This window comes from Punica granatum, chromosome 1 (assembly GCF_007655135.1).
Source record: "Punica granatum isolate Tunisia-2019 chromosome 1, ASM765513v2, whole genome shotgun sequence".
Taxonomy (NCBI): Eukaryota; Viridiplantae; Streptophyta; class Magnoliopsida; order Myrtales; family Lythraceae; genus Punica; species Punica granatum.
This window is the reverse complement of record NC_045127.1, coordinates 12,275,836-12,326,298: the sequence shown is the minus strand read 5'-3', so window position 1 is coordinate 12,326,298 and position 50,463 is coordinate 12,275,836. Positions and strand designations below refer to the sequence as shown.

Sequence of the window (50,463 nt, the reverse complement as noted above, 5' to 3'; positions counted from 1 at the left end):
TTTTTGCAGGTACTCGATCAAACCTCACTCTATTCATCGAGCAAATCGCAAAAATCTTAAATGAACATTCTAACAGGATGGATTCCATACTGAGAAATGACCCTTTTCGTAAAAGAATTACTCTGCCGGACAAAATCAACGGAATCAATTGCTTGAATGGAAGGGATTTCGACGACGGGCGAATTAGCACGCAGGATTTCCGAAGATTGCACGAGACAAAATCCCAAAGAGAAGATAGAGGATATGAAATGAGTGCATGGGAGAATTTTCTGAGATCATATGTACTCAGGAGATCCGAAAGCTAACTGGCAAGAAAAGCTGCAAACATTGGATATTACTGTTACTGAAAAAAAAAAAAATCAGACCCACCCGTGATTTGAGAAACTGATGATGAGCAAACATCAGTTACAGTGACATATCTCTCTCTTTTTCTCTCTCTTTATTTATTTATTTATTTATTTATTTTTGTTTGGGCTGCGAACTGGAAAGGCAACGTCTTATGTTTTCAAAGTGTGAATGAGGTTTGGCCGTGTCACTCAAAGTCAACATTTCCATGATTCAACAGGACCCGTACCCTCCAAAAACAAATCAATTGGAAGTGTTGTTTATTGTTAGGAGGCGATCTCGGGGCAGATAGGTGAAATTCGGACTCTTCATTGACGAAAATTTAATGAAAAAATTGAGAGTTTATATGAAAAATTCCTCATAAAGTTTGACGGTCGTAAGCCTTGTCGGACCAATTGATCAAAATGGCATGGGATGGCTGGCTATTATACAATACAACTAATCTTGTGTCAAGCATGAATGTACCAATTCACGCTTGTGCGTGGACACGGATATTGACAAAGCTTCTATACGGCTTATGTTTCATACCATTGGTGCATTCCATGCCATATAGTGGACAACGAACATCGTCCGTCGCGTAAATACAACTTGCATAGCCTTTCGACTGCAGAGGAGTCAAATCGTGCAGACTTGGAGCATCCGCCAATTATTCCAACATTCACCTATCAGTGCCCACACAATGCAACATGACACGGCCCCTATAAATTCCCCCCCGGTCCATAAACATTTCATCAGACAAATTTGTACATCTTGCCTCTCTGTGTTCTCTTCCACAGAACCAGACATTATGAGACTTCTTCTCCTTCTTCTTCCTCTTCTTCTTCCTCTTCTTCCTCTTCTATTCCTTCTCCCCTTCTCAGATGGGGGAGGCCTCATAGAGCAGACCTGCAAGCTCACCCCCTTCCCGGACCTCTGCCTCTCCGCCCTTCACTCGAGCCCCGGCAGCTCTTCCACTGACCTACACGGCCTTGCCGGGATCATGGCCAATTCAGTCCTCCAGAACGCGAACCAGACCCTGGACCAGATCCAGCAGCTGCTCGACCGGTCCCCTGCCGACCCCGAGACCGAGCATTCCCTGGCCTACTGCGCGGAGCTGTACATTCCGGTGGTAAAGTACAACCTTCCCCAGGCTATCGACGCACTGAGCAAAGGGAGGCTCGGGTTCGCAGCCTATGCGATCAATGACGCCGTGAACGAGGCTCAGGAATGCGAGAAGAAGCTCTCTGGGGGCTCGGAAAGTTTGTCGCAGGTGAGCGATAGGAATAAGATAGTCACGAATATGGCGGCAGTGGCACTGGCTATCATCAAAGTGTTGCAGAAGGGTTTTTGATGATTGATGATTCACAATATGAATGTAATAGTAATTCTTACGATTATCTCTCATTGATCTTGATACTGTAAATATCTAATAATAATGTGTGTGTGTCTCTCTCTCTTTCCCGTTCGATATCGACATGATTTCCGAAAATACACCATTTCTAGTTCCATGGATCGTTCTTCTAATGTCTCCGACTACATGCTACACTCGCATCTGGGACAGCAGCAATCATCGCTGACTGCTAAACTGCCAAACAGTGATTCTGCCTGACATTGGTGAACCAATTGATGGAACTTGACCGGCCGACGGGCAATGTGTTTGGCCCGAACCTTAGCCGGGCGACATTAACCAACCAAGCCACTGTACTCAGCTTATTTTTAGCGATCTCAGGGGAAAATTATTCTCGCATTATTATAAATTTCTATCCAAAATTAATAATAATCGTGTACTCATTATTATAACTAATAAATTAATTAATAAATGAGAGGCAACCGATGTGTCCCATTCATGTGTTCTGCTGCTCGCTGCCTGCCGCAAGAAAGTGTGTGAGAAAGGTGCACATGCGTCAAGACAAGTCGAAGCTCCTCAGCTGTTTGACTGTGGAAGCACCACTTGTCAGCGTTACGCCGTCCGTCGAGCGGGCCCCACCTCATGTGAAGGTAGGCGAGGGCGCTCGTTACGACATTACCTGTCAGTGGGACCCGTTCATACTCCACGGTCTGGTCCCTCCGTATTTCTTATTCGACGCACTTAGCAGCCAATCTGTAATTGTAGACGACATCGGTATGCTGACTGCTAAAATACATTTTTTACGGGCAAAAAATAATTGCTGCTCGTAACGCACTCACAAGTGCAGTAAAGCCGTACACTTCGAAACAGAATCTACCTTGCATTTCGAACTTCGATCAAATGATAATCTCCCCGAGCAATACAAATCAAGGTACAAATCCTCCAGTATTCTCCCTACTACATACATGTCACCATTGATCATGCTATATCATCTACCTCTTGGTGTATCACTTGTGTTTATGGTCCTCCATACGCTCACTTGAAGCATAATTTTTTGTTTGACTTAGCAAATCTTGCTACTGCTATTAATCGTCCATGGCTACTTGTGGGTGATTTTAACGAAATCTACTCTATCAAAGATAAAAGGGGCGGCAAACCTTTTGTCTCTTCTGGCCGCCCCTACCTTATTAGCCTCTCTGGTTGCATTGACCTCCAGTTTTCTGGAAATCCTTTTACTTGAAAAAACAAACGATCTGGACTTGCCCATATTAAACAAAGACTTGATCGTGCTATTGCAAATGATGAATGACACCTTCTATTTCCAAAAGCTGGTGTGAAACACTTGCCTAGTCTCAAATCTGATCACAATCCCATCTTAATTAAGCTCCGGATGGAATCTACTAGGCGACCAAAACCTTTCCGTTTTGAACAAGCATGGACTTGTGATCCTAGTGGTAAAGATGTGATTCAAAATGCCTGGCAAATTAAAATAAAAGGCTCTAATGCCTACCAATTTTCTAACAAACTAAAAAACATGAAAAAGGACTTGAAAAAATGGAAAAAAAAATTGTTTTGGCCATTGTGATACTAGAATTGCCGGAATCATAGAAGACCTTGATGAGCTACAACAAAATGATCCGTCCCTTGATTCTAAACAAAAGGAGGATGCTCTCCTTGCTGAACTTGACGGGATATTGTTGAGGAATGATCTAATTTGGCGTCAAAAATCACGGGAACTCTGGCTGAAAGATGGTGATAGAAACTCCAAATACTTTTATCTTTCCACCATCATTAGAAAGAATGAAAAATCACATTGTGGCTATAAAAGGTGAAGAAGGTCGATGGATTGAGGATCCGAAAGGCATTGGCGACTACTTCCTCAAAAACTTCAAGGATCTCTTCACCTCAACATCCCCCTCCTTCCTGGAAGACCTAGAGGGATTAGTCGAACATATTATCACGAATGAAGAGAACACATTTCTTATCTCCTACCCATCCCAAGATGAGATCATCAAAGCTCTAAACTCCATTCCAAACCTCAAGGTGCCTGGACCTGACAGCATTATCCAACCACTCCTCATCTCTGCAGTTCAAAGCTTCTTCATCTCAGGCAAAATCCTGAAGGAATGGAACATCACCTTTATCACTCTTATTCCAAAATCCCAACAGGCTTCCACTTTCAAGGACTTTTGGCCGATAAGCCTATGCAATACCTGCTACAAAGTAATATCTAAAACCCTTGTAGAAAGAATCAAACCACTCCTCCAAAAGCTAATCTCCCCGAATCAAACCGCCTTTATCGAATGGAGATGGATAAATGAAAACGACCTCCTAACACAAGAGATCATCCACACGATGAAAATAACAAGAGCTCGAAAAGGTTGGTTCAACATGAAAATTGACTTTATGAAAGCTTTCAACAAACTTGCGTGGAATTTCATTATCGTAACTCTTAGCCGGTTTGGCGTCCATGAGAAGTTCATCGCTTGGATACACCAGTGCATCTTCACGTCCACAATGTCTATCCTCATAAATGGCTTGCCCCACGGTTACTTCTCCCCGAAAAGAGGCCTAAGGCAAGGTGATCCAATCTCCCCATATCTCTTCATCATTTCCATGAAGACACTGTCTCGCCTTCTCTATAGGGCCGAAGCTCTAGGCACCATCAAAGGAATCCAAGTTAGCAGAAGCGCTCCCAAAATCTCTCACCTTATGTTCGTCGATGACTTGATCATCCTTGCAAGAGCAACCACCACAGAGACCAATAATGTCAAGTGCATCTTAGATAAATTCGACTCGTGGTCGGGACAAGAGATCAACTTATCAAAATCAGGAGTCTACTTCTTAAAGAATACACCGGTCACCTCCCGAAGAGAAATTAAAGAAGCAATGGGAATGAATAAGCTCAAAAAAGATTCCCGCTACCTTAGCAACCCGTTCCTTGTGAAGAAAAAACGTAAAGAAACATTCCAATTCATTATTGACGAAATAAGGGATAAACTCTCGTCTTGGAAAGCAAAATTGTTAGCTTGGGCGGGTCAGGCAACCCTAGTGAACACAATGATCTCCTTTATTCCCATCTATACAATGTCCTTATTTCGGCTCCCTAAATCAACTCTCAATCGGGCCGCTAGCCATTTCTGGTGGGAGAACACAAAAGAAGATGGGAATTACTTCACACCAAAAAGTTGGGCCTCTTTGTGCCAACCGAAAGCTTCGAGGGGGGTTAGGTTTTAGGAGAGCAGAAGACTCCAATCGAGCCATGCTTTCTAAGACAGCCTAGGCCCTCACCTCCAACTCCAACAGCCTAGCCACCCGCATTATGAAAGCCAAATATGGGAACTTCATCGCGCCCCTCCACGCTCATGTACAAGTACCTCAAGCATTTGGAAGGGACTTCTCTGGTGCAAAAATACACTGCAAGCAGATACATGTTTCTCCATTAGGGACGACGCCTCCACCTTTGCCTGGCACGACCAATGGATCCCAGATAACCCTAGTTTTAAACCTATTCCAAGCCTAGCAATACACGCTGAACCCGATACGAAGGTACGTGATATAATGCTCTTTAATCCCAAAAGATGGAACATTCCCTTATTAACCAATCTCTTTGACCAAGACACGGCAAGAAATATCTTGAAAATCCACTTGCCCCAAGAGGAATGTCAAGACTCCGCTATCTTGACCTCGACCTCCTCAGGCTCACACAGTGTCAAATCCTTCTATCTTCTGTACAAACAACACAGACACTGATTTGGCATGAACTAGAAGAAGCTTTAGAGCCTGAAGATCCACGACCAATTGAAAATCCATTTATGGAGAGTTGAAAGCAAATGCCTCTCTTGGTTCTCCCAAGGCGATGCACCTTACCCGCTTTGTAGTACTAGCTCCGATAATTTTGCACATCTCTTTTGAGAATGCATATTTGATCATGTTGCATGGAGGGAATCACCATAAGACATATGATTTGAAGCAATGACGCCTACCGATTTGTGAATTTCATCGCAAACCCGCCTGCCTCCATCACTTGCCTCCTGATTGATAGCTTACCTTTCACTTTCTATGGTTCAATCATTTTATATCATCTTTGGTCGCTAAGAAATGATATCTTATATGCAGGATGCATTGTAGACCTATCCGACTGCCTCCGTCGTATCAAGCGTGCCTTCACGGATTTCAGCACCTGTCAGACACTTCTATCACATTTTGAGTCATCTCCTAGACATGGCAAACACAGTGAGCAAGCAAGCTCCCTCTCCGATGATTGGAGCTATCTTCACACTGATATTGCATGGACTACAGAGAGATCTACCCTCGCAGGAATCAGGAACCAACCAAACATACTCATCTCACCCTCATGATTTTTCAAAGTAGAGACAGGCTCCCCTTTGCAAGCTGAAGCTAAAGCAGTCCTGCTAGTAATCACTCTGGCACTTGATCGCGGTTGGCGCAAGATCTAGATTAAGTCTGATGCTCTGCTTGTCGATGCTATCATCTCTCCGCATCATTCCCCTTGGGAAATCAAAAGCATCGTTTCTGATATAGTTAGACCATTAGCTCTTTTCTGGAATTGGAAATGTACTTGAACTTCTCGATCGGATAACTCTCAAGCGCACGACATAAGCCAATTTGGCAACAAGTCCAATTTACCTTCATTTTGTATGTTTGAGGGATATCCTGATTTCGATGTACCGTTAACCCCTTAATAATATGATTACACCCTTATCTAACAAAAAAAAAAAGATAAGCAGATATTTTATATATATATATATAATATAAAGAAAATTTATTATTAAAAATTGATTGTATTGTAATAATAATTAAAAAAAAAAGAAGATGTGATAATTTATTATTAAATGAGAGAAAAAAAAGATATGTATATATAGAAATGTAAAAGTAGATGGAGAATTTATTAGTAAAAGATTAGTTATGATAATAGCTAGAAAATAATATGTGTGATAAGCTATTATTAAATGAGAGAAAAATAAGAAAAAAGAAATTATTATATTGTTGAATTGAGACAAGAATAAAATGGAGTGGAGTATGATTCAACTTAAAACCAAACGGTACCATAGTAGTGGCCGAATGCAGAATAATTGACTTTTTTTTTCTTGAATTGATTTGAAATAAATTTCATTTCGCCCAGCAAAAAAAAAAAAGAAAAAGGAAACATTATTAAGCTATATAAGCTTGATTTTATTGGGGACTCGATTTTGATTCAGTATCCTTCAAACCTGAGCCAAAGCTTTGTAGATAATTTGTATGTAACTCGAGCTGCCGTGTAGTTCGCGAGCCTAATAAATTTATTATTAATTAATTGAATAAAGGAAGAAGAAAGGGATCCTCAAGAGGAATCTTGAATCATGTTTCCATTCTTGTGCAGCAAGGCAAGGCATCCTCAAATTCCCAATCAATACAATTTCTTTCTCATTTGGGCCAGCCCTCTTTTGTTTATGGGCCTAAATGCCACTCAGTGTGTAATGAGCCCTCTTCTATCACGGGCCTACTTCTATAGCCGAAACCAAACTTGAAGGCCCATGAACACTCCTTTTCTGAAAATACTACCCCCCCTGTACACTCCTTTTTTTTTTCTTTCTTTTTCTTCTTCTTGTTTTTTTTTTTTGGGTAGATATCTTGGTGCATTTTATATTCATTATTACATATTTTCTCGGTGAACATTCATTATTACATTTTTTTTTTCAAAATATCATAGGAAGAGAGATATGCAATTTCTTTTACAGGTTAGCCACGCAAAATAAATTCTTATTATTATCCCTTCACGTGCTGTTCCATTCCATTCCCCTGAGATGGTTTTTACCAATCAAAGATATCAGATTCCTTTCTCACGTAGCAACATATTCTGCAATACTCGTCGCGACTGTATAGCTAATAATGTGAATTAATAATGGCGCATGTGTGGACCTAGGATGAGGACTGTTCTTGACAGCTTGTTGGCCGTACTTTCGCCATCTGTAGCCATCGTCCAGGTGGTCAACCTCATTCTTTGTCATGAACGCAAACCTCGCCTGCCTTTGCCTCTTCTGGTTCTTCTTCTTAGGCTTCAACCTAATAATTGATACAATTGAACTTCCCAAATCAATTTTCACGCATCACCACCAAAAATAAGCCCAACAAAACATCATGAGAAAAGAAAAAAGACAAAAATAAAAAAGTTCAGGAAATTAACCAAATTGTTCTTCATTTTGCACACCAGAAAGGAAAAGGAGAGAGAAAAAAGGAAAATAAAATCGTGTCGTTCTTTGTTCTAATGTGCACTTCATTATTGATACCTGTGAATTCTTTGTTTTTTTTTTTTTTAATACTATCCGCGAGAAAATGTAAACTAAGGAAGATCTGCTTACTTAGGTACTGACGCTAAAAGAATACTAGATTGTAATACAAATGAAATTAAATTGGAATTAAGAAGAGAAAAATTCCGTCTGAATTATAAAGAGAGGATAATAAGAAATATATAGCTCCGAAAATGTAGACATATAGCTCACACGGTCAACAAATTGACTCAAACTCGAAAGTCATAATTAATTTCTAATCCTTGAAAAAATTAAATAAAGTGAAGGAAATGGCAATAAAGCAAAAAGAAGATATTTGATCCGAAAATTTTCCAAATCTAGAAAATAGAAGAAGGCTCACTGTTTATTAGTCTTATCTTCTTCCTCTTCCTCTTCGTCGCGGCCACCCTCGCCGTCCTTCGCCATCTTCATCCTCATCATCTCCCATGGCTTTATTGGCCGCTCAATCACGATCGTTAGATGAGCAAGAAATAGAGGACGAGTTGGGCGTGGTGGGGTTGTTCACCACCTCCGAAGACTCCGCCTGCGCCGGCGATGGGACAGCTGTACCCTGCTGATGCTGCCTCAATGATGACGGCACCTCCATCTGCAGAGGGGCTGGCGGCGGGGGTTGGAGCTAGCTGAGCAGATCGAATAAGGACTACGAAGGGAACGACGAAGCAAAGTGGTAGTGATCTTGGAAACCCAACAAGTCCATGAACCCCTTCTGATCGAACAACAGGTCGAAGGGGCCCCTTTTCCCCCAGCGAAGCTGGTGGGACTCTCGTTGGAGAACAACGCCATCGAGGGATAATCGAGATGCTGCTGCTGGATGATTATGCTGATGATCTTTCTCTCCATATATGTATATGTTTGGTCTCAAGCACTAGGGGGAAACAGTCAAACCATTCCTTCTCCTTGCAGTGAAGAGCTTCTTGAGTGAAATAATACTTTTATCTGCCTCGTACTAAAATGCCAAGTAGCAGCCACCTTCAAATACTTCAGACTAATCAGTCTATGCAATGTGAGTTACAAAGTTGTCTCAATGATCATTGCAAACAGACTTAAACCACTCCTCCACAAAATCATCTCCCCAAATCAAACCACCTTCATTGAAGGGAGATGTATCAATGAGAACGATCTACTTGCCCAAGAAATTCTGCACACAATGAGGAAAACGAAGGCGCAAAGAGGTTGAATTGGGATGAAAATCGACTTTATAAAAGCCTTTGATAAGCTTGAATGTAGTTTCATCATCAAGATCCTTCAACAACAAGGCTTCCACTCGACGTTCATATCATGGATTTACTAGTACATCTCAACTTCAACCTTTTCCATCCTTTTCAATGGCTCACCTCATGGACACTTACTCTCCATCCGGAGGCATAAGGCAGGGAGACCCTATTTCACATTATCTTTTCGTGTTATCAATGGAAATTATGTCTCGACTTCCCTACGGAGCAAAAGCAAATGGCGCCATAAAGGGTATTCATTAAGTAGAGGAGGGCCTCAGATCTCCCACCTTATGTTTGCAGACAATCTCCTAATTCTAACCAAAGCAACAGAAGCAAACATCAGAGCCACAAAAAGCATCCTAGACAAATTTTGTGCATGGTCGGGCCAAGAAGTATATTGTGCTAAATCAAGCCTCTTCTTTTCAAAGAACACCATGGCCGATACAAGAAGAATAAAAAATCAATCCTAGGTATACTTCGTCAGAATACTTCTTCGGTGCAATCGTGACTCCCCTTTTAATGTTCCATGGTTGCATGAGACGGGGAATGATGGCTTTTGAGGGTGGCGGTTTGAAGCCAAAGGGCTTGATGAGAAGGGTTAAAGGTATTTCTTCCTGTGCTCCTTCTTCATTCTCTTCCAGGCCGAGAATTTCTCAGTTTTGGGTCACTGACATCTGAGTGCTAAAGATCTCAGTGAGTGAATCATCGAGTTCAGAGGGTTCCATTGGGGTGGTGGGGTTAACCTGAGTGGAAACTATGGAGGGAGCTTATGGATATTGTGATTGCTTGTTTTTTTATTCGCACAGGGAGAGGTGGGGGATGTTGTAAGTGCAGGATTGTGGAGGGTGTCATTAAGAGGAAGTACACTTTGGTGGTTGAGGGAGTAATGGCGAGTTGTTTTGCTTGTTGTCGGGAAGCAAAGGGTGAGTTGAGATGGGGTAAAAACAGGGTGTGTTTGTTTTCGGAAAAATATTCAACTCAACTCAACTCAACTCCACTTATCTTCAATTCAACATCCCAATCATTACTTTTTTTATTTTTAAAATTTTTTTAACCATTCACTTCAATTTTTAATATTAAATTTTCTCAACTATTCATTACTTTTTCACAATTCAACAACACAATCATTACTTAATCATTATTTTCTCTCAATTATTTATTATTTTTCACACTTTTTCTCATAATTCAACCATACAATCATTACAAACCAATTAAAATCAAAACTCAACTCAACTCAACTCTCAATCCAAACGCACTTAATTTGTCTTTAAAACATAACTTTAATTACCAATCCGATAGAGTATGAAGTATACTTTCTTTTGTTTCTTTTTTCCTTTTTCTCCTACGTAAATTACTAAAAGAACACTTAGCCAATAGAAAATTCATGTCCAAACCAAAAAAACTTAAAATCAATCCATTTATGGCAAATTCTTGCCCATTGGCATGAGGCTAATCTTGCAGCTCTCTCCTCTATGACTACCTTGGCATAGAGAGGACTTTCTCTTCATAAACTGTCAAAATATTGCTCAAATTAAGAACATATAAATTACTCCTTAGTGGCCAGTCCGGCTCGACTGGATTAGTTGGAGTCTAATTGGGCTTCCGAATATGGGGTTCACACCAAAAAAAAGTACCGTATAAATTACCATATATTAACTTATAAATATACCCATATTCATTTTAGAAAAAACATATTTTTCATTCAAAATGGAGGTACTTGGGTCTAGTAAAATGATTAAGAAATAATGCAAAATGAGTGGACACATAAATTTCATTAATAAGAATCGAATCCAAGACCTTTTAGTTCTGAATTAGCGTCTCATGCCATTCCATCAATATCTCTTTCCACTGCAAGAAAAACCCTTATTGGAGACAAATAATGAGAGGCAATTATAATATTAGTCTCTTAAGTTCTCATTTTGAGACAAATACAATATATGTCTCTCATGTGAATTTTATTTGCCTCTAAAAGCACCTAAAATTAATACTTTACTAAATTTCAAATCTATACCACAATTATTAGCAACAAACAAGTATTTTTGCCTCAAAAGAATAACTTTAGAAACATATTAGTTGAGACATATAAAAATTTGTCACTAAATATTTTTTTGTAGAATGCAAAAGACTTAATTGTTTCTAAGTCCAATATTATGTGCCCATAATATATTTTTTAGAGGCAATATAGATTTTTCTCTAAATCTAATTCTCATTTGCCTTAATCTTATGAAATTTTACCTACAGAGTAAGTATATAAAATGTTAAAAGTTTGATGGATTATTTTTACTTAAAATAAATAATATATTCAGCGTGAATTAAAGGATATTCAAATTACTCTCAACATAAGTTGAAAATATATTTTATTTATTTATGGATGTGAATTATATTATGCAGTTTTTGAATTAAATAAAATAGTACATTAGCATTATTTTTGTGTATTTTACTTCTTCTATTGTGTTAATATAGGATTTATTACACAAATTTTTGGATAATTTAACAATATTCAATCTGCCACCTGAGAATTAACAATATATATATGCATAATGTTTGATTTAATATTATATGCATATTAATTATTTACTTAATTTTAGATAATTATATAAATAAAAATTTTACATATTTATTGAGTCTTGACAAAAATATTACATATAAATTAAATGCAGTTTAATTTAAAGATGCATTGGTGGCGAAATTGTGAAGGCTAGAGACTAAAAATACTACTCTAGAGGTCAATATTTTGAGTCGGATTCAAATTACAATATAAAATATGAAATAAATAATAGTCAAATATAATTACCATCATTTATTTTGGAAAGATTTTATAGAGGAAATTACAATTGTCCGAAATAATAAATATAGTAACAACATTTGTTTTTCTACGTCCTTTTGGAGGCAAATTTAATTAACATTAAAAAGACAAATTAGCGACTTTTATCAATTGTTGCTCATTTGCTTCTATAGTTCTAAACAGGTAAATGGGACAATTTACTGTTTTGTCTCTAATACCGTTAGAGGCAAATAAATGGTTTTTAGAAGAAAATATCATTGCTTCTAAAATGAGTTTTTCTTATAGTGTCCAAAAAAATCAAGCCCATATTCAATCAAAATACTTACATTTATAGGAGGACAAACAAAACTTAGGTTATTCTTAAACGGCTTTTTGATGTGTACAACTTGTTATTCAATGGACTATCTCATCAAAAGAAGGCGTAGCGTAGTAATGCATGTCCTCAACAAGTAATCAAGAAGTTACATGTTCGATATTCAGTTAGACTACCCATGCCTTTAATTAGAATTTATATTTCATTGTAATAGGACATGGGCCTCTTCTATAACTGAAGAAATCATATATATACTTTCATCTATATATACAAATATATATCTAGAAGGGTAATCAATCCTCCAAAACCTAATTCTTCCAATATAAATGGTAGAGGATAATTCCCTTAACCCTTTAGCCTACTACTCTTTTAATGGTTCTTATTCTTATTTTACTGCTGATTGTAACTCGGATTGATTAAATTAATGGAGACTGATATTATAACACCGACCACCAGATCTTACATATGTCCCAGTTAATATTCTCATGTTTTGGACATATGTATAGATTCAAGGTTGATGAGGTGATCGACGCCCCGATAGAAATGGCTTTAGTTCTATTCATTGACTTGCGTGCTCTGCCTCTTTTGTTGACGGTTCGTCTCAATATTCAGAAGTTCAAACGATCAAACATATGGAAAAAGTTAACGATAACCTATTTTAATTAATGATGTGTAATAAAATAATAATGTCAGTTGGTAATCAAATGAAACTACTAACTGTTCTTCACAGCTTGGTCCATTAGAAAAAACCTTAAAGCAAATAATTGTAGTACATGATAAATTTAAAGCACCTAAGGTCGGCTATCATATGGAAGCCAAGATTAATTTATCTAACCTCTTCTCTAGGTTCTTCTCTTCTCGCTCGTTTAGGGCAATTTTGAATAACAATCTATCACTTGGACTAGAAACCCTCGAACAAACACACAATCGATATCAAATGTATATGTACTTGTTGATGTTCAGTAAAATTAATTTTCTGTAACCGAATTTCATTCCACTAGTGAATGCCGAGGACGATATACAAGCTAAACTATGATAAGAATTATTGGTAATTGCCGTCACTTATGCATGTGTGTGTATATATAGTCTTCGAGATATATATATTTCTTCCTGATTCATGATATGGTTCACCATCGTCGGAGATTGTGATTCTGTTTCTAGATCAATGTCGACATCATCCACTACGCGTAGATGACGGCAACACCATGGTTAAATATTTAAATGAGCAACACTAGTAAACAAACATTAATCAGTTTTACCATATTATAATATGGAGAGCAACCACTAATGATTCCCTTCTAAGGGTAATATATATATACACATATATATATATATATATATGGGGTTAGAATTGGATCACGCCCTAAGATTTTTCTCTTCATCTTGTGGGATTAAGTATTTGAATATTTTTGAATAGTTTATTGTTAACCGTTTGACCAACTTTGTCTTATAGAGCATGAACAATATTTTACGGGAACATCTCCATCTCTTCTCAACATGAAAGATGGTCTAAAAGATAACAATACAAGGAGGAAGTTTTGCGCAGCGTATTGGCTTTTTCCTACTTAGATATTAAGAAAAAAATTAAAAGAAGAAGTAACATGGTGACCCACGTACTTATTTGATAACTAATAAGTTTTAAGTTCGATATTCAGTAAACCTACCCATATATCTTTATTAATTATTATGATATTTTATTGTATTAAATTCATAATTCTCTCTTATATTCCAAAAACTTAAAAAAAAATTCACACACATATATATATATATATATATATTAAAAATTATCAATTTAACTTATAAGTCAAAACAAATTTAACATGTTCACAGTTAATTTTGTGCCTTTGCACTGATGAGGTCGTAGACATTGGCGAAGCGAAAACAAAAATCTGACGAGCATGTAATGCTAATACGATAAATGAGAAGAATGGCTCATTTGCGAACTATATACGTAGGCGGGGCCTGTTGACTATTTCCTCTACCACTATTGATTTTTTTTTCTTATTTTCTTACAAGGACTTCTGATATTGATTTGATAAATGAGAATGACTAGCGCTGATTGCGGCATTCCAACGCTGCTCCCCTCTTCCCTTCATTTAATTACTAACGCCTCTCCATACTGTTTTATTATTATTATAATAATTATAATAAAGGCTCCCGCGCATATTATTTAAAATAAAAAAAAAAAACAAAATTTGATATGGGAAATTGGAAAATGGCTCAAGTACAACAATTCATGTATTTGAAAAGAAAGAAATTTCGGTGGATATATATTACATATATGTGAATTCAGTCCATGTTATTAATATACAATAAATAGATGTTCATAAAGTCCCTATACTTTGAATTTTGCGTGATCAGGCATTATATCACATCCAAGCTTAATGAGATCCATAAACTGAAAAGTCGGGGGCATATGACAGCTCGAGTAATCAGCTGTTCAATGGGACAATGCTGTATATCATGTAAGGTTCGAGGATATTATTGCTTATCGGTGTTAGCATATCGGTCTTATTTTTCTTTGAAAAATCTCGTAAAATTCCATTTTGACCCCTCATCAATGTAGTCCCATTTGAGGACAGATCCGCATCGATTTGTGGACTCGTCTCCTCGGGCTTTTTATGGCAATGCAAAAATCTGTATATAAATCTGTATATATATTATTATCGATGCCAATATAAAGTTATATTTTTTAAAAGAAAATTGAGGAGCTATTTGGAAAATTATTGCCGACTTCCCGCGAGTTCTATCAGATGTCTACAAACAATTAGTGTTGAAAATTTATTACCCAAATTAGAAAATCAGAATTGTTAAGCTTGCGTTTGGTTTTGGTGCAATGATTGTAAGTATTGATAAATATATTAATATATATGTATGTATATATTAATAAGAAAATAGATGAGAAATTTATTATTAAAAAAATATATAGTTGTAAAAGTAAATGGAGAATTTATTATTAAAAAATTAATTATAAAAATGGTTAGAAAAAATATATTATTAAATTAGAGAATTTTTTTTTTTAAAAAAAAGTAATGATTGTATTATTGAATTAAGAGAAAAATAAAGTTAAGTAAAATTGAATAAGATTATTATTTAGAAAAACAAACGAAGCCAAGTTGAAATTGCCTTTGTATAATGTGGTTTATATTTATAGGATCGTCTCTTGTTAGGATCAACCAATTCCTTATCCTGCACTTCGTGAATTATTATTTCGATTAATCGATGATCTCGAAGACAACATCTCTTTTCAAAAATCCTTTTCCTTCTTTCAATTTATGAACCGCGAGGTACGAAAATAAATAATGCCTCCACATAAGTGAGACACGACTTGGCGGAAACGATGAATCCGACTCTTATTGCTTGCTCTGAATAGATTGATTGACAGCAAGAAGTCTCGTTAAACTCTGCTGGCCAAGAGACGAGTCTCGACCGGCTCCAATGGCTGATTGGCAAGAACCGATCAACTCAGATGGCCTAAGATCAAGAGTATTACTGCACTAATTCTTTTTCTCCAATTATTTGACTGCAGGGTTGGAGAGAAATACATAAAAACGATCTCTTCAATAAGATATTTCTCGTCATCTATCCACTCATGTATTATCTTTTCACATTCCCGGTCCAACAAAATCAGGACCCGTGACTTGAAAGTAGATCTCCCGGTGGTCAAATCTTTCAACGAAAAAGCCAATGGGCCCAATTATATAAAATTCTTCATCAATCTTCTATGAATAAAGCCTGAATTTGTTTTCATTCATATTATGCCAAACTGCAGGAGTATCCAACGAGCGAACAATGGAACCCTGACCAAATCCAGATCGACCAAATCTAGACATTATATTTTCGGGTAAGGTTCAGAGGCTTTGTGTAATTTCTGCAACCGCTTTAAACCATGGTCTCTTATCGCATCATAGAGTCCCGGCTGTATGACAAGTTAGTTAACTGATACGTTGCTTAATCAGTTGTAGTTGATCCAATAAATCATATTTGCAAGCGACACGTCCGACCATGGAATTTCCCTAATATTCGGCCCGGGAATATTAGATAGAATGCGCATGTCCCTATCCTATGCGTCTATACCTGATGGATTTTGGCCTTTTTTGAGGTTGACGTTCTAGTTGGGGAGTGTGGATGCTCTGGAAGCTAGCCGCATCCTTTGACCAAATGCCAAGCCTTATGTACACTATTTAATATTCATAAATTTAATAAATCATAATCCATTCTTTTTCATTTAAACATTGGATATTATTATTATTATTATTATTATTGAAAGAGAAAAGAAGCCAATAAAAGTCCGATCCTCCCCACCTTCCCCCACTATAAATCCCTCCCGGGGTCCTTCAAAATTTCATTCTACAGATTAGCCCTCTTTGCCTCTTTGTGTTCTCTTCAACAGAACAAGAAATCATGAGACTGCTTATTCTTCTTCTTCTTCTTCTTCTTCTTCCTCTTCTATTCCTGCTTCCCTTCTCAGATGGGGAAGACCTCATAGAGCAGACCTGCAAGCTCACCCCCTTCCCGGAGCTCTGCCTCTCCGCCTTCCATTCGAGCCCCGGCAGCTCTTCCACTGACCCACATGACCTCCCCGGGATCATGGCCAATTCAGTCCTCCAGAACGTGAACCAGACCCTGGACAAGATCCAGCAGCTGCTCAACCGGTCCCCTGCCGACCCCGAGACCGAGCATTTCCTGGCCTTCTGCGCGGAGCTGTACATTCCGGTGGTAAAGTACAACCTTCCCCAGGCTATCGACGCACTGAGCAAAGGGGGGCTCGGGTTCGCTGCCTATGAGATCAATGACGCCGTGAACGCGGCTCGGGACTGCGAGAAGAAGCTCTCTGTGGCCTCGGGAAGTTTGTTGCAGGTGAGCGATGGGAATAAGCTAGTCACGAATTTGGGGGCAGTCGCACTGGCGATCATCAAATTGTTGCTGAATGATTTTTGATGATTCACAATACGAATGCAATTGTAATTCTTACGATTAAATAAAGAGTCAATGGCATTTGCACACCACCTTTGGGTCTAGTTGTGAAATACCCGCATATTGTCACCCTGGCTACTTTTTTCGTCATTTTTCTGGCCAAAATTAATTTATTATCAATATATTAATTTTAGATTTAAAAAATTGTTTAAAATTTATAAACTTGAAAATTAGGGGAAAGAAGCCAGATGAGGGCCCAATATTAATAAATTTCTATCCAATATTAATAATAATTGTGTACTCATTATTATAAATGACAAATTAATTAATAAATGAGGGCCCACCCGATGTGTCCCATCCATGCGTGTGCCTGAATGCTATTGCGTATCTGAAGAAAGTGTCTTGACAAATTGACTGCGGCTATGTGAGAGACTTGTCAGCGTTATCTGATGAGTGGGCCCCACCTCTAGGTGGTTGGTCGGTTAAGACGTACCTGTCAGTGGGAATCAGTGTTATCAGAATTGAATTGAATCGGATATCGAACTGACCGAGACATGAATTCATAAATTTATGGGTTTAATCGGTAGTTCGATGGGTCGAACCGTATATTTAATTATAAAATATAAGAAATTAGTAATAAACACTAATCATACATAGGGGATGTTTAACAAACTGTAAATAATAAGAGCAAAAGAGCGTGCACTGGCATGTTAACTTGAATTTTCTGACCCTCCAGATACTCCAGAACACAAGCAGAGAGCAAAAACTATTAGAAGCCCAAACACCAGAGAAATCATAATCTTCTCATGCAGAGACAAATGATCTCACACACAAATCGATGTCTGGACTGAAAACAGAAGCAGACTAGTCGCCACCAATAGTTTGTAGGAGAATGGCATCCACCAGAACAACTCCACCTGATAAAAGGACACTAGAAGACCATAGTAGATTCAACAAGCAAAGAGAGAGCCACCGGAGAAACAAACACCAGCAGCAGCATATGGAAGGAGCCTACAAAAACAACCCGGACCATGTGCTTTTTTCGTTTTCCACGAATCTCTATCTGATACGATAGATCGAATAGTACTTCTGACTGATCACACACCAAGTAGCCATGCAAGATTGAAGAACCCAGAAAACAGAACTTCTATCTCTGTATGACCATGGAAAAAATAAATTACCTCAAGGCTTTTACCATATTCTCATAGCAAAGGGCCATATTTTGGGGGGACAGATAAGAGCTCTTAAACAAAATTTTGGCAAAGTTCTTTTCAATTAATGTTCATGTCAGTTAGTTTTCTATTTTCTGGATATGATTAAGAGTAAGTAACCCTCAATTCAAAGGCATTGCACAAAAACATCAAATTAAAACAAAAAAGAAAAAAAAAATTGTTATTATCTATCTACGCCAAGACCCCTGTTTTCCTGCGGGAATAAGTTACAAAATTACAATCAGAATTTAAGACATGTCCTGAAGAAATGCCTGGCGAGCATTGATTTTGCAGGTTTAAGCAAGACATTATCTTTCTCTTTAGAGTGTTTTTACCTGTTTATCTATTCGAAATTTATCCCCTTTAAAGCCAACATTGTGTTATTACTTGAGAAGTTGCAACAGAACACATTTGCAAAAAGAGTTCAAGAATTCGAAGTTGAGGATTGGTTCCCTCTAGTGTTACGGCCCTGCTCAAGTCTCCCGCCACCGAATCGAATTTTAGAGATCGACCAACCTCTTCGACTACTGAAATTCAGACTTTCTCCGTCTTGCGTGGGCTCACTTTTCTGCCGCTCGAAGGAAAGTCACTACAACCCAAGCAGTCACTTTTCTGGAGACTCTGTATGGACTCTACCGCTCGAAAGAGAAGACGAATCATGCGATGCTCGAGCTCGAAGGAGAAGAGGAATCTTGCGAATCTGCGATGCTCGAGCTCGAAGCAGAAATCAGTGATGATGAGAGATGACAGTCTCTGAACTGAGAGAATAGTGAAGATGATTAAGAATAGACGAAGAGAAGAGTGAGCTCAGTGAAGATGATGAAGAACAGGTGAAGATGACGAAGAACATATGAAGACTAGGGTTTCAAGGTTCAAATCTGCTCATTTTCGATTCGGGTCGCCGGGGGGGGGGGGGAGGATCGGTTCGGGGCCGGTTCGAATGAGTTCGATGGATTTATTTAAAAATTGGCCGGGTTTTTGGATGCACCGGTTTATTCGTGCATTTTAGATTTTTAAACTAATCGGACCGGACATAGATCCGGTTCTAATAATACTGGTGGGAACCGTTGATCCTCCACGAATCACATAAAGATCACGAGACAGAAGCAGCAATTGGAGTGGGCAATAGGCCGTAGGATTGGCAAATGACCGACGAACGTTCAGAACGGACAGAACCGCATCGTGGAAAGAGGGTACTTTCGTTTTTTTTACTGCTTTTCACTCAAAGCAAGTAATCGCTTCCAAGAGCTAGGAAGCTGTGACAATTTCCTTTGGTATGGAGCAAAGAAAGCATAACTCCGGTCTGATGAACGATTAGATGGCTTATCTGTCACCAAATAAGCTCAACTCTGGCCCCTCCGTATTTCTCTCGACGCACTCAGCAGCCCATTCGTAATTGTAGACAACATTGGTATCTTGTCTGCAAAAATAATTTTCTACGGGCAACAAATAATTGCTGCTCGTAACCCACTCTCACAAGTGCAGTAAATCCCTACACTTCGAAACAGAATCTACCTTGCATTTCGAACTTCGGTCGAATGATAATCTTCCCAAGCAATGGTTCGAGCACTGGTTACCACAGTTCTACAAGACTCATACACGGCGCTTATTGTTAATAAAACAACTTGGAGTAATCACAAGGTTGAGGGAATTCCTATTTATTTGAGCTCTCTCTAGTTATACTATATACCGAGGAAGTTCGACCTTTATTTGGGCTGCTCTCGATGCTCTTAACAGCGAGAAAGAGGCATGTCATTGGAAAACCAACCTTCCCATTCCGCTCTGCATAATGGGCCGGGAGGGAACTAGAACTTGAAAATGGCTGCACCACTAGATGGTTTCGAGGCAAAGAGGTAGAGGCCGAGATCGTTCTTGCTTATCAGCCCCCTCTCGATCCTCGACTGGTAGAATCCCTCCTGAGGTAGGGATGCAGATCGTCAGAATTTGAATGTCAACTGTTTCCCACAAAGAAACCTCGAGCAGACTAAAGTTCTCAATTGTACCTTCAGATTGAGAATGAACTGCGGGACGATTCCCTCCTTCACCAGAGCAACAGCACAGCCTCCCCACCCGGCTCCGGTGAGTCGAGCCCCAAGGGCATTGTTGTCCCGGCATATCTTCACCAGCTCCTCCAATTCAGGGCAACTACCCCAACAGAAAAGAAAATGAAGAAAAAAGATAGATGAGACGGACATCACTTGTATGAGGTAGGAGAAGAATCTGGGAAATCACGATAGATGACCTTGGCCGATAAAATGCCACAGTAGTATATTTGGAAGATGGATAGAAAAGACCAGACCTGCATTCGTACAAGACACTGCAGCTGTAGTGACTCTCATTCATAAGGTCGCCAAGCTTCTTTAACTTGGCTTCATCACTGAAAAACAAATAATTAGTAGATCAGAACATAACAAAGAGAATGAGAGTTGACTTCTAAAATTTCAACATAATCAGAAATCAGAGAGGTCTAGCAAGCTAGGCTTATTCCTACCAGCACCCACACATATGTAACACGTCCTTGGCAGAAACCAAACCTAGAATGAGCAGTCAAATCCGCTTGACTCACAGTATGATGAGGAAGATGAAAATAATCACTTGAGAGGACAAGAGAAATGGAGAAATCATTCATTCATTCCACTCACCTTAAATTGGAAGATACAGTATCTTTGAAAGCATACACCCGTTTGGCTTCAGAATAGACATGCGACGCTCTCTGAAAAACAGACTTGACGTATGAGTATTTAAATAGAACAAATTAAGAGCATATAACACTGAGAAAAGGTCCAGAACTGGCATTTAGATTTGAATGTAATTAGCTTAAATAAGTCCATGTATTTATCTTCTTTGTGTCCGGAAAATTAGCACTGTGTTTGGTTTTAGAGTTAAGTAGAGTTTGAGTTTTAATTTTAATTGGGTTGTAATAATTGTGTTGTTGAATTATGAGAAATAGTGTGAAAAAGTAATGAATAGTTGAAAGAATTTAATATTAAAAATTAAATTGAATGGTTAAAAAAATTGAAGAAAAGGAATAAAGTAATAATTGTGTTGTTAACTTTTGTTGTGCAGTGAGTAAGTTAAAGTTAGAGTTAAAATTTTAAAAACCGACCCTAAAACCAAACGGGCTTAGAACTTGAATCCATCCATCACAGAAACAGAATACCAAGGACTTCCAAAACCTGAAGGTATTATGAACTTTAAAGCGAAGATGTGCACGGAACGACATTGTTGTCAGGTAAAAGTTGATTGACACGAGCTTGCACAAAGTTAATTAGATCAGACTGACTCATGAATTTTATTGGCTTATGAATTCAGATAAGCATTCAGATGGGAAGTCGAACACAGTACGTAACATAAATATATCGGCAGTCATCTGCAGGCAAGGCTAAGTAATACAAGAATACCTGATATAATTTGAAATGCTTTGCAACTTTTAACACATCCAAAGAACTTGGAGAATGGCCCAGAACAGATGGAAGTTCTTCCTCGGTGATTTTCTCAATGTCCTCAGTAGTATAGGGTTCCTCATGAAGGAGTTCCTTTACCAAACAAAAGCTTGCTACTTAGCTGGGGCACAGACAAATGTAGAAAAAAACCAATGTCACTAGAATATGATCTACCTTAACGGCAATGACCGGATCAGAGGAACCCCGGCTTGAGGCAAATGATACACATAATCCTTCAACATCAGACAAAGTTTTGACTTTTGATATTGCCTCTTGAGGTTTCATTCCAAGCTTGATGCCAAGGACAATCTGGAAAGAAAGATCACTTTTGCAAATTTATATATGTTCGAGAAGTTTCACCAGCTAAAGAGAACCTGATGCTGGCTAAAGGTGGTGATATATGAGCAGTTGATGAGGGTATAAACATGAATGAAAATTATAAATGATTACGTCAAGCTTCATCATTGGTTTAATATAACATAAAGCCAACACACAGTATCTCATGGACATACCGCAGCTAACCGACATTCTACAACTCTGTTATTGTAGTTTGTAGCAGCGGTAACAGCCTTCTGAGATTCTGCCAACGAATGGGCTATTACAAAAGTCCCACCGGCAGGGAGTTGCACATCTGTAGCACGGATTGGATTAAAATCAATAAGCTCAGCAAATCCAGGTTTCGCCATGATAGAAATTGCCTGTCAAAAGCAACACAATTATATAAAATTAGGATAATTCTCAAAAGCAACAGAGCTGGAGATATCAAAAGGAAAGCACAATAATCTTCAACCAAACTTCACAAAGTGTGCAGATGGGTGGAAAGCTTCAACCACAGGTTTTGGTAATTGAAATTGAAGCTTTCTGTTAATAGTAAATTTACAAGAAAACTAAGTGATTAATATGATCATGGAAAATTTTGCATTACCTGGTCCATGCCACCGGATTGAGTCCCAATATGCCGCTCACATTCACAAGTCAATTGGGCAATTTCTTTCTGTTAAATGGGAACATACATATAACATCCATTAAATTCCGAGGAAAAATACTCTAATAGAAAAAACTGCCCAGACAGATAATAATTTTTTCCATAGAGCACAAAGAAAAACAAAACAAACTATATATGCTTATATTCATTTTATTTCTTATTGGGTTTAAAGATGGATTGTACTGATAGAATCTAGAAAGATTTTTACAGCAAAGACCAAGACCCTGAAACAATTGAACGCTCATGAAATTTCAGCAAAATATTTGTGAACTATCTACACCAGCAGTCTTAATGAAGGAGTGAGATGACCACTCGTAACAAGATCAGCAGGAAGATATGACCAAAGATACTTCTTTTTTCAAGTGAATATGTCGCAAAGACTCTTTCAATTGATGGATGGAGTTAATTTGTCACTAGGGTATAGTCATGATTAATATATTGGAAGCCATGCACCCACAATGAGGGAAACATATGTGCATCTCTGGTACACTATGATGAACAGAATTATTTGCCTGTTCCAAGGAAAGTTTTCGAGCACTGCATGAAACTATTATTCAAAAACATTTGATCACTGAAAAGCTGCGAATGTAACTATAGACCCTGGCCGTATCTGAAGACAAAGGTAGTTCTTAGACAGAAAATGAAAACATGTTGCTAATGTTATATATGGATTTTAGCACCAATTCTCCTGCAGTGATTGAAGCATAATAAACATATATACCGCAGATTCTGCAGAAAAGTCTTGTTTGAGAGTAGCATACCTTTGGAAAGTTCTCGCCAAAAGTAGCCATAATAGCAATTGTAGAAGAGCACACAAATGCTGCAGAGCTTGATAGCCCAGAGCCTTCATTTAAAATGTAAGAATACATGGTTCAGTACAAAGCAGTCCAGATGAAAACAAATTTTCTATTAAAACATAAAAAACTCCTGGTTGATTTGCCTCCAATCAATTAGTTCAGTCATTTCTACTTCACTCACCTGTAGGGACAGTTCCATCAACCATAATATCAAGTCCAACCGGTTCACCAACATCCACTCCTTTGGATTTAGCATACTCATGGTAACCTTTGTACCTGAAGAATAGAGACAATCAACTTCTATGAAAAACCTACCATAGTTACAGAATCAACGACACGTCGATGTAAAATGTGGCGAAATAAAAATTTTCCCATATGGGGACATAAAGACAACTAATGACACTGCTGAATGGCTGTAAGAATTAGACTCAGTTTCATGTTGAAGCTGGCAATACATTTTCTTCTGCTAGTTTGAGTAGCTTTGTCATCTACCAATCCAGGACCACTTCTGCGTCCTAGATGTCAAACAGTAAAAGAAGAAAAAGCAGAGTAGTTTATAATTAATGCTCACCCGCAAATGAAATAATGACCCCATTTATGATTCTTCAAGTCAATTTCCTGTTCATCAAACAAAACAATGAAGTATAAAGATTGAATAACAAGGTGTCAAACTAACAAAAACAACATCCCTGGATAAGATTGAAATGTCCACTGAAACAGCTAAGAATTGAAATTTAGAAATCCACAGGAAAAGAGCATTAGTATAACAACCCAAAAGACAGCCTGACACGAATTGCCAACTTAAAAGTCAGGGACAAAAGTACCTGCACGGGATCAGCGGGATAAGTACACATTGTGTACTTGGCGTCATTAACGTTTGCAATCCGAAGAAGCTTCTCCGATTCATTCTTCGCGATAGCGATGATAGTGTCCTGCCTTATAGCCATAGGCAGCACCGAGTATCCCTCATAATCAATGTGCTCCCCAATCAAGTTCATTCTCCCTATTCAATCATACGAGAAACAAACAACACTCGATCGCTCAACCAATAAAGCCTCATTTCCGTCAAATTTCACATAGGACCGGAATCTTTCGAGACGACAACATTTTCCGGTCCTCATCATTAAAAAAAACTGAAAATTTCCAACAGAAAATCGTATGGAAAAGAGAAAAGCCGAGAACTTTATCCTGAAAAGTTATCGTAATGGAAGTTGGCAAAAGGATCATCAATTACCGGGGGATCGAGCGAAGACGTCGGGAGAACGGCCAAAGACTTGGGTGAACTTGGATTTGAGCATGTCGAAGCGGAGCTGGGCTTCCTCGAGCTGGGAGCCCTCCCCGTACACCGGGTCGAGCGTCGAGTAAATGGGAATAGGAAGCTCTTCGTGCTTCGCCGCCATTGCAGGTGGAGCTCCGGTGGAACAAGAATGTACTTCTCCGGCGGGGATCCTCCTCTTTTCTCTCCTCTCCTCTCCTCTCCTCGGCTCTCTTCACCGAAAAATATGGACTCCCCTCCACAACACAAAACGACGAGACAAGCAGAAAGAAACAATCAATCCTCACCGAATTATTTTAATTAATTAATTAAATTAAACTGTGGGAGAAAAAGGCGGAATCCTTTTTGGCCTTAAAAAAAAACTTTTTTGTGTTAGGTTCAAATGGGTTGACGCTCGGTGGGATCGTAGGTTCGATCCCTGTGAATAAAGAAAATTTACGAGGTGAAACATTACCTTAGTAGGCTAGACCCAAATCAAACTGAATTAGTCGGATTTGGCTTTTTCAGATGCCAAAATGTTTTTTTCACTGAAAAAAAATCTCGGTTGTTTATTCATATTAATAATTAATGTATAAAAATGAGAAAGAATTATTATTATTTTATTCATTTATTTATTATGGTTTTTCTTTTTAGGCAGATAGGGAAAAGTGAGAAGGAATCTCTTCTCATTCTGATCGGAACTTTCTGTTTTCTACTGGTGGAAAAGATGGAAAAAGAAGAAAGAGACGGAAGAAGTATCGACGTGTCTATGTTTTTTTATTTGTTTGTTTTCGATGAAACAAAGAGATTCCCTTCAAAAGTGGGAGGGTGTTTTCGGAGACGTCTCCAGAATAGATTTTATTCTGTGATTATGCCTATAAGACAAATGAAAATAAATGAATATATAAGAAAATTTTTTATTACAAAAGAGCTTCATCTGTTTGGAAAAAGGAATGAAAAGAGTAAAAAAAAAAAAAAAGGAACCAAAAAATTCTAAATTACAAACGAGAGCGTAGACCATATGTAATTACATCACATCACTTTTTCTTATACTGTTTCATTTAAATGCAATAATCATTACAGTTATAAATTTAGTATTAACTGGTCCTCTTTCGTTGATTATATAGAACCGGGAAATGAGCATATTTTCTTCCTTAAAGTATAACTATTTGGTCAATAATCTATGCATACTCTTCTAAATCCGAGTTCATGAGATGCCCACATGATTCACATGACTGAAACCTTGTGCGTTTTAAGGCCCCCGATGAACGTGTACTAGGGAGCCTCTTGCAAGTGCAACAAGAAAGCCAAGAAAAGATCTTTCAAGCACATACATGATTTTGAGAAAACTGGTAAAAGAGGCAACTGCAGCTTCTTTTATAACTTTGGTATACTCGGCATCAATATGAACGAAAGCACACTCGATTCATGAGTCAAACATAATTTTGCATGTTCAATCACTACCAACACCGAGCGACCCATCACCTTTGCCAATGGCATTTTTCAGTCGCAACAGCAGTGGTTTCCTAAGTTTCCTCAGAAGATCAGTAACTATACAGGGCCAAAATGTCAAACATACTCTCCAAATTCAGATAATGTTTAGGTGCTAAAATGAGAACTTATCGACCTCCTCATCTTCGTCCCCATCGATGGCATCTTCCTCATCCTCTTCCTCGGAGAATCTCTCATAGATATCCTCATCCTCTTCATCTTCAAGCTGCTCGTCCGTCATGGCACTATCCTTTCTGTCCTTCAACCCAGTGGACAAGACCACAGTCTCTCCTCCTGATTTCTCCATGTCCTTCCTCAGCTTCTCCATGTTCGCCCTCCTCCTTTCTTCCTCCAGCCGCTGCTTCTCTTCCCGCCTCTTGTCAAGATCTGCCCTGCAACAGTTTTAAAAAAAAAATGTAACTATGAGTAGTGTTCATTTAAACCATAGAATGCATCAACCAGTAATCCGGAAGTGGGAGCCCTCGGCAGTCCTCTAAAAAACCGGATATGCAAGTATGAACCTTTTGAAAATCCCAGCTCATGTTGGTGTTAAGAGGACTGGTTGCTTCTCTTATTGAGCAAAAGCCTTTTTCTTCCTCTCTTTTCTAAGACCATTATTCATATTTTCAGAAGGCATTGATACGCGTTATACCAATAAAATTAATGTTTTTTTGTACAGATTCTTGTCTTATCTTCAGAAACCTAGTTGGACCCATTCAAACTCCAATGAATCGCTGATAAAAAGCTCATCTGGTTCAACGGTCACTCTGACACTGGAAATTTCAGAAATGACTCGAGCACCATTCTCAAGTTAAAAGAGCAATGGTAGAGACGTACTTGTAATTCTCCATGTATTCCTCAGCGCTTGCTTCGATGGCTTTGAAGAACTCATGCATTCCAGAGCCAGAGATTGCTGACACTCCGACAGACCTCAGGTTCTTGTAGAACTCGTCCAGCACAAGGGAGAGGCTCCGAGTCAAAGTTGATGTGTACGAGTGATCAGAATCTAGAGCTGCCTGAAATACCTCGAAGTCTTCCATCCACTACAACACAAGAAAAGATTACAAACAAAATTCCTATGCTTTTGAGTTTTGAAATACTACGACTTCAAACAAAACCCAAGCAGCGAGTAGGAATTCCTCACCCGATTTAAAAACAGCAGAAAATTCTGTATCTTAAGTTAATAGCATGGAACACTAAGGTGGTGTTTGATAAATTAAGTGCTTAAAAATTTAATTAAGGGAAGAAATGTATAGGAAGAAAGGAGGAATAAAAAAATGAGAAGAAGTTTTGTGAGGGGTAAAGAGCACCAATAATTTAAAAATGACTTATATTTCATTAAGTAAAAATTTTCTAGTTATTTTAGTAAGTGATTTTTTGCTTAATGATTAAAGGTGTATTTGTTTTTTAAAAAATTTTCAACTCAACTCAACTCATCTCTACTTATTTTCAATTCAACAACACAATCATTACTTATTTTTAATTTTTAATTTTTTTAATCATTCAATTTAATTTTTAATATTAAATTCTCTCAACTATTCATTACTTTTTCACAATTCAACAACACAATCATTACTTTCTCTCAACTATTCATTACTTTTTCTCATAATTCAACAATGCAATCATTACAAACCAATTAAAACCAAAACTCAACTCAACTCAACTCTAAATCCAAACGCACTCTAAGTAGTTTAGACCCTCATCTCTCATCTTTTCCTCTTTCTTACATTCATTTTCCTTTATAACTAACTTATAACTAACTTTTAAGCACTTATTAATTAAGTTCAAACAAACACAACCTTAATGTATTGGTTATATCTGCACAAGACAAATTCCAACTAAACTTAGATAGATCAAGCTCACAGAAGTATAATCGTGAAATGTATAACGAAGAGCATGATCAAGATAAGGAGGGTTACCTCCAGGGCAAATTGATGTTGAGCCACATCAGTTTTGTTAAACGCCAAAACCATAGGCAGCCTAGTCTTGTACAGTATGCTACAAGCATAGAGCATGTTGCTCATAAAAGTAACCGGGCTTTCCGAACGAGGAGTATCAACAACATAAGCGATCACAGTTGGAAAGGTAGAGGCGAAGGCTTCAGTGATAATAGCTCCAGAAGCAGACCAAGTAAATATCTCGATCTGCCCAGGAGTGTCCACAAGAACATAATCAATTTGATCTGCATCTGCCCGCCTCTCAATTGCAGAGACAACCTGAATGTGATTACGAAAATCAAAAAGGAAAAAAAAATCTCAGTTCATATAAACATGGATTTTGCACAAATGATACGACAGATGATCGATGTCCAAAATAGACCAATGACCTACTTGTGAACTAAATGCTGGGATGAATTTGGAGTGGGTAACCTGAATGCTGAAGCTACTAACGTTTTCAACAGTACTGTTATTTATTTATTTCCATAAAGCTAGACCTTTAGCAATTAAAGAAGCACTAATAGCAGGTCATAGTCCTAAGAAGACTGGAGGATAGCACCTTTAATATAGTTAAAAATTAAGTATTAAATAAGCAGAACATCTATCATGGACGTTGATAAAAGGGGCAATTTCTAGTCTTTTGATGCTTACCTCATCAAACTTAGTGGCAAACAAATTAAGTGAGGTAAGGATTCCTCCATTAGGCCCGAGATTAAACTGCTTCATCACTTCTTTATACTTCACTGTGTCTCTTATATCGATATTGGCACCAAAAGGGAGGGTCATAACGGCAGGATCGAGGTTGATAACATAACCTCGAATATTTGAAGCTTGAGTGTGGCAGACCAGCCTGTGCATGAAAGTTGTTTTGCCACTACCTATGCATTTGCAGATGAAATCAAGAAATAAATGTCTTGCCACTAACTGTTGATACGTGCTGGAAAATATAGCAATTCGTAGATTAATGGAAAATACACCAATTGGCAGATCTAAAGAAAACAAATGAAATACCTGCCATCCCAATGACAATGATAATGACTGGTTTTCTCTTGAATAAGGACCCTGGTTGCTGAATTTGTAGCTTTTGAAATGACTCGCTGAGCTCCTCCTTTTCCTTGCCCTTCACATTCAGGCAATTCTTATAGGTAAATAGTTTAGGACGAGGATAACATGATAGTAAGGGAAAAGGACCAATCTAATTCCGCCACTATGAGACATACAAAAGCTCAAATATTCAGCAACCCAAATATATATCTCTTATCAAGTCAACAAATCAACAGGCATAAGCCATCAACATACATAGCAACTCCAAGCAGACTAAGAACTTACTGAACTTGATGGCACCAAGTAATATCTATCTTCACCCTTGTTTGATGTGGAAAACGGAAGAAAGCAGAAGAGTGGATTGAAACAGGGAAAAAAAATGAAATGTATCACCTTAGAGTTCGATGAGTCTTGGGTTTCTACTTGCATCGATGCACCTTCTTCCGGAGACTTGGTACTCATATTCTGCACCCCAGAATCGATGTCCATTTTCAACGGAAAACCGTGTGGTCACTTCGAATGTAAGAGCTGCATTAGTAATACAAGCCCAAGATTGTCAATTAAAGGAGCGACAACCGAATGCGCAGAAGGTGAACAATAAGAAACAGCAAAGCCCTAATCTTGCTAACTGAGCAAGACGACTTCTACAATCATTTCTGTCATACTGGGTCAATATGACAAACACCTTGTGAGCACCCAATTCAAGAGCGAGAGCTTCAACCAGCTATACTGAAGAACCCTATGGTAAAACCGAAGGGGCTAGAAGGGATGAAAGAACAGCTGAATATAAGCTGCTCCTTTGAACGTATAGCCTGCTCAAGAACTAAAACAACCCTTCAATGGATGTTTCCGGCGACGGAAACTGAGATTGTCACAGTTCGTTTACTTACATGAAAGAGCTTTCCACAGAGAGAGAGAGAGAGAGAGAGTTTCAAGGGGTCTTGCAGAGCTTCTCCCGATTCCCTCCCGACGGCTCTCGGCGTTCTATTCGCTTCACCAAGTCAACGTCGTCGTTTCCAAAACGAAAATAATATAGGCCCATTTAATTTATATTAAAATTTTATTATTAAAAAATTAATTATATTGTAATAATAATTAAAAAGTACATTTGATAATTTATTATTAAATAAAAGAAAAAAATAAAAGATATGTGTATGTAGAAATGTAAAAGTAAATGAAGAATTTATTATTAAAAATCAGTTATAATAATGTTAGAAATAGTATGTGTGATAGTTTATTATTAAATGAGAGAAAAAAAGAAAAAAAGCAATTATCATATGTTGAATTGAGAAAAGAATGGAACGGAGTGAAGTATGATTCAACTCTAAAACCAAACGACACCATAGTAGGGGTCGGATGCAAAACAATTGATTTTTTTTTCCGAATTGATTTGAAGTAAATTTCATTTCACCAAGCAAAAAAAGAAAAAGGAAATCATTTTTAAGCTACATAGGCTTGATTTTAACGGAGATTGGATTTCAATTCGGTATTGTTCAAGCCCAAGCCAAAGCCTTGTAGATAATTGTATGTAACTCGAGCTGCCGTGTAGTTCGCGAGCCTAATAAATTTATTATTAATTAATTGAATAAAGGAAGAAGAAAGGTATCCTCAAAACGAAGCTTGAATTATGTTTCCATTCTTGTGCAGCAAGGCAAGGCATCCTCAAATTCCCAATCAATCCAATTTCTTTCTCATTTGGGCCAGCCCTCTTTTGTTTATGGGCCTATGTGCCATTCAGTGTGTCATGAGCCCCCCATCTATCACGGGCCAATTGCTATAGCCGAAACCAAACTTGAAGGCCCATGAAGAATGGGCTTAAAGCAACTTCTCTGAAAATAGTACGCCCCTGCACAATCCTTTTTTTTTTTGGGTAGATATCTTGGTGCATTTCATATTCATTGTTACATATTTTCTCGGTCAACTTTCATTATTACATTTGTTTTTTCGGTATGCAAAATTTTAGAAGGTATTGCTCTTGAAATTCCGATGACTTATTCTCTTTCCTGATAAGTACGTTTTCTGAGATTTCAACTTGTGTTCTTCCCCTTATAGGAGTTAGAGTTGCTTACCACTCAACTAATATTTTCTTAGTATTATTACGTATTTGATTTTGAAAAACGCTATGTATGATATATTATGTCTTCCGTTTGTGTTCCTAAGATCCAAAATTTGTGACGGATCATTGGTTAAGGTTTAGAGTGCGATAGTAATATTAAAAACATCATATTTTGTTTGGTATGATAAAGTGAAAATAGAATGAAACAGAATCACCAGACATGATTATTAGATTGTTTTATATATCGATTTTCTTTGCAGTAATACATGGACATTCGATCAAACCGAATGTAATCTAGGACTGAGCTAGTATCTAGTAGGAAATATATAAATACACAGATACACACACACAAAACCACTAGGGGCTGGTTCCACAATTAATCTATACTCTGACCAAATAAACTAGAAAAAATGGAGGAAGAGAAGTTCATTTCATCAAAGTTAATACCAAATCAACCATCTAAATTCATTAAATAAAGGGGAAAAAAGCACCAAAGTTTGGTGCTGTTTCACATCAAAAGAGCATCTTTTTGACCACTAAGGTGGCAAGAATTCTTACACATATGCAAGCACAAGTCATTCCTTTTGATTTTCTTAACTTATCATCATTCATTAGGATAGCAAAAAATTCACACAAACCATCATGAATTATCCAAACATATTAACTCACTTTCTCCACCTCACCATGCATATGCGTGTCGAAAGTATTCTCTCCGAAAATCATAATACAACGTACATATGCGTATACTCTTCATATTTCCCTTATAGCTATTACTCGATCGAACATCAATTGAACCGATCTTCTTCTCCAATCTATCCAGATCAATTCCACTGTCTGGTTCGCAACCCCTTCCAAAAGGGGATACTCATGACGAGCACAAAATTTGAAAAGGAGGGGAAAGAGAGAAGGAAATATAATTGGAAGAGAGATATGCAATTTCTTTTACAGGTTAGCCACGCAAATTAAATTCTTATTATTATTCCCTTCACATGTCGTTCCACTCCATTCCCCTGAGACGGTTTTTACGAATCAAAGATATCAGATTCCTTTCTCACGTGGCAACATATTCTGCAACACTCGTCGCGACTGCATATATATGTATAGAAAGTCATGATGAAACTGTATGTATATATATTAATTAATTTCACGCGGTTCAACAGTTAAGTCAAGACTATGTCAAGGAAAACAGATGTTCAGTTTCACATTTGGACATAGATCGTTACTTTCTATTTGTACAAGATATAAATAAAAAATGGGTGTCCGTGTAAGTTTGTATAAAACAAGTGTGGGATGAGAATGCAGGTTTGATGCAGTAGCATCATCCTTTTATTTGTGATCAAGAAGTCCTGCATTCGATTTCACCAAGAGACTACGATCCTGAGCATCCTATATTTCTCCTCCATCTATCCCCTTATAGGTTTAAGGTTCTCGTTGGTCAACAAAAATACCAGGGGCGGGGTCAAATCCAGGAAGTTACATTAAGCCTAACGACGAAGAATTTTTTTTTTTAAAGTTTGATATTTGGCATTTTTAGCAAAATGATTATCATTGCAAGATTATAAGTCTTTTGCATTCAAATTTATATGATTTTGTTACTGGTAAGTCCCCGGTAGGTTTTTACACCTTTATTTATTCTTATCAGTGACATTTTTCATACCCCTTAATTTAATTAGCATTATCTATTATCCCTAATAAGTCTATTAGAAATAACATAAAATTCTATGTTGATAGGAAGGTGTCGTGCCTCCCCCTCCCAGCACCATTAGATAATCCCCGACTAAAGGAAGCCCGCTCAATCAACGTGGATTGATTCAGGTTGTTTCACACCAATGTCATCGGATTTGTAAATGGAAAAATCTACGGTTGAGAGAGATTTGATCTTTATTTATTTATTTGATAGGAGCAAACTTTTATGTTTCAGTGGACCGACCCAAACCCCGGATCAGTCGGGGACAATTGGACTTTTTAGATATCAAGTGATATACACCGAAAAGAAAAGGAGCCCACACGCTCATCCTATCTGACTACGGTGCCGTCCCAACACCATAGGAGCTATCAACTGGATGAGATAGACTGAACTGCATTGAACACCATTTCCTGACCTTTTGACATTTGATTAATCCTGTTCATACAACTAGTCAAGCAAACCTTTCTTCGATAATCGGCTTTATGTCTTGTATATATCTAGAACTAATTCCATCCATAGAAAACTTTGGAGACTTTGAATATAATAACAATTCTTTTTTACCCAAGTAAAAGAGAATTGCAGCAGAAGATATGTAAAATGGTCAACCATGCATTATATAGACACATTTCGATGCGCTTGGTAGAGAATTAGCATTTTATCTTCTTCGAGAAACAAGGAAAGAGCTCTGATATCATCATGTAAATCTTCACCCCATCTGTCGATCGAAAAGGCTATATAGCTTAGCTAGCCTTTCACCACGTCAGTTTTCGTACCGAATTGCTATACATAGAATAGGCCTATTGACACGTAAATAGTCTTCGACTGCTTACCTTGTAAAAGAAGTTATGTGCCAATTCACCGATCAGAGAGTATTATTTATTTGTAAGATCAAAATTCAGAATCATCTTGAATCAACTGATAAGAAATTCTACATGCATTATACCATCTTGCACTTCGACATGCGTATAATATATGTCCTTAAGACTTAATAGTATGATTCTTTAACATGATAGAGCTGATTGATGGAAGGGAGGGTTCCAAGTATTGATCAATAACATATGTTATGTATAAGAATGTGTACATGCATGTGTCTGCCCGACATTTACTCATACATGTATGTACGATGAGTGTAAAGATGAGAATCGAACTCTGAATTTCACAATACCACAACGAAGATATGACTCTATTAACTGAACCAAATTTTCTTGTGGCCAACTACTTTTTTCTCATAAAAAGGATAGAAAAGGCGGGGAGAAAGGGGCAAAGAGGTGAATTAGGGTCCAAGTTCCAAGATTTTACCGCAAATGGAAAAGCTTTCCGATCCAATGAGAACAGCTCTTCATGTATGTGTGCATGATTTAAATCCACACTAAAAACCCTAACCCTACTTCTCAATTCAAAGTTGCATGCTCCATAAATATTGCCATTAGCAGGCAGAGAACTGAGAGAGGAGGTGGAGAACGAGACGACGAATAAGTAGAAATATAACTCAAGATAATTAACATCGACAGTTAACATATATATATATATATATATATCATCTCTACATATAAAGAATAAACATAAAGGAACCCAAGAAGAGCTAAGCCATGCTCCCTAAAGCACAGCAAAAATGCCAGTCATAATAAAAAGAAGAAATAAAACCTGCCATAAAAAATCTAGCTAGCTAGCTAGTACCCCATGTTGAATTTGGCTCTTCGACCCATTCTCTGATGATAAACGCAGAAGTATGCGGGAGACTCGAATAACTTGGTTAACTAAGGAACCTATCTCAATCGGTTAGAAGAGTTCGTACATGTCGTCTAGCGAAAATATATATGACCTCGTACTTAAAAACTTACAATAAGAATTAATTAATTACTCTTCCTTCGGTTCCTTCGGAAATGGAGCGGGCAGTGGCACCATGTCCTGAAGAAGCCCGTGATCGGTCAGCAGGGAAGGCGGAAACGAGGTCTCGAACCTTCCATCTTGATGTAAGCTAGGAAAAGCAGAGCTGAAGCTTGCATTAGGGCTAACGTTACCAATAAGTGAAGGGGAAGGAGATGATCTGTACATATAGGAATGGAAGTGATTTTGAGATGTCGGCAGCGAAAGGAGGGCGGAACTGTGGGTCGCACTGCCGTAGCTGGTGGAGGTCGCCGGCATGATTCCGATGCTCCCGCGCTGCATCACAGGGCTCGGATGGGTATGCTGCCCCTCATAGGTGGTGACAACTATCGACGGGTCATCCGAGGACCTCTCCACTCTCTTCTTCACACCGCACCCAGCAGTGGTGCAACGGTAATAGCTCCTGCACAAAATTATCAAAACCATGGTTCTGATGAGCTTCAATTCGAGTTTGCCAGCTAGACGCGCGGCGTAACACGAACATACTTTATAAGGTGGGGGTAATCTTTACGAATCGGGGCCTAATTCTTCCCTTCATTACCTCTTAAGTTAAAGATAACGACAGTGATAGAGATTCACTACGAGGTCATCATAATTAATTTACGAGCTTAATCGAACAAGGTTTAATTAGATAATAATGTGGATTAATAATGGCGCATGTGTGTACCTAGGATGAGGGCTGTTCTTGACAGCTTTTTGGCCGTACTTCCGCCATCTGTAGCCATCGTCCAAGTGGTCAACCTCACTCTTTGTCATGAACGCAAACCTCGGCTGCCTTTGCCTCTTCTGGTTCTTCTTCTTAGGTTTCAACCTAATAATTGATACAATTGAACTCCCCAAATCAATTTTCACACATCGCATAACTCGTTCATCACCAACAATAAGCCCAACAAAACATCATTAGAAAAGGAAAAAAAAAGACAAAAAAAAAGTTAAGGAAATTAACCAAATTGTTCTTCAATTTGCACACCGGAAAGGAAAAGGAGAAAGAAAATAGGAAAATAAATTCGTGTCGCTCTTTGTTCTAATGTGCACCTCATTATCGATACCTGTGAATTCCTTTTTTTTTTTTTTAATATCCGCCAGAAAATGTAAACTAAGGAAGATCTGCTAATTAAATACTGAGGCTAAAAGAATATTAGATTGTAATACATATGAAATTAAAATGGATTTAAGAAGAGAAAAATTCCGTCTAAGTTATAAAGAGAGGATAATAAGGAATATATAGCCCGGAAAATGTAGACATATAGCCCACACGGTCAACAAATTGACTCAAACCCGTGAGTGATAATTAGTTTCTAATCCTTGAAAAAATAAAATAAAGTGAAGGAAATGGTAATAAAGCAAAAAGAAGATATTTGATCAGAAAATTTTCCAAATCAAGAAAGTGGAAGAAGGCTCACTGTTTCTTAGTCTTATCTTCTTCCTCTTCCTCTTCGTCGCGGCCACCCTCGCCGCCCCGCCGTCCTTCGCCATCTTCATCCTCATCATCTCCCATGGCTTTATCGGCTGCTCGATCACGATCGTTCGATGAGCAAGAAACAGAGGACGAGTTGGGCGTGGCGGGGTTGTTCACCACCTCCGAAGAATCCGCCGGCACCGGCGATGGGACAGCTGTACCCGGCTGATTCTGCCACAGTGATGACGGCACCTCCATCTGCAGAGGGGCTGGCGGCGGGGGCTGGAGCTGGCCGAGCAGATCGAATAAGGAAGACGAAGGGGACGGCGCAGCAAAGTGGTAGTGATCCTGGAAACCCAACAAGTCCATGAACCCCTTCTGATCGAACGGCAGGTCGAAGGGGCCGCCTCCTCCCCCGGCGAGGCTGGTGGGAATCTCGTCGGAGAACAGCGCCATCGAGGGATAGTCGAGATGCTGCTGCTGGTAAAGATTATGCTGATGATCTTTCCTCTCCATACACGTATATGTTTGGTCTGGTCTTGAGAGGTTTTAAGAGCTCACATTCATACGTTTGTCTCTGTTTTTTTTTTTTGGGAACTTGGTCTCCAAGTCTCTATTTGTGATGTGAGAATATGAATAGAATACAATATGAAAGAGGGAGAGATTTTGGTTTGGAGGTGTGAATAAGACCTGAGGACGGTGTGGGTTTTTGGAGAACAGCTTCTCTTTTGGCTTTTTGAGAGGTTTCCCATGGAGCATTATACCGAGATATTATTATATATATTACTTTTTTTTTTTTGTTTCTTTTTCGTTCAAGCGGTGTGAAAATACCAATATTAATAACATGATAAATTTAGTCCGTTTTATCATATCCTAAAGTTCAAATTTTCTTACCGTTTCAAGTTCGATCTTTTATCACAGTGTAGAATTAATAATTCCAATTAATATGATAAACAAGTTTTACGTGGAGGAGGTGGTTTAAGCTCGAGGCTTTGAACGCGAGTAAGTGGACATGACAATCCACCTTCAATTCTCGATGATAATAAACTCGAGGTGATTCGATTTGTCACAAGTAGGCTATATTGTTGTCCATAATTCAATGTTTCGTACTTTTTAAAAAAAAAAAGAACATTCATTCTGGACAACTTCACATATTATTATTATTATTATTGTTATTAACTGATTTAAATATTATTGTTTTGTAAAAATGCAACTTAATTAGTTTGAAATGTTGGGCTCTTTCAATTTGCGTAAATGGCCTTAGCTTTGATTTCGGCAATGTATCGATCGATGACAAGCCAAGCCAATCTATTATGTTATGGCAATAATTAGGACTTTTTCTTTTGTTCAAAAGAAGGGGCGGATCAAATTGAACGACACTTGGCTGTGGTTGATGCGTACGGAGGAGGAGGTGGGATGGATGGTGGGTCCCCCAGAAATTTAATGCGAGGCGACCGACTGGTTTTGTTGGAGGGTTCTGTCTGTTATCTGGTCGAACGCGGATTGTTGACTGGTTTACCCGGTCAGAGTGTGGATGGGATTTTTGGGCTTTTTACACACCGGACGGTGAAAGGGAGGCGCCTCCGGCTCGTGCGCGCCCCATAACATCCCTTCCCTTTCTGCGTTCATCTTTTGCCGCATTTCATCTTTTAACTTTTCATGGCTTTCGTGTAATTACTGAAATACCCTTACTTGCAAAACTATCTTTGAGTAATATTGCGTTTGATTTTAGATTTGAATTGAGTTGAACTTTTGTTTTAATTGGTTTATAATTATTGTGATGTTGAATTATAAGAAAAGATGTGAAAAAATAATGAATAGTTAAGAAAATTTAGTATTAAAAATTGAATTGAATTGTTACAAAATTGAAGAAAAATAGAAAAGTAATAATTGCGTTGTTGAATTGAAAATAAGTGGAATTAAGTGGATTAGAGTTAAAAAAAAATTGAAACGAGACAAATAATCTTCATTCTTTTTCTTTTTTATTACAGAAGGAGAAAACATTGATTGCATAGACTAGCCAGAAACATGTATATATAACACATAGATGACCATGGTCACGAAGAAGTTGACTGGAGTTCACAATTATTTTCCCTTCTTATAGGTTAATTTGGACGAATCCCAAATTCGAATTAGCCCGTAATCCATGCAGGAGAATACTCTTTTTTAGATCACCTGCACGGCTTGTGATCGAACTAACCTATCCCGTGAGCTTATAAGGTGTTCACGCGAATCGTGGGATTAGTCGGGCAAAATCCGTATCCCTTCGTTATCAGAAAAGGAAAAAAAGAATAAGGATTTCAGTGTTTTCATAATTGTTTAACTTATGTATAGGATAAAGTTCAGACAACAATATTATATGTTTATGAGAATATACATAATATTGTATAATTCACATTGATAGGATTTTCAAGTCATGTTTCTTCATACCGCATCGATTTATCCCGGTGAGTGTGTTGACATATACTTGTCTATTAATTATAATTCAAACCTCAGTGGGGCAAATCAGTAAATTTATAAATTCATGGAGACCGGTCGACTTTCTGTGCATGGCAAATTAAAGACAAGTTTGCTATGAAAAGAGGGGGAAAAAACAAGAAGAATTACGGAAAGCCAAAAAAAAAAAAAAAAAGAAAGAAGAAGAAGGAGGCAGGGGGTAAATTTAGAAGGACGAGGCCGAAATTCTAACCACGTCTGTCTGTCTGTCTGGGTCGACATGTCAGAGCGTGCGAGAGAAACTCCGGCACGTGCCTTCTCTTTGTTCTCTTTCCAAAATAAAAATAAAATCTGCATGCTGACACCAATTTCCACGTCAGCCCCGCTCGCGCTCATTCGTGGCTCCTCCTCATCTCAGATCTTCCTCGACAAGCCATTCATTTCTTTTCCTATTCTTTGAATTTCGATTGATGATTTCGTTTATAAAAAAAAAAAACCACAAAACAAGATGCCAGCACTTTTTTTTCCCCTCATCAGCCAGGTTTAATTACCTTCTGATCGAGGTATAATTAAGGCAACTTATAACCTTTATAATTACTAAAAAATAAATACATTGATTAGCCAAATTATATCTTTTAATTGAGGACTTTCATAAGTACTTATAAATATTACATTATATATATATATTCACTGCGCTTACAAAAATCAGTCATGAACACATCAAAAAATTTATTTTAACTCAATTACTAAAACTTTCACGGTTGACGCAGAAATAATCTTCTCCAAAAACGGAAATTTTGTTACACTTTTGTCAATATCCTATATATGGATATAATTTCATCCAAGATAATAAATTTTGTCTCCTTTGATAGAAACTATTGGGCAGATCTTACATCAAGTGTGCTAGTTGTGGAGCCTGCCCTTGTCCGATGCATTCCTTCACGTTATCATTTGTGGAGCCTGCCTGATCCAATGAGCCAGTGTACGTTCCAAATTTGAATAACAAAATCATTATTTTTCATTACAAATTTATCATAGGGAAATTTATATACAATTAGCTGTGCATATATGTATATTTCTGATGATATTCCCTAATCCCTATTCTTATGAACGATGCTCATTACATAAAAAATGCAAAGTAGATTTGATAATTTAATACAGAAAATGAAAAAAAAAGGTGCACTTTTTTTTTTGCCAAGGCAAATTTGCATTGTTAAAATTGAAAGAATTATCTGGCCCCTTAGAGAGATCAGGAGAGAACATAGTAAATAGGTAATTTTATTTAATTTATTACTTTATCCTTTAATTAAATAGTTTTGAAAATTATTCAATGTTTTCTAATATGTTATTTTTGAAAGAGAAAGGTTAAACCTAACTTTTTTTTTTTATAACGAGGGTGTCCGGATTTCGCTTGACTAATCTCACGGTCCACGTGAACACCTGCAAGTCCAAGGGACAGGTAAGTCCGACACGGGCCGTGCAAGTGGCTCAATTGAGAGTATTTTCCAGCATTACGTCTGAGGAGTGATTTGAACATGAGACTTTCCCTTAATCGTCATACATTTTAACCATCAGGCCATGAAATTAGGTTTAGAACCCGCGCTTTGAATGATAGTTATTAATTCGAAATTAGGTTTGTAAAATATAAAATTAGTGAAATTCATGTGTACTGTTTTTTTTCTAATGCTCTGTAACTTGTAAAAGAAAAATGAAAGAAAAAGAAAATTGGACCGATGAAAATTGACTTAACTCGTAATAAGGAGAGAGCAAGAGGAGGAGAGAAAATATGATAATATTTGGTAATTATTTAATCAGAATTGCTATTGTAACATTAATTATGTGAGTTATTAATATTATTCTTATTTTTAAATTATGAAATTTTTTTGGAGAAGTAAAAATTAGACGTCGAAACTTCTCTTTCGAGTTTTATATCATAGCATGGATTTGGACGTATCGGATGAAATTATAGAGGGAGAGGAGGATACACGCCGATGTGTTGTCTTCCAGTGGGGCCATGGCCCCACATAGCTCGGGCAAAGAACAAGCAAGCAACCAACTAGATGCTTCCACGTGGCAAAATGGGTGAGCTGCTTCGCATTTGGCTCTCACGTTAGATCGCATGGCCAGCTTTTCTCGATCAGAGGCCTTTTTTAAAAGCACATGCACTTTACGCGGTTTGGTATATTCTATCTCTTCTAATTAATTACCACAAAAAAGAAAAAAAAAAAAGAAATATCTAATTAAAGGGTTTGCTTGTAAAAGACGCACCCCCTTCTCTTTTTTTCTTGTTCATTAAGTATTTACTCGTCCATTCGCTCCCCCCCCCCCCCCCCCGCGCTTTTCAATATCCTCTTAACAAAAATCATCTGCGTTTGATTTTAGAATTGAGTTGAATTGAGTTGAGTTGAGTTTTAGTTTTAATTAATTTGTAATGATTGTTTTGTTGAATTATAAAAAAAAAAGTGAAAAAATAATGAATAGTTAAAAGAAAATAATGATTAAGTAATTGTTATTAAATTGTGAAAAAAGTAATGAATAGTTAAGAGAATTTAATATTAAAAATTGAATTGAATGGTTAAAAAAATTGAAGAAAAATAAAAAGTAATAATCGTATTTTGAAGATAAATGGAGTTTAGTTGAGTTGAGTTGAAAATTTTTTTGAAACCAAACGCACAATTTTTGCACGGGACCATCCATATCAGTTAGAAATTCTATCCTTCCTTTAATTGGGAACATCAAACATGGCCCAAGAGACTAAAGAACGATCTTGTTAGGGGATAGTATGGAACTTTTCCTATTATATAATCCAAGTAATATGAAAAAGAGAAAATCAGCTTTGTGGCATATTTTGGGATTGCTTGAGACATGTATTATTTGTTGTTATTATCTCTCAACTGCCAGTCAACACCGAGTGAAATTAATAATCTGAGATCACATTTTGCATATATTTTGATTATATTTATCGGGCAAGGGCACCTTTATGTCTAGTTCATGATATCATTTTAGCACATTCAGTACACATAGTTTCCCACCATTTTGCACCCGTGTTTCCGAATCTTCTCGTGATGTAGTCTCAAACGAAAGCTTCGGGTGTTGTAACCTCGTGACCTCTTGCTTTGCTTGTTCATTTTATCAAAACCAATGGACTTGTTAGCGGAGGAGATTCAATAGATGCAACTTCGACGGCATACGGTAAGATTATCTAATAACACAGTGTTTCTGGGGTTTTAACATTTCTCTCTCTTTTACATTAAATCTAATTATTCGATACAACTTGACGGTAATATATAATAAAGTTTAACAAAATCACACCCTCGGGAGCAACAACACGATAAATTTTAGGGCTCGTTTACTTTCAAAAACTTAATTTTTTTTCCTTTCCTTCTTTATGTTTATTCTCATTCACTAAACAACAATTCAATTCATTTTACAAGAATTCAATTGAATTTTTCTGTTTGAAATCAAAATGACATAATATTTGTTTTGAAAATTCAAGATGTATAAAGAAATTTAAATCGGGACAAAATGAACAAGATTGAGTCATAGTTCAATTCATTTGTAACTAAAACCTTAGTTATGAATTTTAAGATTCTTTGCAAATAAATTACTCTATTAAATGCATTTTGCACAAGATTATTTCAATTGATCTCAATAAAATTCCTTCACTTTCCAAACAATATAATTCATTTACAATTAAATTGAATCGAACTGAATGGAATTGAAATGAACTGAGGGGACATTTGGTTCAAGTATTATTATATTACAGTAAATTGAATATTGGAGGGAAAATTTAATAATGGAACTTGTTTTCTTGGACTGTAAGCCGAAATGTGAGATTGTTGTATTTGGTAAAATATATTGGGTTACGGGAAATATTGATGACAATATAATATATAATTTATTTTTATATAGCTAAATGTGGGTCTCACAATCATAAAATCTCTGTTGTATTCTAACAGTTCAACCAATTTCGGATACAAAGCCTTTACTAACACGGCTGTAAAGTTCTAACTCTTAAAAGTAATTACAATAGTTATCTTTAAGATCAAACATTGCAAAATACGATGCACAGTTCGAACTTTATAATGTAAAGTTCATCGAAACAAATGGTCCCTGAATTGAAATCCTTTTATAATATGATTTCATGCGTGTAAATTCAGTTCTTCGACAAAAAGTAATAGAATACGGGTGTATTAATTCCACGCAGAAAATTGTTCGTGAGAGTTGATAAGTAAAAAAAAACAACAATTTTTAAACTTCGACATGATTGCAAGTTCTTTGAAACAATATTTAAATGTTTTACTCAGTGATGTATATATTAGACAATTAGAAAAAGAATTTATTGTAAAATTCTTTTAAGTTATTACTTGGTAAACATTTTTTTTATACAACTTTCTAGTTTTTAAAAAATCTTTAAATTTTGTAAAAATTTACTATAAGTAAACACTTCCTTAACTTTCTATGTCGGGTCAATGTTCCCTCATAGAATTTTTCTACTTTCTTGATTAACACCTTTTATAAGGAATAAATCTCTATTTTCTTTTTGAGTGTGTATTTCCTTTTATTTGGAAAGTTCAATGCCATTTGACGAATTTAAATTCGGGCGGGATTGACCCATTAAAAGATAAAACTCTTAAATTTTTTTATTTACAAAAACTCGAAATGGAAAACCTAAATTAATTAAGTAGAACACGCATCGAATCACTTGAACCAACATAAGTTAGTAAATTAGAATGGGTAAAAATATGTGATAAAATCATACAGTTTCCTTGGCCAAGAAATTGATATTAAGGGGATGATCAGAAAATAGACCAAGAAAAAGGAAATTATTTGTCATTGCCAAAAAAAGAAAAAATAGAGAGAGAGGAGAAAGAGAGAAGAAGGAAATATATAATCGACGTAATTATCAAGAAAAAACAACAAATGTGGGTTGGTTAAGCTGATTTCGTACGTTTCTTTTAACTAAAATTTCGAATTTAAATTTTGTAAATGAAGAAAATTCACAATTACTAGGCTTACATTTTTTTAATAAATTGACCTGACTTTATTGAGTATTGGGTTTTAGATTTAGATACCACATGGTCATACGGAAAATATATTGTGGCGCGTGCACTTGCCAAACCTTCTGATTTCAACTTTGACTGTGGTTTTCTGGTTTTCTCTTCGTTGTATCCTATGTCGTTTTTATTGAGTGGGGATGCAATTGGTCAAGGTCAAAGCTTTGAATATGTTTTGTTCAACGACATGCACACATCAACATGAAGAGGGCAGAATCCTATGCTATTCTATTTCACCATCGAAACTTCATATTTGTTTGTTTTTTTCTTACTCAGTGAGAACATTGAAAATAAAAAATTTGTCGTACGATTTATCACTTCAGTTCAAATATATACGCATGTAAATAGTGGCATTTTAATTTTACGCAAATTTCTACCGTTTCTTTAGGAGACAGTTTATACTTTTATGATTTGTTATAAACTTTCTGTGACGTAAAACTAAAGTACTCCATAAAAAATTGATGTGATGTATATTAGGCTGTGAATCGTCTCTTGATAAGGGAGGTAGAAGGCCCCTTGTATTATACGCAAATTTTCAGGTTCACAAAACTTCTAATGGGAGAAAAACATAATTTGTCTTTAAAACGTAACTTTAATTACCAATCCGGTAGAGTATGAAGTATACTTTCTTTTGTTTCTTTTTCCCTTTTCTCCTACGTAATTACTAAAAGAACACTTAGCCAATAGAAAATTCATGTCCAAACCACAAAAACTTAAAATCAATCTATTTATGGCAAATTCTTGCCCATTGGCATGAAGCTAATCTTACAGCTCTCTCTACGACTACTTTGACATAGAGAGGACTTTCTCTTCATAAACTGTCAAAATATTGCTCAAATTAAGTACATATAAATTACTTCTTAGTAGCCAATTCGGCTCGACTGGATTAGTCGGAGTCTAATTGGGCTTCCGCATATTGGGGTTCATACAGAAAAAAAAAGTACCATATAAATTGCCATATATTAACTTATAAATATACCCATATTCATTTCACAAAAAATATATATAAAAATATTTCGTTCATAAGGGAGGTACTTGAGTCTAATAAAATGATTAAGAAATAATGCGAAATGAGTGGACACATAAATTTTACTAATGAGAATCGAATTCATGACTTTTTAATTCTGAATTAACTTTGAGGTACGGGAATGTAGTCAAATTTGTGCACCGGAAAGCAATCCGAGATATCGAGTACAAAGGTACAAAATTACTCGTGCTACCTCCTTCTAATTATTGATTATTTGATCTTATATATATATATATATTTATATATATTAAATAATTACTTTAGTTTGTATTATTCTTTGGATACCTGGCCTGCCAGCAGATGTTTAACATTAATTCTGATCAAAATCAACTTAATTAATGGACAAAGGGTTATGCATACCCGCGGGATGGAATGTTCTTCCAATGTTCACGGCTACTCATTTGGATCCGGACCTTCACACAAACCCTACGGAGTTCGATCCCTGGAGATGGAGCAAAGTAAGTACATTAGTAAATCAAAGCATGTATATATGCATGAATGTGAAATCTAGTGACATTTCGTATGAAAGTCAGAATAAGGCATATTGTTCGAAAATCACATTCGAAATTAAGTACATATAAATTACTTCTTAGTAGCCAATTCGGCTCGACTGGATTAGTCGGAGTCCAATTGGGCTTCCGCATATTGGGGTTCATACAGAAAAAAAAAGTACCATATAAATTACCATATATTAACTTATAAATATACCCATATTCATTTCACAAAATATATATATATATATTTATATTTTTCATTCATAAGGGAGGTACTTGAGTCTAATAAAATGATTAAGAAATAATGCGAAATGAGTGGACACATAAATTTCACTAATGAGAATCGAATCCATGACTTTTTAGTTCTGAATTAGCTTCTTGTGCCATTCCATCAAGATCTCTTTCCACTACAAGAGAAACCCTTATTGGAGACAAATAATGAGAGGCAATCACAATATTAGTCTCTTAAGTTCTCATTTTGAGACAAATACAATATATGTCTCTTATGTGAATTTTATTTGCCTCTAAAAGCACCTAAAATTAATACTTTACTAAATTTCAAATCCATACCACAATTATTAGCAAGAAACAAGTATTTTTCCTCAAAAGAATAACTTTTAGAAACATATTAGTTGAGGCATATAGAAAATTTGTCACTAAATATATATATTTAGAATGCAAAAGACTTAATTGCTTCTAAGTCCAATTTTATTTGCCCATAATATATTCTTTTAGAGGTAAAATACAATTTTCTCTAAATCTAATTCTCGTTTGCCTTAATCTTATGAAATTTTACCTACAGAGTAAGTAGATAAAATGTTAAAAGTTTGATGAATTATTTTTACTTTAAATAAATAATATATTCAACATGAATTAAAGGATATTCAAATTACTCTCAACATAAGTTGAAAATATATTTTATTTATTTATGGATGCGAATTACATTATGCAGTTTTTGAATTAAATAAAATAGTACTTTAGCATTATTTTTGTGTATTTTACTTCGTTTATTGTGTTTATATATAGGATTTATTACACAATTGTTTGGATACTTTAACAATCTTCAACCTGCCACCCGAGAATTAACAATATATATATGCATAATGTTTGATTTAATATTATATGCATATTCATTATTTTCTTAATTTTAGATAATTATATAAATAAAATTTGTACATATTTATTGAGTCTTGACAAAAATATTACATATAAGTTAAATTGCATAGGTGGCGAAATCGTAAAGGCTCGAGACTAAAAATACTATGCTAGGTCAAGAGTTTGAGTCGGGTTCAAGTTATAATATAAAAATATGAAGGAGATAATAGTCAAATATAATTACCATAATTTATTTTAAAAAAATTATAGAGAAAATTACAATTGTCCGAAATAATAAATTTAGTAACAACATTTGTTGTTATATCTCCTTTTGGAGGCAAATTTAATTAACACTAAAAAAACAAATTAGCGGCTTTTATCAATTGTTGCTAATTTGCCTCTATAGATCTAAAATGATACAGGTAAATGAAACAATTTATTATTTTGTCTCTAATACCTTTAGAGGCAAATAAATAGATTTTAGAAGCAAATATCATTGCTTCTAAAAAGAGTTTTTCTTATAGGGTCCAAAAAAACCAAGCTCATATTCAATCCAAAGACTTACATTTGTAGGAGACAAACAAAACTTAGGTTATTCTTAAATGGCTTTTTGATGTGTGCAACTTGTTATTCAATGTATAATATTATCAAAAGAGGGTGTAGCGTAGTGACGCATGTTCTCAGCAAGTAATCAAGAGGTTGTAGGTTCGATGTTCAGTTAGACTGCCCATGCCTTTAATTAGGATTTCTATTTTATTATATTAGGCCACGAGTCTCTCTTGTAACAGAAAAAAAACATATATACACTTTCATCTATATATACAAATATATATCTAGAAGGGTAATCAATCCTCCAAAACCTAATTCTTCCAATATAAATGGTAGAGGATGATTCCCTTAACCCTTAAGCCTACTACTCTTTTAGTGGTTCTTATTCTTATTTTACTGCTGATTGAACATCGGATTGATTAAATTAATGGAGACTGATATTATACCACCGACCACCAGATCTTATATATGTCCCAGTTAATATTCTCATGTTTTGGACATATGTATAGATTCAAGGTTGATGAGATGATCGACGCCCCGATAAAAATGGCTTTACTTCTTTTCATTGAATTGATAAATCAATTGGACGGACAACACAGTATCTTCACATTCTTTATATTCCCTTTTATTTCTTCAAATTCGGTGAAAAAGAGGAAACTTGGGTGCTCTGCCTCTTTCGTTGAAGGTTCTTCTCAATATTCAGAAGTTCAAACGATCAATCATATGGCAAAAGTTAACGATAACCTATTTTAATTAATGATGTGTAATAAAATAATAGTGTCAGTTGGTAATCAAATGAAACTACTAACTGTTCTTCACAGCTTGGTCCATTAGAAAAAAACCTTAAAGCAAATAATTGTAGTACATGATAAATTTAAAACACCTAAGGTCGGCTATCATATGGAAGCCAAGATTAATTTATCTAACCTCTTCTCTAGGTTCTTCTCTTCTCGCTCGTTTAGGGCAATTTTGAATAACAATCTATCGCTCGGACCAGAAACCCTCGAACAAATACACAATCAATATCAGATGTATATGTACTTGTTGACGTTCAATAAAGTTAGTTTTCCGTAACCGAATTTCGTTCCACTAGTGATTGCCGAGGACGATATACAAGCTAAACTATGATCGGTGTACTTTATCGAAGGTTCATAAGAATTATTGGTAATTGCCGTCACTTATGCATGTATATATATATATATATATATATATATGTATAGTCTTCGAGATATATATATTCCTTCCTGGTTCATGATATGGGTCACCATCGTCGGAGATAGTGATTCTGTTTCTAGATCAATGTCGACATCATCCACTACGTATAGATGACTGCAACACCATGGTTAAATATATTTGTTAATCAATTGTTAATTCACATATTTAAATAAACAACATTAGTAAACAAACATTAATCAGTTTTACCATATTATAATATGGAGAGCAACCACTAATGATTCCCTTCTAAGGGTCATATACATATATATATATATATATATATATATATTGGGTATAGAATTGGATCACACCCTAAGATTTTTCTCTTCATCTTGTGGGATTAAGTATTTGAATATTTTTGAATAGTTTATCGTTAAGCGTTTGACCAACTTTGTCTTATAGAACATGAACAATATTTTATGGGGAACATCTCCATCCCTTCTCAACATGAAAGAAGGTCTAAAAGATAACAATACAAGGAGGTAGTTTTGCGCAGCGTATTTCTTTTTTCCTTTTTAGAAATTAAGAACGAAATTTAAAAAAAAAAAAAAAAAGAGTAACGGAGTGACGCACGTACTTACCCGATAATCAAGAAATTCTAGATTAGATACTCAATGAGGTTATTGTGTTTCTTTATTAATTATTAAAATTTCTATTTCATTGTATTAAACTCATAGGGCTCTCTTATATTCCAACAACATAATAAAAAATTTAGATATATATATATATATATTAAAAATTATCAATTTAACTTTTTAATTTTAATATGTTCACAGTTAATTTTGTGCCTTTGCACTGATGAGGTCGTAGACATTGGCGAAGCGAAAACAAAAATCTAACGATCATGTAATGCTAATACGATAAATGAGAAGAATGGTTAATTTGCGAACTATATACATAGGCGGGGCCAGTTGACTATTTCCTCTACCTTTATTGATTTTTTTTTCTTATTTTCTTTTATCTATTATCTTTTTAGTTTTTATTTTTTTATATATATTTCTGTGAGATTATTTTTTCTATCACTTTCATTCCTACAAGGACTTCTGATATTGATTTGATAAATGAGAATGACCAGCGCTGATTGCGGCATTCCAAAGCTGCTCCCCCCTTCTCTTCATTTAATTATTAACGCCTCTCCATATTGTTATATTATTATAATAATTATAATAAAGGCTCCCGCGTATATTATTAAAAAAAACAAAATTTGATATAGGAAATTGGAAAATGGCTTAAATAGAACAATTCATGTACTTGAAAAGAAAGAAATTTCGGTGGATATATATTACATATATGTCAATTCAGTCCATGTGATTAATATACAATATACAGATGTTCATCCAGTCCCTATAGGGCCTATACTTTGAATTTTGCGTGATCAAGCATTATATCACATCGGAGCCTAATTAGATCCATAAACCTAAAAGTCGAGGGCGTATCACAGCTCGAGTCATCAGCTGTTCAACGGGACAATGCTGTATATCATGTAAGGTTCAAGGATATTATTGCATATCGGTGTCGGCATATCGGTCTTATTTTTCTTTGAAAAATCTCGTGAATAATGCAGCAGTGTTGACCAAAATACCAAACTGAAACTAAGATAAAAGTTATCATTGAATGACCGAATTAGCCCGTAGATAGCCTATAAGCTAGAAGGAAACCAATCTCTCGGCCAATATAATTTTTCTTATTATTTTCTTAGTAGCTGGGGGACCCCTCGATTGCCAATTAGGGAGCTCTTTCTTACTAGGGTTCTCTCTTTTTCTCTTTTTATAAGTCGAGCAGGTGCAGATGATAAGTCAAAGTCAAACAGCCTTTTCTATTATTCATATAATAACTCATGTAGAACGAGAAATTTGAGAATGCACCGATCAAATTGCATAATAAGAATAAAAATGTGTTAATGGCATGGGATGCCACAATTTTTGCTCATTCTAAAATTTCTGTTAATAATTTCATATCACGTATTATAAATTATGATCATTTAAGGTCTTTTCCTTGGAATCCATAATGAACTCCAAAGCTCCAAAAAGATACCTTAGCGCGTGAAGAGCACAAATGGACAAATCGAACTTCACAAAATTCCATTTTAAACCCTCGCCAAGGTAGTCCCAGTTGCGGACAGATCCGCACCGTTTTGCGTACGCGTCTCCTCGGGCTTTTTATGGCAATGCAAAATCTGTATATAA

The 50,463-nt window shown here is 36.5% G+C and overlaps 5 protein-coding genes across 6 annotated transcripts; 2 read left to right on the top strand and 3 right to left on the bottom strand.

Annotated features, from left to right (window-relative positions):
• The first annotated feature begins 1,044 nt into the window (after positions 1 to 1,044).
• On the top strand, positions 1,045 to 1,830 carry LOC116195269 (cell wall / vacuolar inhibitor of fructosidase 2-like). Its single transcript, XM_031524335.1, has one exon. The coding sequence runs from the start codon at positions 1,133 to 1,135 to the stop codon at positions 1,673 to 1,675; it is 543 nt and encodes a 180-aa protein (XP_031380195.1). The 5' UTR covers positions 1,045 to 1,132; the 3' UTR covers positions 1,676 to 1,830.
• A 14,771-nt stretch (positions 1,831 to 16,601) lies between these two features.
• LOC116192854 (pectinesterase 1-like) lies at positions 16,602 to 17,316 on the top strand. Its single transcript, XM_031521540.1, has one exon. It carries the CDS (start codon positions 16,700 to 16,702, stop codon positions 17,234 to 17,236), a length of 537 nt encoding a protein of 178 aa, XP_031377400.1. The 5' UTR covers positions 16,602 to 16,699; the 3' UTR covers positions 17,237 to 17,316.
• Positions 17,317 to 19,916: 2,600 nt separating this feature from the next.
• Positions 19,917 to 25,195, bottom strand: LOC116209300 (galactokinase-like). The gene is made up of 13 exons (XM_031542902.1): positions 24,883 to 25,195; positions 24,473 to 24,651; positions 24,220 to 24,266; positions 23,830 to 23,924; positions 23,613 to 23,695; positions 22,792 to 22,860; positions 22,379 to 22,564; positions 22,041 to 22,175; positions 21,825 to 21,959; positions 21,066 to 21,136; positions 20,723 to 20,800; positions 20,427 to 20,568; positions 19,917 to 20,339 (listed from the first exon to the last, which is right to left on the bottom strand). The coding sequence occupies exons 1-13, from the start codon at positions 25,046 to 25,048 to the stop codon at positions 20,229 to 20,231; spliced, it is 1,497 nt and encodes a 498-aa protein (XP_031398762.1). The 5' UTR covers positions 25,049 to 25,195; the 3' UTR covers positions 19,917 to 20,228.
• Positions 25,196 to 26,256: 1,061 nt separating this feature from the next.
• LOC116209309 (GPN-loop GTPase QQT2) lies at positions 26,257 to 30,388 on the bottom strand. Of its 2 annotated transcripts, none has more exons than XM_031542914.1 (7): positions 30,266 to 30,388; positions 29,769 to 29,903; positions 29,343 to 29,451; positions 28,983 to 29,209; positions 28,314 to 28,610; positions 27,232 to 27,437; positions 26,257 to 26,786 (listed from the first exon to the last, which is right to left on the bottom strand). In XM_031542914.1, exons 2-7 carry the CDS (start codon positions 29,862 to 29,864, stop codon positions 26,510 to 26,512), a joined length of 1,212 nt encoding a protein of 403 aa, XP_031398774.1. In that variant the 5' UTR covers positions 29,865 to 29,903; positions 30,266 to 30,388; the 3' UTR covers positions 26,257 to 26,509. The 2 variants fall into 2 exon arrangements, with proteins under 2 accessions (XP_031398774.1, XP_031398781.1); XM_031542921.1 differs by lacking the exon at positions 30,266 to 30,388 and adding an exon at positions 30,061 to 30,079.
• Positions 30,389 to 34,607: 4,219 nt separating this feature from the next.
• Positions 34,608 to 37,148, bottom strand: LOC116192922 (probable WRKY transcription factor 48). Its single transcript, XM_031521629.1, has 3 exons — positions 36,409 to 37,148; positions 35,673 to 35,816; positions 34,608 to 35,408 (listed from the first exon to the last, which is right to left on the bottom strand). The coding sequence occupies exons 1-3, from the start codon at positions 36,918 to 36,920 to the stop codon at positions 34,976 to 34,978; spliced, it is 1,089 nt and encodes a 362-aa protein (XP_031377489.1). The 5' UTR covers positions 36,921 to 37,148; the 3' UTR covers positions 34,608 to 34,975.
• Positions 37,149 to 50,463: the final 13,315 nt, after the last annotated feature.

What these genes read in the sequence shown, in the direction of transcription:
- LOC116192922 (XM_031521629.1), bottom strand. Translation starts at nt 36,920, where the DNA reads ATGGAGAGGAAAGATCATCAGCATAATCTTTACCAGCAGCAGCATCTC. An exon ending in GAAGATAAGACTAAGAAACA is followed by an intron (nt 35,817 to 36,408) that starts GTGAGCCTTCTT and finishes ATCAATTATTAG; the next exon opens with GTTGAAACCTAAGAAGAAGA. An exon ending in AAGAACAGCCCTCATCCTAG is followed by an intron (nt 35,409 to 35,672) that starts GTACACACATGC and finishes AATTTTGTGCAG; the next exon opens with GAGCTATTACCGTTGCACCA.
- LOC116192854 (XM_031521540.1), top strand. Translation starts at nt 16,700, where the DNA reads ATGAGACTGCTTATTCTTCTTCTTCTTCTTCTTCTTCTTCCTCTTCTA.
- LOC116195269 (XM_031524335.1), top strand. Translation starts at nt 1,133, where the DNA reads ATGAGACTTCTTCTCCTTCTTCTTCCTCTTCTTCTTCCTCTTCTTCCT.
- LOC116209309 (XM_031542914.1), bottom strand. Translation starts at nt 29,864, where the DNA reads ATGGACATCGATTCTGGGGTGCAGAATATGAGTACCAAGTCTCCGGAA. An exon ending in CATTGTCATTGGGATGGCAG is followed by an intron (nt 29,210 to 29,342) that starts GTATTTCATTTG and finishes GCAAATGCATAG; the next exon opens with GTAGTGGCAAAACAACTTTC. An exon ending in TTGCCACTAAGTTTGATGAG is followed by an intron (nt 28,611 to 28,982) that starts GTAAGCATCAAA and finishes AATCACATTCAG; the next exon opens with GTTGTCTCTGCAATTGAGAG.
- LOC116209300 (XM_031542902.1), bottom strand. Translation starts at nt 25,048, where the DNA reads ATGGCGGCGAAGCACGAAGAGCTTCCTATTCCCATTTACTCGACGCTC. An exon ending in TAGAATGTCGGTTAGCTGCG is followed by an intron (nt 22,176 to 22,378) that starts GTATGTCCATGA and finishes CTTTCTTTCCAG; the next exon opens with ATTGTCCTTGGCATCAAGCT. An exon ending in AGCATTTCAAATTATATCAG is followed by an intron (nt 21,137 to 21,824) that starts GTATTCTTGTAT and finishes TCTGTTTTTCAG; the next exon opens with AGAGCGTCGCATGTCTATTC.